Source organism: Erpetoichthys calabaricus, chromosome 5 (assembly GCF_900747795.2).
Source record: "Erpetoichthys calabaricus chromosome 5, fErpCal1.3, whole genome shotgun sequence".
NCBI lineage: Eukaryota > Metazoa > Chordata > Cladistia > Polypteriformes > Polypteridae > Erpetoichthys > Erpetoichthys calabaricus.
Window position 1 is genome coordinate 114,168,167 of NC_041398.2, and position 72,089 is coordinate 114,240,255.

The 72,089-nt window shown below is 37.9% G+C and overlaps 2 protein-coding genes across 4 annotated transcripts in view; one reads left to right on the forward strand and one right to left on the reverse strand.

The window, feature by feature from the left end:
• The first annotated feature begins 380 nt into the window (after window positions 1-380).
• LOC114651901 (uncharacterized) lies at window positions 381-49,570 on the forward strand. 2 transcript variants are annotated; one of them, XM_028801976.2, is made up of 8 exons: window positions 381-484; window positions 21,287-21,553; window positions 27,525-27,758; window positions 34,001-34,108; window positions 41,427-41,468; window positions 42,146-42,184; window positions 45,145-45,218; window positions 49,142-49,570. In XM_028801976.2, the coding sequence occupies exons 1-7, from the start codon at window positions 397-399 to the stop codon at window positions 45,174-45,176; spliced, it is 810 nt and encodes a 269-aa protein (XP_028657809.1). In that variant the 5' UTR covers window positions 381-396; the 3' UTR covers window positions 45,177-45,218; window positions 49,142-49,570. The 2 variants fall into 2 exon arrangements, with proteins under 2 accessions (XP_028657809.1, XP_028657810.1); XM_028801977.2 differs by lacking the exons at window positions 42,146-42,184; window positions 45,145-45,218.
• A 15,282-nt stretch (window positions 49,571-64,852) lies between these two features.
• fam114a1 (family with sequence similarity 114 member A1) overlaps window positions 64,853-72,089 on the reverse strand; it is a 62,021-nt gene continuing 54,784 nt past the window's right edge. For both annotated transcript variants that reach the window (XM_028801979.2, XM_028801978.2), the window contains exons 13-14: window positions 71,426-71,479; window positions 64,853-68,090 (exon numbers count right to left, since the gene is read on the reverse strand). In XM_028801979.2, the coding sequence (XP_028657812.2) occupies window positions 67,968-68,090; window positions 71,426-71,479 (177 nt within the window). In that variant the 3' untranslated portion in view covers window positions 64,853-67,967. The remainder of the gene's footprint in view (window positions 68,091-71,425; window positions 71,480-72,089) is intronic.

Below are 72,089 nucleotides of genomic sequence, written 5' to 3' on the forward strand. Positions count from 1 at the left end.
GCAGATTGGGCAGAAGATAAGAGATGCAGCAAAGTGCATTGGCTTTAGAATGAAGCTCCTATCAGGATGACACTTTTAATCTTTTTATCATCAAACCTTAAATGAGTGGTACAAGAAATAGAGACACTGGGGTGAGTTTAGAATTCTGTTCAGGGTGAATATCCCGTTCTGTCCTCCCTCTCTTTCTCTTTTCCTCTATCTCTGTCTGTGTTTGGACAACAAAAAAAATATATTAAAAAAGGGTGTTAAAGTGTGTAGCCTGAGTGAATCAAAACAAGAAAGACAGCACACACGAAAAGGAAATGAGTAAGACCATTTCACGCATGCCTGATATCAAGGGAGTCAGGAAGTCAGTGACAGAAGCATGCTTGTGTCTTGAATGGTCCGCAGACAGCTATGACAAAAGCAACCTGCCTGAAACTTCTAACTTTAATATTGATCATACTCATTATATGTCTTCCAGAGTTTTTCAACAATCAACAAAGTAAGTGGAGTTTTTATATGATTTATTTATTTATTTAAATTTGCTAGGCAACATTTGCCCCAGAGCAAAAAGAGAAATATCTTCCTGTATGTGATGGATTTGGCAGTCTTGGTTGTCAGTTGGTGGTAGAAGTGGCTGCACAAAATTGACTACCTTGTTGATGGCAAGTTTAAAGCAATGTTTGTTCATACAGTGGCAGTTTTCTGTGTTATATTTAATTTGCCCAGTTTATTCTGTTATAATTCCAAGTGAAAGGCATGATGGCACAGTCATTAGCTCTCAAATCCTGATGGTACAGGACTATTGGCACTTGCACCAGTAGATTCTATCCACAGATTCTACCCACAAGTGTTAAGGCTGGTGAATAGTCAATCATAAGAATTCAATTTATATATACAGTATGTATATATATATATATATATATATATATATATATATATATATATATATATATGTGTGTGTGTGTGTGTGTGTCTGTGTGTATATATATTTATAGAAATATATATTGCTTGCTCTTAATACTTATATAATGTATTTATGTTGACTGTTCTAAGGAGACAAGTAAGTACAAATTCCATTGTACTATGGACACATAACAATAAACTTGACTTGAACTTGAATCTCAGGTGGCTCACCATCCATAGAGAGTTTCATATTCTGTTCACTTTTCTGACAACTCTGTATATTAGTAAATGCATATGTGAGTGTGAGTGTGCTCTGCAACAGATGGCTACTTCTTGCCTTGCACCTCATACTGTCTGTATGGCTACCAATTCCCACCATCCCTGAACTTAACCATCTGATTTGAAAACAGTCTAGTGATTAGTGAAATGTATGATTAGTATTTACTTTTGCACCACCAAATTCCTGAAAAGGTATCTGGATGGCTTAAATCATGCAAAAAAAGTAATCCAAGTTATCTGTGAGCAGTTCATGTTTCTCCTTTTCTGAGTGAGTTTCCTGGGAAGATTGAGGTTGAATGGTGACATTTATGGGTGGTGTGTTCCTTGTCATGACTGGCCTCCAGAATTTTGTTTCTGCTAGTATTTTATCTGGTTGCCTGCCTCTCTACTCTGGACAAAACAGTAGTTTAAATGACTAGACAGATGAAACAAGTATTGTTATACTTTTGAGTGAGCAAAATAAAACTAGAGATCAAAATCAGGGATCACTGGTTATAGATTTTTCATGGAATGTGTGGTTCGTGACACAATCAGTGTATTTCCTTTTAAAAATCCATTCATTCTTCCTTCCAATTTCTGTACCTGCTTACCAAGTTCAGGGTTATGGAGCCTGTAATCCATGCTGGCAGCATTATGTGCAAGGCAGGAACTAAAACCTGGTGGGATGTCAGTCCATCGTAGGAGACACTGCTACCATCATACTGTACACAGGACTGATTTAATTAGAAGCGATACTAAAATTGAATTACTGATATTTACATATATGGAACAAATGTTGTTAAGTAATTTATGGATGCATCAACTATGGGGGGTTAAGGAACCCATTTGAGTTGCCAGTGCAACACTTGCCGTTTGAAAATGAGATGACCATTAAATTCATCCTTTTTTAAGGCCATGGTTATTACATTTACCATTATCAGATCTAACTACTATCCAATTCTATACTTTCATTGATCCATTCATTTTTCCTGACCAGCTCAATCCAAAAAGTATGACATGAAGTGAGCCTTCACTCTTCCTTTCTTTATCCATGGAGCTTCTTCCTTGTCACCATTCATATCCAAACTCAATGTTGAAACTCTTCTTTGTTGCATTCAAATACAAACAATCATACTTTAAAGTGGTGATATTTCTTTTCTGTTATTCTTTACTAAATGCACTCTTCCCATGCTTGATGCACTTTTCTGTTTGCTTAACTGTAAGAAACTGTCAGGCAGGCTGATCTGTTTATTTTTCCAGATGTATAGGTAGGATGAGAGTCATGGGTCTTTGCATGCCTCAACCTGACTATTAGTGATGAGCAAAACAATTCATATGAAAATTGAATTTGCAGCGAGGCTCAGTTTTTGTTAACACTTTAGTGTAGGTACTGCAAAAATGCATCTATTACTCATTTACTCTTATGTAACAAGACCTTAACACACATTTCTTTAGGTATTCATAACATTTACAAAGCATCAGTAAAGTGTTGATTCATCTCAGCAGTGTGGCCTACTAATACAATTTCACTTTGGAGTGGTCTGAGGTGGCCTAATTGAACACCTATTTCTCCTGATATATTACATACAGTATTTAGTACAAGACCTGTGAATCCTTCATATTAACAAGTCATTTTACCATCATGTCAATATGTCACACTGTACTAAGATTAATAACTCATCTACTGATGTTTTAGAAGTGTTATGAAGACCAAAAGAAGCTTTTGGGAAGGTCTCGTTACATAAGAGTAAATGAGTAATAGACGGATTTTTGCAGTACCTAAATTAACGTGCTTCCCAGTTTTTGCTTCACAAAAAAATTCATGAAATTGTGTTTAAATTCCAGTGAAATTTGTGATTTTCACACAAGAAGAAAGGTTTTAATTTCACACAGGCCTGCTTGTCATTTCGCATTTAAATAAAATCTGTAGTGGAAGAAAAATCACTATAAGGGAACATGTTTTCAACAAGAATAAGGGATTAATGGCAGGGGTTGGGTGGGTTTTCCGGCAGCAACAAACTAATGTGCCTGATGGTGCATTTTGGTGTGTCTTAGTCTGAAAAATATGTCACTTTTTTTTTAAAAATGCACTTTTCTATAGTGATGTGAACAAGAAATATAAATAGAATTGATTTTGCCGGGGTGATATGGATTACAGTACAGGCTTTAAGCAGCTGTAGAATAGAACAGAGGTAAATATGGGAGTATGAACAAGGCTTGAGGAAGCAGCATTCTTTGCTTTCTGCCCAAAAAAGCTTAAACCTCAAAAAATTCTTAAGCGAGTTTGATGTTTTACAAATGCAAAATCACCTATGAAACGAATTTTAGTGTCAGAGTCGCAGAACTGCATGCAAAACAAAACTTACCTGCTTTGCTCATCACTACTGATAATTAGTCACCTAAACTGATATTGTGTTTGCATGAAACGTGAGCCACGTGGAATGATCTCCAGAGCAGGAGGTGCTGTTTACAGACACCTAAGCCTTTCTAGTGTTATTTAGGGAGTCACTGTTCCATTGTTCCCTTTTGAATAATGTTTTCAGATTTCAATATTGCAGAAAAACATCCTTTGTTCAGGTTTTAAATCTCCAACACGTCTAGTGCAAACACGCAGTTGCCATCTGACGGACCCTCTCAATACATCTCCATTGCTGGCAGGTTGTCTATGAGAATGTCAGCTCCTCCCTGCTTGAAGTTTGATTTGCATTACCACCCCATTAGACTTTTGATTCCAGACCAAACATGCTTTGCGTAGGGTGTGCAAGCCATTTTAATGGCCTGCTCCAATTTGGAGAATGTGCTTTTGAGCTGGGCTGATGGCCTTGTTTTCCATATCCAGCCAATCCCACCCCAGAATGATCTTATACAGAGATTCAGGAGAACCACCACCCTCAGAATTTGGCCTCTCAATTCACTACAGTCTCACACCACAGACTGGATTCAGGAGAATGCACTGCTTAAGTACAATACCATTTGCAGAGGGTGTAGAAGCACTCCATGGGTTCCTCAGTACAAGGTCAGCAAGCTCATCCACACTTCACGTTGGTGACTCTGATATCAGCCTTATTTTATATCAAAGGCTCCAGATCTTGAAAGCCAAATGTTGAAAGTCTGATCTTTCTTTTGTTAGCTATTTGCTCTCCTTCAGTTCTTCTTTTGGGCAGCATCTCTTGGTGGCACTTGACTAACTCAGTGAGCTCCTTCATGTTCTTCTATGATTGACACTACACCAGCACATAGAGCTATTGTAGTAGATAATCTGCTAACATGAATGCTACAATCAAGATACTTGCTTCTAGAGACTGGATGCTTGGGTCCTAATAGGGGAATGTTAAATGTTAATAATAATCGGTGTTACTTCTGACAGCTAAGGGCCAGACCATGGAAGCTGACGAAATACAAGGCCAGGATCTCTTTGTGGAGGTTATTATAGTCATTGACAAGTCCTCCATATTGTAGTAGGCCTGCAGGGCATCCTTATCAGGAACTGGGTGAGGATGTGAACCCATTCTTAGGGTGGCAAGCAGTAGTGGGCAGATTTAAATTCAAGGACCCTGAAGGAAGGCTTAGTATCCACCAAATCTGTATATTAAGTCAAAAACTGTGCTGGGTTTTCATATCTGTAATGGGCCACAGTTGCTCCTTCAGCCTCATTTCTTGCTGATCATTGTTTGTTTTGTTGTGTTGGAACCTATACCTGGAATTGCTGTAAGAGCACTGCCATGTGTCTCCAGGATTCCCCAATGCTCAGTTACTGTAGCTCCAACATATCATTATGGATCCTACTGACTACACCACTGAAAAAAATCCCAGTTTAATTTCTGAGTGAAATTGCAGAAAAGTGACTTAAAAATAACTATGCTCCCTGGTGTACAAAAACACAACTCATGTTCTCATTACACCAGTGCCATCATAGGTTGCTCGTTGAAAGTGATGACCTGTAGCTGGGTCTTCAGACTGATGGGGGGAGAGATGGCAAGAATTCAAAGGTGGTTTTAGTAGAGCTCTTTGTCTGCACGACTGTGGAAAAACAGCCATATTGGTAACTTGTGTAACAACCTCTAAAACCTCACCCGGTGTTACCTTTTAACCATTTCCCATAAGGCTTGTGATATTCTCTTGCACATGACAGTTCTCAGTGGCAGAAGTAACCATAGAACAGCCAAGTGCTAATCAGAATTACTTGCTCTGCAGGCACTGGAACAAAAAAAGAGGTCACAAGATACTTGGAGACGGTAAGGAGAATTCAGTCAAACTATTAGGTGGTAGCAAAATTTCTCCAGGTAGACCACACACGATATTGCTGTGTAACTTGAAAGGCAGGCAGCATCAGAGCAATAAGAGCAGGGTCTGGTTAATTGGCAACACTAAGTCGGCCTGTACAAGTGAGTGTCGGGCTGCCCAGTAATGGCATGGCACTCCTTGCAGGTTTGTTTGCTGCCTTGAACTCAACAGTACAATACTATATTAGAATAAGCTAATTTTTGAAAATGAATTCATGAAGAAATTTTGATCATAAAGCCCAGCTAACATCTAGATTAACTATTATCTTTTAATAGGTAGGAGTGCAATGATGTGACGGGTTGTGCCACTGTTGGCCCATCTAACTAACAATGGGTGCCATTGCTGTCATCAAGATGGCAGTGACCATGAGTAAAACACATTAAGTACTGGAAGATACCTTTCAATAAAATGCTAAAAACCTGGCACCTCAATAATGTCACGGAAAATACAATAAACTAAAATAAAAATAAGAATTCAAAAGATTAATTAACTTAATGTCTAATTATTTTCTGACAAATGACAATGATAAAACACAAAACAGAAGGTCCTTTAATGGGATAGTGACACTTTGCTTAGTCATTGATGTCCTAAGTTTCACTGTCTATTCTAATCTCTATAAATTTATTGAGTTCTTCAGCTGCATTTACTGTAATAATTGTGTTTTGGATTTTTATTTAAAATGTTATATATAAATATTACTGAACACATGTCCAGCAGATATTGATTTTGCCAGGCTGGTGATGAATGAATGAAGTCCACCATTTGCTTTACAATTCTCCACAGGTTAACAAATGACGTTAGGCTATATCTTGGGGATCGAATTAAGACTAACTTATGAATAAATAAAGAAATAAAAGTCCTACCTACTCAGAAGGCTCACTTTACTCTTCAAAAATGGATGTGAACCCTGCCATTCCCCAGCTGATTCTGAAAACAAACCTGGTTACAGATGTGAGAGAGCAAGAAAAAAAAGACTGGAAATTTAATTGAAACTGAATTTTGGAAGTCAAATTTTCATATTTAACCTCTAATCATCAGAGGAACCCTGTTCATCATTTGCTTAATTATAGTTTTATGCAGAATAATGCCAGATCATTTTCCTATGGGCAGATCCTTGACAACGGAGGCATGTCTTCAGCAAGCTTCTCAGCAATTTAATTAGCACTCAGCTTCACATTAGGCAGAAAAACCCATTTCTGAACGTGTCTAAAGTTCACAGTCCTATGTGTACAACAGAACAAAATCAGTTAATTAGAACACCTCAGGGAATCGCCTATCATGCTCAATAGTTGAAGTATGGAAATAAGCCACCATAAAATACACACTCAAGTGTAAGAGCAGAACAGAGTAAAAGTGCTGCTGCCATATCAGTATTCTTAGAAAATTTCATCTTATCATTTGTCTCCTTTAAATGTACTGAGAAAAATGCTTTCCCAAATGTTTCCTACAGCACCAACACCAATATAAATGAAAGTACACCACACTTCCTTCTCTTTTCTTTCTTTAGTTTCTCTTCTTTCTCTCTTCATTTCTGATCATGGGGCCTGTGAGTGCCAATGTGTTATGTGCAAGAAATTAAATTGGAAATATATTAGAGAAAGAAAATATTGTCCTCAACTAGCACCTTTCATCTCATGTGTGAATTTCACCTTGGGATTAATAAAGTATCTATCTATCTATCTATCTATCTATCTATCTATCTATCTATCTATCTATCTATCTATCTATCTATCTATCTATCTATCTATCTATCTATCTATCTATCTATCTATCTATCTATCTATCTATCTATCTATCTATCTATCTATCTGAGTCAGGAACCAGGCAGGAGGAAACTTGACCATTGCGTCTTTAATTTTCCAAAGAGGGAGTACCTCCTTTCAGCAAACTGATAAGAGTGTCTTTCCGACTAAAGTAATTCATATATTTTTTTCATATTTTTTAGTGTGACTACATGAGATGAGCTGATTTATACAACTTTGATGTATGAAATGATTGGTTAACATATTATTTACACCTTTTATGACCTTATTTTTCCCAGCATACATGACTTAAAGTTACAGTATTCTAGGTTTCGCCCCAGACCAAGTTCCTTTTTTAAAAAGCATCCTCACCACATTTTATCTTGTCAGATTACCCACACCCAGCTCAGACTTACTGCACCCGTTTTCCCTTTTGCACAATAACTTATTTGCAGAGTCTTATCTTGCATGCCCAGGTGGCCATTGATTAATACTGTGCAACTTAAAGCATATAAAAATAATCCTGCAGTTAAGGTGTTCATCAGGTAAGAATTTCACTGTCCTCTGTGTATGAATTTAGTTGGAATCTCTCATTTCCAATATTTGTAGGATTCAACAAAAATTTCACTGGGAAAAAAAACATAGGAGAGATCTCACTGAGACGTGTAGTTATAAATGATAACTAAATATGTATTTGATTTCGATAATTTGCATGTTTTAACTTTCATGTACTGTTTATTAGAAAGCAATCTGTCAGACTGCCTGTAGGAAATGGAAGTTTATTTTTTTTAGATGCTACTGAACAGTAAAAGCCACCTCAGTCCTGGTATTCTTTATTATCTTGGGTTTGTGAGGTTGACCCATACTCCTCTATGGCCCATTAACTGTTTCTGAATGTTATTTCCAGTACATTTCCACCATGGCTCCATTTCTTAGACACCCTGCACTGCTGCTCTGTGGCCAGATGACTGTGGATTTGTATCAGTAAAGTCTACAGAACATCCTTAAAGCACTGGCACCCAGGCAAACAGACATTCTTCCTAAATGGTAACCATGACCCGTATGAATGAAGATCTCAGTAAGTACAATAAAAAAGATAACTTACTTAAAAAGAAGAACATACCCAAGACCTCTTGTTGGGTCTTCCTGTTTTTCACTCTTTTGTTGTACTTTTTGATCATTGAGTAATCAAAAAAAAGGACAATTTTCTTGCATTTGGGTGAATTTCCTCAGACTTTGTCTAGTTACTTGCAGGAATGCACATTCTTGCCCAAGAGACACAACGTCCAGCTTTAGCAAAACACAACCAAACTGCACTGTCACAAGTCAGGTAAGGTCTACGTTAGGCACGTAACACAACATTGTCAAAACCATTTAATCCAATTTAGGCTTGAAAAAGGCTGCATCCTATTACAGAAATATGTGGTGCAAGACATTACCCAGTTCTGGACTGGGGGCCAGCATGTCGCAAAGGCTAGTTGTGTTTGTTCGGGATTATGGCCACTGTGGTACAACCCCACCAGATGTTTTTGCAAAAGAAGTAACAAGCTTCCCTCAGCAATTTATCTTAATTATTAAAATTCTTACAACAACCTTAAACATTGTCTTCTTAAGCATTTTGTACAAAATTTTCTATCATATTCTCAATTTAGTTACTTACCTAGAAACATCTTGCTTTTTGTAGTATGTGAAATTGTCTTTATGCTGGGTGCTGCAAGCCTGTTCTGGCTGAAGGCCAGGACCAATTGGCCCTGCAGTGTTCTCTGTACCTTTGGGGGTGTGTGTGTGCACATATGCAACCTGAACTTTCCAGTTTAGTGATGGGGCTTGTAATTCATTAAAATGAGTACTATCTGTTGTTGCTGTTTGATTTTTTATCGCTCAGGCTTTTCCCAGCAGCACACACCACTAAAGAGGTACAAAAAGTCCAGTACCAGTTGCTCCCTTAAAGGCAGCTACAGTAATCTGAAACAAAGGAAGACATTATGCTGCATCCTGATCTTTATCCACTGCTGAAGAGGACTACACGAAATGTGAAAAAGCCACTAACTAAGCTTATGTGTGATCAATTCACTTCTTGGATAAGAAGCCAGCAATACGATACCCTTATTTAATAGATGTGCAGAACCCTTGTGAGAAAATAACAAGTGCAAATGTAGAAAATCATTTTTTCAATTGTTTGCTGGCCTCATACTGTTGAGCAAACACCTGTCCGCTCAGTGGTTAGCACTACTTCTGGGCAGCCCCTGAGTCTTCTATTTGAGTCATTCAGTCTGGAAAGTCTGTGTATTCTTTCTGTGTTATTATGGTTTGTTCTTTTTCACCTGAAAGTCATTCAATTCTAAACTCAAGATGTTGATGTTTCAATTTAGGCAGTTCATAGCCAATATTTTTTCTAGAGAGGCAGGTGGTTGTGAGGCTCTCAGTTTACTTAATGTTAAAATCTATTTTATTGTATATTGTCAGATGGTGATGATATCAGAGGGTGACACAATGCCAATCAAGACAGACCAGGTGTCAGCATCCCATTATTTGAGTCATGTTTTGTTATACAAACAGTGCTAGATATCACCACAATAGGGACATATATTAATAGTTAGCTAAGTTAATGTTTGAGAATCCTGCACAAATAAAGAGCAATTTTGGCATGGCCTCACCACAATTTTCATACTAACAATGGCACTGCATTTGTGACTGATGTGTATCCCTTATTTAGACACGTAGTAGGACATTCTCATGCCTGCTGCAGAAGCATCCCAAGAGTGTGAAAAATGGCCAGTGTTTCAACACAGTAACTTTGACCTTCCAGGTTAAGAAAACGTTGTCAACAATTACTGGTGTGGATTTCCTGTTTCTGTGGTGTGATCACTTACCAGAATCAGTTTTTTCATGTATTCTCTTAGCTTCTCAGTAAAGTTCAAAATGACTTAGTGTTACCCAAGTAGCTATTGCAAAAATGAGAGCATATTACATCAGCCTTACATTTCTCATTTCCTTTCATTTAACAGTTACTTTGTCTGTTCTATAAAGAATATATACATTATTTGTAATATTATTTTAATTATTCTCACTTGGAAAAACCACTGGAAATAGTTAAAACTTTGTTTCTAAAATTTGTCATATATATGGTCAGGGTGGCAGGGGACTGGCCAACCCCACTAGCACAGGGTGCAGAGCAGGAATCAATCCATTATACAGTAGAGCCCACACACACACTCTCACACTTATGCTGGGCTAACTTGCAACTGCCAACTATCTAACTTAACACAAAACACAGCTTTCGTAATGTTGGAGGAAAACCAGAAAATCCAGAGAAAATCAATGGGAATATGCAGACTCCACACAGAGACAACACATGAGCATGCGAGCTGAGCCCAGGATGCTGGATCTGTGAAGCAGCAGCACTAACCACCGCACTGCCCTAATTTAGTTACAGTATGCAACAAATTTACCTGCTTGGTAAAATGGATAAAGAAAAGTACAGTTTACTTTAACCTCTCCCTTATTAACTAGAGCAATCAAATATGCAGTAAAAAAAGATAAAATAGAAATTTAGCCACCTTACACTTCACAGCAGAAAATGAATAAAATTATTTAGTCATGGAAGGATTGCAGTCAAAATGGTATAAATCTAGCAGACCCCTGTAGGGAAAAAAACAAAAACTTTCTTTAGAGTCATTCACATGAGATTATGTGGCATCATCAGCCTGGCTACAGAAAACAAATATAACAATTGTGGCCTGCAGTGGGCACTCCTGCTGCCCAAACCTGATGCAGACAGACGCAGAGGACCTGTTCAGAAGGCACGCTTTTATTTTATTTTCTTTTTTCCAAGTTGTTAACGCCTTCCCCCGTTTCCCACCTGTACAACACAGTTCTCCAGCACAATACTGAACACCAGACACACTTTTCTTCTCTCTTTTTCTTCTCTCTCTTTGCCTCCACTCCTCCTCCAGCAGGAGGAGTGGTGGCTGGTTCCTTTTATAGGATACCCAGAAGAGTTCCAGGTGTCCAAAGACCTTCTTCCGGCAGCACTTCCGGGTATGGCGGAAGTGTTGCAACTAAGGGCTCAGCAATCATCAAGGGCTGCCCTCTAGTGGTCTGGGGGAGATAATGTCCTGGATAAGCTCCCTCCCCTGGTCTTTCCAGTACAGTGGCATCCTGGCTGGGCAAGGACCCTGGCCATACGCCACACAATCTAGACTCCTGGAATTAAATGACCAAACAGTGTGGTACAGCATAGGAATGGAAAGTGGCTATGATAACCCAAGGGTTTTGTTCTCAGTGGTTAATGAACTACTTCAGCCTGCAATCTGGCCCAATCACCTCTTCACACAGAAGACTGAAAAATTCCTGCACTTTTTTCCATAATAAAGTTAAAAAAGCTAAATAGTTCAACTAATACAAATCCATAATCTTTTTATATTTTTCTGTGTCTTCCCTCTCCATCCATTGACCTTATCAAATTTTCACCAGTCACATCTGCATTTAATAATAACTTGCTTTGTAAGATGAGGCCTGCTACTTGTGTACTGGACCCCATCCTCACACACGTATCAAATCCTTCCTTTGTGCCAAAATCCTGACTGTTACAACAATCATAAACACATCCCTTGACACAGGCTCTGTGCCAGCTAATTTGAAAAATCACTTTTGTAACCCCAGCAATAACAAGTCTGGTCTTGGTGCTGACAATCTGAACAATTTTCAGTCTATTTCTCACTTACTTTTTCTGTCTTTTGGTCTTCAGTATGTTGTGGCCTGCCAATTCATCAGTTACTTAACTTGTAATAAATTGATGGAACCCTTTCAGTCTGGTTTCAGAGGGCAGCTTACTTTAGCGGCGAAACTGTCTTGCTTCTGGTAACCAATAATTTTCTTATAGCAGCAGACTCTGGACAAATCAGCATATTAATTCTGTTAGGCCTAAGTGTAGCTTTTGACACTGTCAAATATGACATTCTACTGTCCAGAATGGAGAACATTCTGGGTATCTCTGGCACTGCCCTCCAGTGGTTTAAGTCCTGTCTGACTGTTAGGCAAGAGTTTGTTAGTCTTGGCAACATCAGGTCCAGCTCAGCACCAGTCACACAAGGAGTCCCTCAAGGCTTCCATACTTTGTAGCTTTGAACTGTCTTATTATTTATATGCAGATGACTCTCAGATCTTTTTTGGTGTTAAAAGTTCATCAGAGGTTTCCCAGCTCACAACTTGTCTCAATGAAATTCAAACCTAGATGGAATATAACTCTTTAAAATTAAACTGTAACAAAATTGAAGTCCTGCTAATTGGCACTAAAGCTCAGATTAAGAACAGGAGATCCTTTTCAATCACTCGTTGGATGATGCCAGAAGACTTTCTTCTTCTGCTTGGAATCTTGGTGTAATTTTTGTTTGCTCCCTTTCTTATTCTACCCAGATTCATCACATTAAAACACTTTCTTACTTCCACCTCCGTAACACATCCCATGTTTATTCATTCCTCTTTTTTCCAATGATGAGAAACCTGTATATGCTTTTATTACATCCTGTACTGACTACTGTTATCCCCTTCTGTCTGGAGCCCCTTCTAATCTTTTATCACAGTTCCAGTTTGTTCAAAACTCGGCTGTAGGAATCTTTACACAAAACCCACAACAGTGAGCACATACTGTAACACCCATCCTGCTCCACATTCACTGGCTCCATGTGTCTTACAGGATTGAACATAAATTTATATTAATAACCTACAAAGCTTTAAATAGCCTTGCACCTGACTACATCAGTGACCTTTTTCATTGCTATCCTCCTGTTCACCCACTAAGGTCCTCTGATTCTGGCGATCTTGTTGTGCCAAACATTAATCTGCACTTTATGGGTGACAGGGCCTTTAGCTGTATAGCGCCCAGACTTGGAATGACCTCCTGAAATTAATTAATCTGCTGACTCATTCATTCTTTCAATAAACAACTTAAAGTTCATTTGTTCAGGAAGGCCTTTAACTTGCCCTGATGGTTTATACCACAAATTGTGTTATTTGTTTAGGGTTTTCTTGTAGTATTTGTATTTTTGTATTGCTTTCTGGTTTATTGTCACTTATTGTATTTCAATGCTTTGTATATCCTGCAAATATCTTTATTTAGTATTTATGCAGGTATTATTTGTATACAATGCTGTACTGTATATGCCCTTTCTGAATTTGTGTGAAGTGCTTTGAACATGGAAATGGTGCTATATAAATAAAAATTGGGTGTGACGAGGATTGTTAGGATTAGAAATGAGTACATTAGAGGGTCAGCTCAAGTTGGATGGTTGGGAGACAAAGTCAGAGAGGCGAGATTGCGTTGGTTTGGACATGTGCAGAGGAGAGATGCTGAATATATTGGGAGAAGGATGCTAAGGATAGAGCTGCCAGGGAAGAGGAAAAGAGGAAGGCTTAAGAGGAGGTTTATGGATGTGGTGAGAGAGGACATGCAGGTGATGGGTGTAACAGAACAAGATGCAGACGACAGAAAGATATGGAAGAAGATGATCCGCTGTGGCAACCCTAATGGGAGCAGTCAAGATGATGAAGATTATTATTATTTTATTATTAATTGAAGGACCTTTAAATTTCGACTCTCTGTTATTTTCGAGAATGATGGTGAACAGGATTGGTGAGCTTGTTGGGATAAATGCTCATAGCTGTGCACAGGGCTTTCCTATAACGTGTTTTTTTTTATCTGGTGAGAGTTTTCATTCTTTTTCTGACCTCAAACATCAAAGCTAAAGCACCAAATCCTTCTTTCTCCTATAGCTTTTAAATACTCTGGCTGCACTACCACCCTGCTGTTGTGTAGTCAGCAAACTGACAATAAAAGTTTTAATAGGAAAGCCAGGAGATGTACATGAGCCAAAAAAAATGTTTAAAACTGGGAGATTAAAGAGCACTGAGCAAAATGGCAAAGGGTGAGCCAAAAATTGATCTCAAAAACAAGGCAAGGGCTCACAGCCAAATACACATTCCGAGATAAAGAATGGTAAAGGTTTGTTTTTAAGGTTCGTAACTACCCATCACATCGATTGACCTGGTTACCACCTCTGATAATATGGGTACTGTCCTAACAATGGTTTCACAAAATGGCCACGGCTTGAATGAACCAAAATGGAAGCCAAAAGTTTACAAAAAATAATACAACTTGCAGGAGAATTGACTACTCAAAAACGAAACTTTAGAACTGAAACCTCTTATCTCAAAAAACCATAAATCAAGTACACAATCGACCCAAATGCAGAAAATATTAGCAAAAGTAACATTATCACAGCCACCAGTTGAGCTCTTGGCCCAAATCACCTCCAGACTCCACATTACGCATCTCCTGTGCAAACAGCAGAACATTTATGCTACACACAGAAAATATAAGAGGAAACAGCTTTAAGAAGTGGCAGATACAAAAAATGTGGCAGGGATTTGATGTGGACCTTTCAGAAAAGACAGGTACAAATTCAACACTGAAGAAGATTGGTGGTTGGTGGAAAAATTGTCAATCACTCCTCAGTGGAGTCTTTCTGATAATAATGGCATTCGGAGAGTAGGAAATTAATTCTTGTACTTTTCTAGTTGGCTATGCAGTTATTATTTGTTATATATTTTAATATATTTCTGTCATGAACTTTCTCAAACACCAAGGACAAAATCTTCAAAAATATGTCCAACAAGATACTTAGATTTATTTAATTTAAATCTCCTGAGTACATTAATTGAAGTTCCAACAACAATAACAATAAACGTAAATGAATAAAGAAAGAAAATAAATTCAAGAAAGAATAAACAAGAAAGAAAGCAGAATAACCACTAAAAAAGGAACTAAAGAAGAAGAGTTTTTTAAAAGAAGAAGGAAGTGAAATAAGTAATTAACTACCACTGACAATGCTACAAAGCCAAATTATCACTATTTTCAAAACTTAAACCCTAGTAGCTAAACACAAAACTCAGACTGAGAATTAAAAATGACAATATGGTTGTTGTCTGTGTGAAGTTTGCATGTTTTCAATATGTCTGTGTCCATTTTTCGAGTATTATGTTTGTTCTCTAACATCCAAGTTAAGTGATCTGTAGGTGTCTGTGACTGAAAGCCCCATCCAGAGTTTTCCCTGATGAGAAAGGTATCTGATACATTTTGTCTTGTTCAGCTCCTGAATTTGGATAATACAGTTTGAACTAGTTAAGGTTTTTATTTATAACTGATCACCATGGATTAATTTTATTTAAAGAAATGAAAATGGATTTCTTCATTGACCACAAATATGTTTGGAGTGAGATGATCACACAAATGGCGGCATGGTGGCGCAGTGATAGCGCTGCTGCCTCGCAGTAAGGAGACCTGGGTTCGCTTCCTGGTTCCTCCCTGCGTGGAGTTTGTATGTTCTCCCCGTGTCTGTGTGGGTTTCCTCCGGGCGCTCCGGTTTCCTCCTACAGTCCAAAGACATGCAGATTAGGTGCATTGGCGATCCTAAATTGTCCCTAGTGTGTGCTTGGTGTGTGAATGTCCTGTGGTGGGCTGGCACCCTGCCTCGTTCCTGCTCCAGCAGACCCCGTGACCCTGTGTTAGGATATAGTGGGTTGGGAAATGACTGACTGACTGACTGATCGCACAAATATGGTTACCATGTAAAAGGTGCCTATGTTGATTCAAAGGCTCCTCAGGATGTCAGTAAATGTAAACCCTGGGAATGCAGCAGGCCTGATCCGCTTCAATACCGTTGCCACTCACACTTGTAGATTTTAGATTCCTGACTGCCCTCTTACTTATGTGACTTCCTAAAAAAATGTGAAGACTTCATTTCTCAGTCGAGAAATGGTTACTGCTGCTACACCTCATCAATAAAATGTCCTAAGCTTGAAGTCTCTGTATGGGTTCTTCTTCTGCACATGTTAGGATGAACTGGCTGCTCTAAATTAGCCCTGAGTTGGTGAGTGTGTGAGTAAGATGACATGTGATGAACTGGCATCCCATGCAGGACTGGTTCCTGCCTTATCCCAATTGCTGCCAGGACAGGCTCTTCCTCCCAATAACTATGAACCTGATTAAGAAGCTTGAGAACGTTTTGTTAATTTCAAATCTTATATAGGCAGCAGTGCAACAATGTAGTACACTGGCCGTTCACTCCACAGGCTAAAACAGGAAATTTACAGTAACTGAGAATGGAAATCGAGCTGAAGGATGGAGAAAAAATATTTTTTAAATTATATAATTGCATGTTTGGATCCATCCTCTAGTTCTAGTGCAAAGGACAGTAGCATCCTCCTTTGCGATACTTCATGATTTAACTTCTTACTGAAACCCTAAAACCTTAACCACTTCCTTTTCAGGTTTTCCTTTTTGCAAAACAGATGTTCATATACTGAGATCTTGAGAAGACAGTGGCAATAACGAACAAAAATTAAATAAAAATCCAGTCCCTAACCACATAGCACTGTTGTTGTTAATAATGGCCTATGAGTGAATACAGCTTTATAATTAGGTCAATAATTTAAGATCTTCCTCCTTAGATTGCAAAGTTGATAAGTATTGACACTTACCCCTGAACTACAATGCACATTTCTTTCTAAGAATAAATACCCAGGCTTTTCTGTGTAGAGCAGTATGAGTATGGCAGCTCAGCTGTCTGACTAAGAAGATGATTCTAAAACTGCAAGGATACATAAACTTCAAATTCTACAACTGCCCTACCATTAGAGCCTTAGTTTGAAAACAAACCACATTTTACACCATTCTGTTTGCAGCAAGGACTGTCAAGGGTGGGCAAAAGTAGGTTTACAGTTGTTCGTATGGAAGAAAACATGCAGTTATGATTATTGCAATAGCTTTATTAACTCAATAGCTTTAAGAAGAAGAAGAAAATAATACAAGTAATTTATACAATAATTAATAAATACTAATACAAGAATAAACTTTGTGTTTTGTGTATTCCCAACTGTAAACTTAGTTTTGCCCACCTGTGTTAGTGGTAAGCTCTGGCATATGATAGCCCCAGAGTTTAATTTTGAGCCCAGCCAGTGTCACTGTAGGGTCGGTACTGCACATTTTCTCCAGACACTCCATTTTTTTCTCCCACATCCCATTAACCTGTGTTTTATGGCAGGGTGTTACTCTAAATTAGATCCATATGGGGGGATGTACCCTATGGATTCCTGGCTTGTGTGCAGTGCCACTGAGATAAGCAAATGTTCCTGGCAACTCAGAATATTTGCATTAATACATCTCTATATATATATAAAATCCAACATCTATCTATCTGTCTGTCTGTCTGTCTGTCTGTCTGTCTGTCTGTCTGTCTGTCTGTCTGTCTGTCTGTCTGTCTGTCTGTCTGTCTGTCCTCTTTTCACGAGAGAACTACTTAACGGATTTAGATCAGGTTTTTTTCTATAATTTGCTTGAACATTCTGGTTGATTTTGCGACTTCTCTCATTGCGCTATCATAGTTTGCTTGCAGTACTGATTTATTTGCGTGAAACCGAGAGAGACGCAGCGGGCCGAGGGAAGGGGACGGGGCCCTCCTCACTCACCAGCCAGCCTCGGAGTGTTCCTTACCTCCATTTAGTTAGTGAATGAGAGAACTACACAACGGATTTAGATGGGGTTTTTTTTTCTATAATTTGCTTGAAGATTCCGGTTGATTTTGACTTCTCTCATCATGTTAAGAATCATAGTTTGCTTGCAGGAACGACATATTCGCGATAATCCGAGACAGAGGCTGCAGGCTGAGGGGAGAAGAAAATGTGACATCAGGAATAGGGATCCGGGCAGTGCCCTCCTCACTATCCTGTTTCCTAGCCGTAGGGGACAGTTAGTTTATAATAACATTCACCTTGAAAGACACTCTATAAAACCTAATTCACTGTAGGGCTGTTTGTAAGACAAACCTGACATTCCTCAGCTGGTTTGCACTGGAATTTACTGGGGGAGTAGTTGTGTATTCTAGGTGGTGTGGAGGTCCCTTTTTTCAGGCCAGCCCACAACAACTATCTCTCTCAGCCAGCAAGATCTCATGGGTCTTAGATGAACGTGAAAGGACTAAAGCAGCTGCCTGTTTTATTAATACTTATTATACAAAATTGATTGTGTGACTGAGAAGTAGAGAAAGAGAAATGCCAAAATCGGAATAATAAGGCACAAAGGAGTAAATGAGCACAAAAAAAAGCAAGCAAAGGTCAAAATTTACACACACTAGTAGCGGCAGATATGCAAGGTTGAGGCACATTCAAAACTGAAGCAGGATTTTGGGCTTCCTCAGCTCCTGAAAATACAAATACAAGAAATGACACAAAACCTTGGAAGTAATACATGTAACGCGTAATACATTAGTTTTGAATAAAGAGACCAAGGGTATAAAAATAGAATAGCTTAGCTCCTCATTTTTAAGCTCATCTTATGAACATAACAGAAGACATCCCCTGCTGCCCATACCCAAAAAAAATGCCTCCAGCTTCTTTGAAGTGGATGAAGACAATCTCCAGGGACCCCACTTCTGCATCATTTTCGTCCAATAGCTTCTTAAAAACTGATTGGAAGTGTAAGCCAAGATTAAAAATATAAACTAAGTGTATCCTTTCTATTGTGTTCCTTTTCTCTGCTGTAGGCATTGAAGAGTGAACTAAGACAGGCTTTCATGGAGGAGAACAGGAACTAGCAAGTGGTGTCACCAATAAAGCTGTAGAGAATGAGACCGTCCAGACTTCCAGGTCTTTGAACTGATGGCAATCATTTTTTTTTATCATTTTGATCTTGTGTAATTTGTTTTTCCTGTTGCTAAAATTCTTTATTGTTATTGTAATACATCCAGGTTTCTTATTTGATTGATTTTATGTTTTTTTTTGCTGATTTGATTTATTTATTATGTCAAGAAATGAATTTTCTTCGTTTCCTGTGTAAGATGGCACACAAACGAAACTTTGGATAAAACTACAGTTCACTTGATTTGTGTTACATTTTATTGTAGTTTGAGCTTAGGACTTCTAGCTATGTTTAGGACTTTTTTGCATTGGTTATTTTTACCTTTAACTTTGTTTTTTTGTAGTTTTGGTGGACAATCTATCTTTATTCATTCTAGTACCACTCACTCCAGGCCATCATTTTTTTGGCCTGCTGCTTTTGTGTCATTGATTTCCTGGTCCTTCCTTGCTCACTATTTTTTGTTGGGCATTCTGTTTCCTCTCATTGTCCATTATAGTGACCAGATTGCCAATAAAAGGTAATCTTCTATTCAGCTGCTGTTGGGCAGAAGTAAGACCCTGTTGTCTACTTTTAGGAAATGGTTAGTATGGAAGCTGAGGTTGCAACAAGATCTTTTAAGGGGCTTAAAGGGTGAAGGGACACCAGGAGTTGTAAACTGATAGCCCTTGTTATAATTCAAAATGTTTATAATTTTTTATTATTATATTATGTAAATTTTTTGTTTCTTTTACTCTCATAATTTTGAAACACGCAGAATTAATTTCTCCCCTTCAAATATTTTTTTAATCTGATTATAAAGGCATCAATAGTTTTTCACATCTTTCCAGACTCTGTTCTATTTTTATTATGAGTGCCGACACCTTTGTGACGTTATTGATGTGATTTCATAAATGTCAATCCCAAGGATTGCTGGGTTATCCCAGTTTGCATTGAAAACATAATTCTGCTTGTTTGGTATGGGCTGTGGGAGAACAAGAAACATTGCAATTATTTTTAGACTACAATTTTAGGGTTCAAATTTTTGATTATGAAAGATAGTACAGGTTATTTGACTGTTGGTTGTGTGTCATGTTCTGGTCACTCTCAAATAAAATATTGTTTTTTCTCAGTACTGGAAGAATACTCCTATACTCAAAACATTTTACCCATAACCCCAGGCTTGGAGTCAAGGGCAAGTAAATCAAAGTAACTCTGAATGTAGCTTAAAGAGGGATTGCCTAAGACCAGAGCTGTGCCGTGTTTAGAGTTAGATATAGTGGTTGGACAAGGGTTCACTGGCTGAAGGAAGAGAGGCTGAAGTCCTCAGAGAGAAACAGTGAGATGGGACATGAGAAAGGAGTGAATCTGAGGAACCTAAAAGATGAGCAAGAAGATGAGCCAACCTCACCAGATAGATAGGAATTAACAGCTATAAAAGACGTCCTAGAAGAGAGGATCCGTAGCGTTTTCTTTACTTTTAAGTATGGTATTATCTTGTTTAGTCTTATTCCAAAATAAACATGTTGATTTGTTTGAGCCAGAGTTTCCCACCTGCCTGGGGTTTAAATTTCTCATGTATGTGTTTTTTTTTTCATTTTTTATGTTAACACTGTTGATCATTTAATTTCTGTATGTCTATGTATCTTTTTGTATGGGCCATGTAATTTTGTGGGTGGTCTCCTAAAAGATCAGGCCACCTGCCCAACATCGTCAAGGGAATGCCCAAAGTCCTGTAAATGCTGAGGAAAACCCACAGTTTCTAGCAGCTCTTTGAATGTGCTAGTGTTGGTGAGGTTTATTGGATTTTTGATTATCATTGTGTTTTTTTCAATTTAGTGGATTTTTGACCTCTGTGTTCTGTTTTTCGTCTGTTATATTTCAGCTAGGGTTTCAGTCCTGGATGGGGTTCAAATGTGATATTTGTGTCTATTTTTTATTTAATGCCAGTAGTGTTGATTATTTAGTATGTATATGTTATTGAGTTTGAGTATTCTGCTATGTTTCTTGTGTTTAGTGGGTGGTTCCCCAAGAGGCCGGACCACCATCATAATCAACGGGTTGCCCTCAGCCCTACAAAGGTCGAGGAAAACCCATAGTTCCTTGTGGTTCATTGAATGTGCTGGTGTTGGTGAGTTTCTATTGTGATTTTTCAGTGCTTTTGTGAATTTGACCTCCGTTCACCAATTTTAGACAAAAGAATCTAAGACGCACTTTTTCACTCAAAGCATAATGGAAATTTGTTATGTTACTGACATGTAGCTGAAATAGAAATCTTGGCTTTTTGAATAGAGATAATAGGACTTATCAAACTAAGCTTCATGGTCTAAATTATATCATCTCCTCTTCATATGCTCAGCATTTCATTTTTCTGTGTCACAAACAAAGTTTCTTACTCCATAAAATAATGATGTCTTTCTCTGATTTGTCTCTTTTCTGACAGGTTTTACATTCTCATGTGTCAGCATTTGTCCCAAGGAATTTTCAGTTCAAGATTTTGTCAACATCTCCCTTCTCTGGTTCTGTCAGAAACACCATCAAAAGGGAAACATTAAATCTGAAAGCTTCGCAAATATTTCTTCTAAAACTGTCCAAGGTGGGAGTATCTTCTGCATACTAGGAGACATGAAGAACCACACCTACTCACAGTGGTCATCAAGGGCTTGTAAAAATCACACTCAGGTGCTCTGTCATGACGCTGTAGCAGTTGGTGAGTGGAACCCATACTTGGAATTTCTTTCTTCACATTATTATTGAATCAAAGCTGTGGAAAAATATGCAAAAACAACACTTCCCTGTTGTTATGATTTTTATGATTTCTCCTGGAAATATTCTGTTCTTTAATCATCCCTTATTAGAGTTTGGACTATGAGGATTCCAAATATTTGGTTCTTTTAAGCATTAAACATTTAATGGACGTTGTTGAAAATATTCTGTGCCATTCTGATGCCATTTTATTTAGTTGAGGGCAACAGCTCAGGCATTAGAGGTAATTCAGATAAATTTGTTTACTTAGCATTAGAAGAACATCAGGAGATTGAGAAGTCAAAGGGTACTGATAGACTCAAAGTCTGATAAACAAGCTCACATCTGAGTATGAAGTAGAGCTAACCACACCAAACATGAAAGCCAGAATGCAAAACCAAAGACATAGTTGACAAGGGAGGTTGGTTTCCTTAATCTGACTTATTTTTGTTGCCCCTAACTCACATTAATCAAGTAATTTGTTCAGATTGGTTTTGCAAAGTTAATTCAATGCTTGAATAAGAAGCTGTTGTGCGCCATCGTCTTAAATAGGTGAGTCGCAATTCCATAATGTATTGTTATGATTATGTACAGTTTAATTTTCTTTTACCCCCCACCCTTGTTTTTTCATGTTTTTGGACAATTTATGTGTTTTGTTAAATTGAGAACCTGATTATGTCATTATTTTCTGCTTAATTATATTTTCACTTTCAGTTTTGGTTCTGCTTTTCAAGCCATTTTGTAGCCCTATTGTTTTTGGTTTCCAACTTTGTTTCTATGATGGTATGATGATGGTACAAAGATCAGTGCCATGCCCTTCTAGGTACTACAAGATCATAGATAAACTGACAAAATTGTGCATGTTTTTTTTTTCATTATAACAATCCAGTAAATAGACGTGTCGCCACAACCATTTGACTTCGATTCTTGTTTAGCATTTTGAGTGTAGTGCTTGGTAATCTGAACTCCTGGTTTTGACTTCTGGTCCAACTTTTTAACCTTTGGTTTTATCTCCTGGCCTTTTTATTTATGTGCAATTGTGGCCCACCAAATTTGGAATCTTCTGGTAGGACATGTGTCACATGACCAGCGATGGGCATATGCTGTGTTCACATGGTCTTGGGCAGACAGTAAATCTGAGATGTCAAGCTAAACATACAAGCTCGATGAACTTGGAATTCTTTTTTTTAATTTGAAGAACATAATATCGCATACAATCAAGTCGAACTTATACAACATATGACTTCATAGTGGGCACACAAACATAAGAAAGCAAAAACTAGAAAAATAAAAATGAAAAGAAAAAAATATCAGAAAGTTAAAAAAGGAAAACAAAACAAAACTACACAAATTGTCTGAGTTGTGACGTACCTCTGCCCTTTCACCTTATTGAATTTCCCATTGGAAAGTATCTATCTATCTATCTATCTATCTATCTATCTATCTATCTATCTATCTATCTATCTATCTATCTATCTATCTATCTATCTATCTATCTATCTATCTATCTATCTATCTATCTATCTATCTATCTATCTATCTATCTATTCAACTGCATAAAATAAAACATACATCCTTATCAGTGTGAAATGCCATTTTTTGGTCAATGTGCATTTGGAGCAAAGTGACACACATATATATGTTGTTTATTTTGCACTTTATTTCCACAAAAAATGGAAATTTATCTGAAATTTTTTGCATTACCAGAACATATCAGACCATAAGCTTTCAATCAAGAATAAGTAGTTACATGCAGACCTCACATGCATTTCTCCATCTTTCTTGTTCCTGCTTTCTTTATCCTAGACTTGATGTTTAGAAGATTGTGCTTCTTTTCCTCTTCTTCTTCTTCTTCTTGTTTCTTGTCACATTATCAGACTCTGCAATTTGCTTGATGCTCAGCAGATGTTGCTGGTCTTCTTTTTCTGTCAATCACTTTATTTGCCTATCACTTTGCTGTAAGAAACGCACAAGCACAGGTCAATTTGGCAAGGTTGCCGCTACATCAAATTTTTCATGACACCAGTATATATCAAGTCATAAGCTTTCGATTAGGACCCGGATCAAGATTCTAGCTCCATTAATTTGCAAGTAACCACATGACAGGCAGAGTGACCTTATTATTCTAGACATGGATTTAATAGAAGATAACAGTTTCAATAATCAGGTCTGAAATTTTAGAAATCATTGCCATCAGTCCATTTACTACAAAACACACATCAGCCACAGCAATAATCTGCCTTGGGAACTGCTGAAACAGAATGTACTTTAATTTCCTACTTTGGTCAGACAGTCAGACAGTCATTTTCTAACTGGCTTAATCCTGAACAAGGTAGTGGGGGTCTGCTGGAGGCTATCACAGCCAGCATAGGGTGCAAGGCAGGTACAAATCCTGGACAGGGTGCCCATCTATTGCAGGGCATCACAAACACACACACACACACACGCACACACACACTAGGGCCAATTTAGGATCACCAATTCACCTAACCTGCATGTCTCTGGACTATAGGAGGAAACCCACACAGACATGGGGAGAACATGCAGACTCCATGCAGGGAGGACCATTGACGTGAACCCTGGTCTCTTTACCATGATGCAGGTGTGCTACAAATGCGCTACCCACAAACTTTAACACATTTTCCCAACAAAACAAAAAATATTTTATTAAACATGCACTCCAAAAATCAAAGGGTGTCAGGAGTGACTTCTGTTAGGTAGACCTAGCATTTTAGAAAATCTCACTCACAACCACCAGACCATGATGACCAGCTTTAAAGGCAATAAGTGAAATGAGCCCCCTCCACTTGAGCTGATCAATATGCCTCCCATCGCTAATATGTGTTTAAAAGCTTCATGGGCTTTGGGTGATTCATCTTTGTGCCTCGGTTGAATAGTTATTGATTAGCCACTGGGTCTTGATGAGAACAATTCATTGTAATTAAAACAAACATGCAGGAGCTAAAACACATTTCGCAGGATATACAATATTTTTACCAGCAGCTAATTATTACTTGGGGAGTACCTAAACACATTAAACTAGGTTTCTAAAGCCATGGAGATATTTAAGTTTAGGGCTGGCAGTTAGCCCACAGAATGTTCTCTTCTTAAAGTGCCTTTCCCCACAGGTGACAGGTTAATATTCAGTGGTAAGTCCCTAAGTGGGGTAGTGACAGCCATGATGTTTATCTTCTTAGACAGGCAGTTTCTGTAGTGCCAAGCGGGACACATTATTTGAAGGTAAGGTTCATAAATTATTATGCTTTACTATGCTGTTGCTGATATGAAGGCAAGGCAGTTATCTCTGTCTTCTTGATTTCCTAGTAGTAGGGTGCTGTACTGTTTTAGCCTTTATGGATGCAATGAGAAGTCAAGCAAAATGACCCCTTTTATTGGTTAACTGAACAGTTTACAATATGCAAGGCAGCTCAGCCCCTTTATCAGACCTCTTCTTCTTTTTCCTTAGCTGCCCTGAAAGCTTGTATATTGTAAACTGTTCAGTTAACCAATAAAAGGGGTCATTTTACTTCTCTTCTTGATTTCCTGTCTTACTCATCACAGAATGATGTTTGTATAAGTAGATTTTTGCTGTAAGTTATCATTAATGAGTCTTGTTTGCAGTGTTTCTAACAATGGGTGCACACTTCACCCCCAGATCTAAATGCAGAATCTCACATAATTAACACCCAGTTCTGATAAATCCCACCCCTCTCACTCAACTGAATATGCATTATGAGAATTTAAAAATGTGTACTCATTCTTAGGTTCACATTACATTCATATGGGTAGGGCAGTAGATCTGTATACGTTTAGTACACTTACATAGATGAATGGTTGTAAAAGTGCTAAGTCTTCCATAGCACAAAGTCAGATTTCACAAGACACTTGGTGTGGGATGTTGGCCATACAACCAAAAGGCTTCTCTACACGTTTATAGATTTTATAAGTGATACCCAGAAGAGGTAGGAATTTGAAGACATTCTGTGGCATGCAACATTTGAGTTGGGTGGTGAATTTTGAACAAGGTCTCATTGGGCACAAGGAAATGAAGGTCAGGTAAGACAGGCGGTGAGTAAGGATGGATTGTTTGAGAGGTGGAAAATTGATGTCCAGGTCTTTATTGCCTGTGTATTTGCCACCCGGTAGTAAAATCGAAAGTTAGGTAGTGCCGTGCCATCTTCTTCTATAGGTTGTTGTAAAGTCGCTCTTTGGATATGTGGATATTTCAAATTCCACATAAATGAGGTTATGATTGAATCTATTTTCTTAAAAAAAGATTTGTTAATGTATATGAGGATGGTGTGAAATAGAAGAAGAAGCTCGGGAAGGATGTTCCTCTTAACAATGTTGATTATTCCTGCTAATGTAAGATGAAGGATAGACCATCTATTCACATCTCATTTAATTTTTTTTCCATGCAGACAGCAAAATTTTGTTGAAAAAGAGTTTTATATTTGCTTGTTATATTTACCCCTAGACATCGAAACTGATCTGCTAAGATAAACGGGAAGGAGTCCAGTCTAATATTGTGTGCTAGAGTGTATACTGGAGAAAGCTCACTTTTATTCAAATTAACTTTGAGTCCAAATATCTTCTGAAAATCTTCTACTGCTTTTAGGACTGCTGGCACAGAATTTTGTGGGTCTGATATGTACAGTGCCATATCATCTGACTTTAGTGATATTTTCTGTTTAAGTCTTTCTCTGATAATCCCCTTTATCTCGGAGGCATCTCAAAAGTAAACAGCCAATGGCTCAATGGAGATTGCAAAGAGCAATGGTGATAGGGGACATCCTTGTTGAGTACCACGTTCCACTTGTATTCTGTCTTTTCTTGTTTTCCCTTTTGCTAAGTTTGTAGTCTCTTCTGACCATTTTGTTTTCTTGATCCTCAGGCATTTCAGAACTTCTGAAATTAGTAATTGTGTATTTTGCAACTTTGAGGCATAGCTGCTTTAGTATTTTATTAATACATTTATTTTCATTATATTTATTTTTTCTCTTTAAATTCTTTTTCTTTGAGTTATTGTTATAATTTGAACTTTTCTTTAATTTTTATGTGCTTTGTTGCTATTATTTTAACAGTTTTCCTAGTCACTGATTTCAATTCTGAACTCAGTTTTCCATTACTTTGTGTACATTTGTTGTTGCTAAAATATTTCACAACTGATCCTGCCACAATTTTTTTTGTTCATTGTTCATTCCCTACAATAGGATGGAGTCCCATGTTGTTAGTGTGGTGCCCTGTTTAGTTGAAAATGATATGACAGGTTAATAATAATAATAATAACACTTTTTATTTATATAGCGCCTTTCCCATGCTCAAGGTTAAAAGATCACCCAACAGATTTCTTTCTCATCCAAGCAAACAGATTCCAAACACCCTTCTTACATTTCCAAATTAATAATTTGCTTTTATTTTCTATTTTTTTGATTCATGACTTTGGCTCTTATCTCACGTTTTGGTACTGTGCGGCTGTCTTTTCAGTATTGACCTTTTTTGTCTTCCTGACTACGTCTATTCTTCCGATCACATCTCAAAACTTTTTGTTAGTGTTACTAACCTCACATTGAGTACTTATTTTGTCCATTTTTCTCAAGTTCAATAATTTGCTATTTTAGAAATTGTTTTTTTGTTTTTTTTTTCATTTTAGATGAATTCAATTCCTGAAAAATAATTCATTATTGTGTCAGGATCAGGTTTTTGGAAGTTTTGACTTCCCATTCTGAACAAACTGTAACATTAACATTTTAATAGAAACAAACCTCTAAAGTAAATCTTGGGACAGTCTTAGAGAAGAACAAAAAAAAAACTCAAACAGTTGGGTGTTACAGGTCTTTAGATGTGTTAAATATTTTAGATGCCGGTTGCTGTTATGAAGAAGTGAATATGGTCCATTGAAGTAATTTGCTTGTTTTTTTATTTTTTTTTGGTAGGGTCTAATGACAATACAACTTTGGAAATCATTGTGACAGCCCCTCTTCAGCCAGAAAGTCAAATCTTTTTAAATTACATGAACAACAGTTTTTGCTATAGTGTGGAAAGTTGCCGTGTTCACCCCTCAAACATGACGCAGCTGACTTCATTAAACTACACCTGTCGGGTCTTTTGTGAGGAGCAGATTTCTGGAAGTGTGACTCTTCTATTCCAGTGTTCCATTCAAAGTACAGGTAAATGTTACCCTTTCCACTTGATTTTCAGTGAAAAGAAAAAAAAAGTAATTTTAACATAATTTCTTCTTACAAGTACTTCATATCCATACACGTGCAACAGGCTCACTTCCCAAGCACTTTCTCTAATGGTTTTTCAACAGTTTTTCAATACTGAGTGTACAACTGAATGAATGAATAGATTGGGACTGATGGCCTACGGACCCCTTAGCCAGCTAGGATAACTTTGTGATGGAAAAACTGGGGTAGAGAGCATGCACAAGGCATTATCTTCCCCTGGATCACTAGATGGCAGCACCCCTGGATTGCTACAGCACCACAGGTTCTGACAGGGTGCACCGGAAATTGAAGTATGCTGGCTCAGCCCTGTTGGATTCTGGGGGTGCCACCAGGTGGCACTGCGGGGACTGCAGAGTCCTGCTTTGTTGGGCTTCTGCTGCACCCAGAAGTGCTTCTGGGCTGTGCCAACAAGCCATCGGAAGTACCCCCAGGTGCAGCATAAAAGACCAGCTTCACTTCATTCCAGCAGCCTGAGTCAGGATGGAGGAAAGAGGATGCAGAGAGAGACAGAGAAGGTGGAGACAGAGAGTATTGACTGTGCTTTGTACTGTGCTTGTGGCTGTGCTTATTGCTGTGGAAAATGACTGGGGAAGAGTTTCCCATGAAAGCACACAATAAAAAGCCTGTGTTGTACTGGACTTGTATCTGTGTCAGTCTATGTCAGGTGTTGGGGAACTCCAGTGCCCCCTACAGTCCACAAGATATACTTTTGGGGGAACTGATGTCTTACAGTATATTTCTACATTGTTTTAGCTGATACAATGACTGAAATAATAGCAAACAGAAGTGCATCTGTTACCAAATGTCATGATAGACTTTGTTTTGCCTGAAAAGTGAAGCTGGTGAAGAGTTTTTTTTTTGCAGAGTTTACTGGGACCTACAAAACCAGGGTGAATGCCTGCTTACAAGAACTAGCTCCTAAATGACAACATAAATGAAGCAAAAAAAAAAGAAAAAGTCACCTGAGGGAAATAAAACAGCCCTTGTTGTCTCAGTTCTTTGTGGCGGCACTTGACATTAGCCTTTCTCCATGTGTCTTAGGATCTGTTGTTTTTGACTTAGGTGGGCTTTAATGAATATTGCTAGTGCTATATTGCTATTTGTTTGACATTGTGATTTTTCCCAGATAGAATTAGGATTATTGAAATATTAGGTATTGGTTTTAGTTTTGTATGGTTCTGTTTTAAAGGATTATGCCTTTGGATTTTTTTTTTGTTTCAAGTGTACTAAACCCTAGATTCCTGTTTCTTTACTCCTACTTGTTAGTTAGGGCTTTTAAGTTAATTAGTTAGTCCCATTTATCTCTTTGTGCTAATTAATGTCTTAATATTTGTCATGTCCTTCTTCTTATTTGTCCTATTTATTATGTAGAGTGAGTCAAAATTATGTTAACACTAATGATACTGCTATGTTTATACTTATATACAATTTTTGTGGACAATTTATGTGCCACATATGGTACATGTGTTGGACATGATAGTGAAGAAGTTAAGACATTCCTGTAAATCATCTTGCACATATGAAGTATGTTTTGTGAATAAATTGTTTCCGCCATTCAAATGTTAACATCATTTTGACTCACCCTGTACTTGAAGTTATATTTAATTACTGTGAAATAAAAAAAATAAACATTTTAATATTTATATGTGCATTCATTTTTGAGAGGTTATTATGATATTGCTCATCACATTAGAAATATTCTCAACAACTTCAAAGTGAGGCTTGATGTTTGCTGAAAGGTTCAAATCTATCTGATGATGTTTATGGCCACATTGTTGCAGTCTGCACAAGTGAAAGCTGGCTCTGGAGAGGACCCCCATGTCAGATCACAAAAATTATTTTCTTTTAACTTTCATTCAGCAAGAGAGGCCAATAACGGCGTCCGATCCCCACAAGCAGCTTCTCCATTTAGTGGCCCATGAACTGTAACCTGCCTGCTTCTGAAATTCATCTCTTCTCTGCCATCAAATCCAAATACCTGAGAGGAGTCATTATTGTGACATTGGCTATTTCTTGCTCACTAAGCATTATTCAGTATTCTTGACTTTGCCCATCGAAAGTTTTTGGTTTCCTGTTGTACTAGGGTGTTGTACTGTTTACATCTTGCCTGAAGAAGGGGCCTGAGTTGCCTCGAAAGCTTGCATATTGTAATCTTTCTAGTTAGCCAATAAAAGGTATCATTTTGCTTGGCTTTTCTCTGGTTTCCTGTTAAAATTATTGGTTATTTGGCGATCGGTTTTTCTAGTTCATATTTTCCTATTTGTTTAGTTTTGTTTACATTTCTTCCTTGAAGAGCATTGGCACTCCTGGTTTATTGACCCTCCTTACTTGCTGCTAGGAACCATTCAGAGTCCTGCTAATCCAATTTCACATCCTCATATGGAAAGGCTGGCTGTGAACCGGGGTCCTCCAGGTGACTTCTGCACTGCGGCTGGGAGGGTATCACATCACACCGCTGCAGGGTCTAGCTCTCTCTCAGCCTTGCTGCCCCATTCTACACTTGATGTTTACTACAATCCTTCTGATTAATATACATTTTATTTATTAAGACTTTTCTCTTTTAGCTTGGATGCTTGCGCATTTTGTACTAATTAATGTTTTTTTGTTTTTTTAAGTTATTTGGTAAATCAGTTCCTATAGTTATGTGCCATTTCTTTAATTTTTTCCCCCCAAATATGTACTGCTCTGTGTCTCATTATTTCAGTAATTGTTGATTAATCTTTGTTTAAATCAGTATAGATATTCTTTATTACATCTAGTAAAAGCTGAAATGGTTGGTTTTTGGGAAGTTTGTGAGGTTCTGTTCTTCTCATTTGAGGAATATCCCGACACAATTTTTGAAGTATAGCACTGTCATTATTTCTGTATTTGCCACTCCGTCATCATGTAGACAACTCATCTTTTATTCAAGTCCAAAAGCTTGTTATCATTTGCCTGACATCAGTTTGCAGTTCTGCTGTGTGTCAGCAGATGCTGCTGTTTAAATGTCTGCACTGCTGAATTCCTTGTATAGGAAGTTTGTTGCTAAGCAATTGAACGAGAAAAAGGAATCTCTGTGATCTCATTTTGGGGCCTTTTGGTTCATTTAAGGGATTATACGTTTATATGTTTGGGTGATTATATGCTGCTATTAGAGTGTGTGTGTGTGTGTTGTATAGCAGGCAGTGTGGTGTAGGGTTAAAGCTTTGGACTTCAGACCCTGAGTTGTGGGTTCAAATCCCACTAGTGGCCCTATGTGACCACTTGACCTGCCTCTGCTCCAATTGGAAAGCCCAAAAGAAATGAAACCAATTGTATCGTAAATGTTGTAAGTTGCCTTGGATAAAGGCATCAGCAAAAAAAATAAATGTAAATGTGTGTTCACCCTGCAATGGACTAATGCCCTGATTAGGGATTTTTCCAGTCTTGTGCCCTGTACTTGCCAGTATAATTTTCCAGTTCCCCACGACCCTTGTTCAGGATAAAGTGCATTTGGAATATAAATGGATGGATGATATTAATCTCAGTGTGAAGAAATGTGCATATGTTAAGATTTCAATTTTTTCTTGCTGTTCATCAAGAATTCAGTTATTTGAAAGGTAACACAAGTATTTTATAGATAGATAGATAGATAGATAGATAGATAGATAGATAGATAGATAGATAGATAGATAGATAGATAGATAGATAGATAGATAGATAGATAGATAGATAGATAGATAGATAGATAGATAGATAATTAATCCCAATGGGAAATTCACAGTATTTTATAGTTAAAGGGATGGTGATATTTAGTTAAATAGAAAGGTTTTATGAGTTTAAAGGGGCATTGTTCATTTATCGTGACACATTGAGAATAAAAAGGCTGAGAATATTATAGCTTGCAAACCTCATTCGTTTATTTTATCATTTGATTAGTCAACTGGGTTCTGACAGGGTGGGGTTTTTATGCCCCTACCAGGAACCACTTGTGGGTGACACACCTGGGGTTAGAAATCCCCTCGGGGCCGGCTATCCGTCTAGAACTCCCCCTATAAGCCCCAGGTGTTCTTGCAGTCCTAAACCCCTAGCATACATTTTAACCTGTTTGGCAACCTCTGATGTACAGCTTTAAGATCAAATAACTCTCAGAATGGCATTCTGATGCCATCTAGTGGATAAAATAAAACCATGTTGCAAGAAATGATGAGTACTTCTATGTGTTTTGCCCACTCCATGCTAACTGATCAATATACATGAGTGGGGTGAAGCCTTCAACCAAAACATGCGATGGTGTGGAAATGAAAAAAATGTAAAGCAAGTTTTAGAACAAACTGAAACTTAACAATTAGTTGAATTGAGTGATAAGTGATGACAATGTGAATTGGTCATCAGATGTTGGCATGAATAGTGAAACTGATGCATATGGCACTGTAAATCTGAACCGCCATGCTAAGCCCGATGAATATGGTTGGTTGAAACTTAAAGGTGGCAAAAAGGTAAAAGGATTGCAATCAGGTTGAAAGACAAGAAAGACGTTAGCCCCCTAAGCACTGTTCATAGTGCGGCAATTGTCAATATCTGTATCAGGGGATATGTGGAAGTAACTGTGGTAGCACACAATAACAAGGACTGCATCAATCGTGTGGATCAGGTACTGATATTCTACTCTCTCATGCACCAGCAACTGAAAATATAAGAAATGTGTGCAAATAAACATATCTTGTACAATCCTGATTGCAACATCGGGCTGTGAGTTTGTGACCATCTCAAAACACACAAATGATGTGCAATAAATCCACATTAGAACAGCAGTGGATTCTTGACATATCTTTAATATGGTATTTATGTTGATGTTTTGGTATTTACAAGTATCTGTTATACATTGTAACTTTTGGCACACTTTTCTAGGTTAAACATGAAACTAAGGAGGCTACAGAGCTAGACAACCCCAGGCAGCAAAACACCCAAAGTTTGGACCATAGTGTTGTGAAAGGGTTCATTGCCATTTATTAGCTTTTTTTCTTTGTCAGTATAGACACACATTTTAGGGATTTCTGGAGCCCTAGATTCTGAATCTCTTATTGCTTGAGATTCTGAATCTATTAGTTTTTCAATGGAAAGCTGACTTTTGTTGTTGTGAATTATTTTGTACAGTTTTCACCGCCATTTTGGTCATACCATTGTTAGGACAGCTCTGAGTTGTCAGGTGCAGTGTTATCAGGTGTCATGAACTGCTAGTAGCAATGCAACTGGTTAAAAAGGTCGTCATGTCAGGCACTTTTTCATGCGAGATTGCGGATTCCAAAATCCTTTTTGATGATCAGCCTGTTATTTAAAGCAAACCTTTTTCTAAACTACTTTTTTGGTCTCGACTTGTGACTGAATTCATGATTAAGATTTTCGATTCTCATTTTGATTTTGGTAAGAGTCTTTTTGGTTTTGACCTCTTTTTCTGTCTTAAATTGTGTCTTTTCTCCCAATCACCATTAAAAAAATATTCCTAGCTAGTACTCTAGTATAATAATGGGGATATGCATACTGTTATTCTCTTGACAAATTGCAGATACCACAGGGTCCCCTCCTTATACCTATACTCTAAAGTTATTACTTATGTGGTACTCTTCAAAAGCATAAGGGTGCAACCCTAATGTCAAACCTGGCTAAATCTATCTTTCTCACCAGTACCACCTTTCTTGTTTTTTCAGGACCACTGTCCATATCATACAGCTCCCCTGATAGTCTGCAATGAAACCCTGGTACCCCTCTATCACACCTATTATTTGTGTTCCTTCGAATGACTATGGAGGCACAATGGTTAGCACTGTTGCCACTGAGCTGAAGAAGACCGGGTTCAAATCCACAACTGGTTACTGTCATCATGCACTTTGTTTGTTCTCCCCATTTTTGTGTGGGCTTCTCTCTGGCTACTCTGGGTTTTAATTGCAAAAATGTGATGTGACTCTAATCTAGTCCAGTAAAAAGGTGTCAAGTGGTGGTCTGGTGGCCTGTCCAGGGTCAGTTCCTGTTTTTGCATCTGATACGGATGTGATAGGACCCCACCGAGACTAGATAAAGTATGCGAGAAGATTATTTTTACAACTCACACAGATTATTCAGGATTTCTCAAGCAGTCATCTATAACTTTGTAGTACCTGTTTATGTATTCTGGGCTCACATCTCAAATTTGAAATAATGTAATTTTATTTTTTCTTTTTTTACAGAAGATTATCTGACTCTACGAATAGTTTGGATGACCCTAATGCTAACAGTCATTCTAATGATTCTCTCCATTGCTTCAAGTCAATTATTGTGCCCCAGAGTGCAAGGGTGTATGTATTTATTTATTCATTTATTTTTATTACTCTTTAATGTTACATTCGATATATGCTGATGTGAAATAAGAAATCAGCTGGGTTTAAACTAATTTTTTTGGATATAATGTGTCACAGCACCTTCATTAGGCATATCAACACGTCAAAAATGGACATATTGACTAAAAATAGGTTAACATCCATCTAATGTCGAAAAACAGAAAACAAAGTCTTGTCTGCTGAGCCTTCAGACATGGATCTTTCACTTTTATGCTGACCTCTTTCTAACTCCTACAACTGATTATTCTTCTCTTAAAGACAGTAGTACTGCATATAAAACATATATTTATGCTGTAGGTAGGAGTCACATGTGATGATAGCGTAACTCTCCAGTCATCCATTTTCTGACCCATTGGATCCAGTTCAGGGTCATGGGAGCCAGAGCCTATCCTGCCAGGATACCACGGTGTAACCAATCCTGGGTGCGCTGCCGTTCTATCATCGGTCACTAGCACACATGCTGATGTGCTCAAGTCCAATTTTCCGGCCACCGAGTAATCAAATAAGTACATACAGTGCCTACTGAAAATCATCACACCCCTTGAAAATAGTCACTTCTTCTGTCTTTCTGCCTGATATCAAAACCTCTTAAAATGTCCTCCTCCAGATGTATTTATACACTAGCCATGCTACCTGTAAAAGGCAGGTAATATAATAATGTAAAAATATTTGCTATCTCCTGCCCTATGCGTATCTTCAGTGCCTTTCCTCTGCATCTGTATGTGTCTGAACTGCTCTTCTGTTTCACTCCCTTTCTCAGGCGTGTTCCCATAAAGCCTGCTTCTCATACTCTGTCATCATTTTTGAGGCACATTTCTTTCTCCTGTCTAGTTTTATTCTTACCATCTTTTAAGCTGACTCTCTCAGCATGCCTCCTACATCTTTTCTCCCCCTTCTGCACCTCACACTCCCATTTCTTCTTTGGTCACATCACCAAAGCCAAACTTACCAATCTGATTGCTCAGAGGTACTGAACACACAGACCTTAGTGCTTTATTATATAGTAGTAGATTTTGCCTTACACCATTGAAATAACATAAACTGCAACAGTTCTGAAAAGATCAATAAAAAATGAAAAAAAAAAGCTAGAATAACCTTGTTGAAAAAGTGACCACTTCCTTGATTTCCTTTTACTTTAATGACTGCCATCAGTCTGTCTGGTTATGAGTCTACCAGCTTTGTACACCTAGATTACAGAATATTTAGTCATCTATCCTTGCAGAATTATTGAAGTTCTGTCAAATTTCATCAACCCCAGAACTGGAAGTGTTAAACTGTTTTCAGGTGCTTGATGGTGTCTCTGAAGATTCTGAGGTGGTAGGAAGACATGAGGAGCCCCAACAGGCCACCTCAAAAACAGCTGCCAGAAAGACAGAGGTAGTGATAGTTGGTAACTCAGTCATTAGGGTTTTTGAAGTGCAGGTTTTCTCCAGAGACATAGAGTCTCACACAGTGTGCTGCCTTCCAGATGTAGAGGTCTGAGACCTCCTTGGAAGGTTTGATAGGCTCTTGGCCAGAGCAGGGATGGATCCAGTGGTCATTGTCCATGTTGGAACAATGACGTAAATAAGGGTAGTCTGTCAGTTCTGCAATACAAATGTAAAGATTTAGGTGCCAGACTGAGGAACCGAACTGACAAGGTAGTCCTCTCTGAAGTTCTGTCTGTGTCACACACCACTCTAGGTAAGATTGTGGAGATTGGAAGGCTTAACACATGGCTCAAATCTTAGTTTTGGGTAGAAGGGTATAGGTTTATGGAGCATTGGGATTTCTTTTGGAACAGACGGGACCTGTTCAGCCGTGATGGGTTGCATCTGAACTGGAGGGGCACCAATGTGTTGGGGAGGTGTATCAGTAGGTTAGTCGAGAAGACATGTTTAAACTAGAGTATGGGGTGGGGCAGGGAGTTTAGGACAGGCCAGATTTAAAATATTACATGCAAAGAATAGTGTAAAAACAAAAATGCACATTAATATAAATTCTAACCCAGTGTTTAAATGCTAAAATATTATGAGTAACACATTTAAAATAGCTTGCCTTAATGCTAGAAGTATCAAAAATAAAACATGTCAGTTGGAGTTGTATGTAGTAGAGCATAATTATGATGTTATAACAATAACAGAAGCCTGGCTAAATAAAAAGAATGAGGATGAGTATAACATATAGGGATGCACAATTTTAGGAGGGATAGATAGAACAAAAAAGGAAGAGCTGTTGCTGTTTATGTCAGACAGAATTTAAACACATGTCCTTTTCAATTGGATGATAAGCCCCATCTTAGTGAAGACATCTGGCTTTGTCTGGAAAACATTATGGAATGAGGCCTTATTTTAGGGGTGTGTTATAGATCGCCCAATTCAGACAGTGTTTTCAGTGTACATCTTTTAAGTAATATTATAAGGGCAAGTTTATAGGGGGATATTATAGTCATGGGGGACTTTAACTACCTGACTATTAACTGGGATAACCTTGCAAATAACGGAACACAAGAGCAGGCAGTTTTTAGAAGCAATCAGTGACTGTTCTTTATCACAGGATGTTAAAGCCAAACACAGGGGGGAAGCCTGTCCATATTTAGCATTTTGTAATAATCAGGATAGAATTGAAGTTGCAGAGGTGATTGAACCACTAGGGTCAAGTGACTGTAATATAATACAGTTCTCAGTGTTTTGTAAGAGTGTGGATGCAAAGACAAAAATTGTTAAGTTTTACTTTCATAGGGTAAATTTTGAGCAGATGCAATAAAGTCTAAGGAGGACAGACTGGGATAAGCTTTTAAGTGTGGTGACAGTTGAGGAGCAGTGGAGCAGGTTTAAAAATGTTTTACATGTAACGCAGGACAGGTACATACCTAAATTCGGCATTAATAGGAATTTTAAAAAAACTCCACAGTGGGTTAATAAAGAGGAGGTGAAGTACATCAGGAATAGTTAAAGAGAATTAAAATATACAGTGTGAAGAAGCTGAATGCAGCCCCAAGGGGACGTGGCCGCTCCTCTGAAACCCCCTCTTAAACAGTGATTCAATGGGAAACAAATACAGTTTACTATCTCGTCTTTGCTAGATCAGCTGCAGGCTTGCTGCTGCTGCTGTGCCGGGTGATCTGCATCTTGTGCGGCGCATTGAACATTTAAAAGCCTGTACTGCAGCTGTCCTTTGGTTCACTGCCTTGTCTACTGTGTCAACTGTGTGACCCAAGTGTGACCAGATGCTCTTAACTCACATGTGAGGAAGTGGATAACCTCTCAGTGGTAACAGGGACTACTAAGGAGGTACTGAGTGATTTGGAAATTGCAGAGGGAGAAATGCTGCTTAGATTAAATAGGCTTAAATCAAACAAATCACTAGGACCAGATAACACTTACCCTCGAGTTTTTAAGGAGATCAGCAAGTACATATATAAACCCTTGATGCATATTTTTAGAACGTCACTGTGCAATGGGGAAATTCTGAAGGACAGGAAAATTGGAAATACAAGGTGGAGTCAAGCTAAAGTTAGACAATGGGATTTACTAGGAAATGGAACAAACCTTAACAAGACTGATAACTTAATTCCTTAATATAATCTCCACCCTTCTTAATGCAGTTGCACCACCTGGCAGGAAGTGTCTGAATTCCAGTAGAATAAAGGGTTTTTTCTTATCCTTGCAACCATTCGTGCACCTGAGTTATTGTTGAACACTACATGCTGAGGGGTACTACAGTCACTAGTGCAAGTTACTGTGACTTGCAGGAGACCAATGTGAAGCCTACTATTTGATCCAAGTGGCAGGGAGTGCTGTCTCAAAGAGTCCTTTTGCTACAAGACAATGCCCATCCACACACTGCTAAGAACACCAAAGCTTGTCTGGAGAAACTTTATTCACTAGAATTAGCACCGTGTGATTTCCACCTTTTTGGACTGCTAAAAAACATCTGGGTGGTTGTCAATTCAAGGCAGATGACAATGTGAAGAAAGCAATGCACAAGTGGTTGCAAGGACAAGACAATAAAACTTTAGGTACTTTCAAAACTAGGCTTGATGTTCTTTTAGAAGAATTAAGTGGATAGGACTGATAAGCTTTGTTGGGCTAAATGGCTTGTTTTCATCTTCATTGTTCTAATGTTCTAAAATGTTGTAATTCTCTGCTCCATCCCTGCCTGAGCTGGATTAAGTAGGTTTGAAAATATGTTATGTTATGTTAGGGCTCCTTTAGAAGATTTGTGGTAAGTGAAATTTTATGTAAATAAAGGTAAAGTGTTACATATAGGAAGTAACAATGTTAAATCTGAATGTACAATGTAAGGAGTGAAACCTGAAAGTGCATCTTATGAGAAGAAACTAGGAGTCATTGTGGACTCATAATTATCTACATCCAGACAATGTACAGAAGCAATCAAGAATATGAACAGGATATTTGGTTATATATCAAAATGTGTAGTGTATAAGTCAAAGGAGGTTATATAATGCACTAGTGAGGCCTCACCTGGACTAATGTGTGCAGTTTGGCCTCCATCTTACAAAAAAAAGACATAACAGCACTAGAGAAAGTCCAGAGAAGTGCAGCTAGGCTGATTCCAGAACTGAGAAGTACAATGAGGAGACACTGAAAGAGATGAATATTTTAAGTTTAAGCAAACAGAGATTAGGAGTGTTTCAAATTTTTAAGGAAATTAGTACAGTGGACCTCTGCTGTTACTTACTTCTTTGACAAGAACTCACCTTGAAAACTTGTTAATGGTAAATTTCCCGCAAATGTAAGAAAGAAAGAGATTTACCAAGTAGTGTGTTGGAGAGCAGAGCTTGGGGGATTCAATGTTGTTTTGGAGAAATTAGATGAATAGAATTGACCAACCTGTTGAGTTGAAGGGCCTGTTTTTGTCAAAACTACTCTAATATTAATAATAATTGTGCAATAGATATACATACGTGAATGGAGAGAACTAACTGATATCATACAGAGACACTATAGCTTACCAATTCATAGCAGCAATTCATAGCAGTTACACTTTGTGTTTATTTTCTCAATGATTGGTTATACAGTACTGTCTTTAAACTGTCTTTCAGCGTTATGAGCTTTGCTCTGTTATTCTTCTGTATTATTTATACTTTATCAGTATTTTTGTTAGATGGTCACATAATTAATAATAATAATAATAATAAATTATTCTGTACATTTTTCATATGGATGTGCCTACTAACAAATCCAGCTTGCCAGTCAATTGATGGGATGTCTGTGTTGGTGTTTATGTCAGATATCAGATGATATACAGCAATGCACAGTGTTCTGCATCACAGTTTTAGATCAATTTGCTTTTAAATAAAACAAATCTTTCAATACTTGTGCAAAGTGTAGTGTTTTCCCCTTCTCTATCTATAATCTCAGGTAATTAGACAGAGTGAAAGAACAGGCAGCGAGAAAGAGCTACACTTTTAACTTTGTATTATAGGTAATACATTTTATTATAATTAGTGCCATACAAACAAATAGAATGTGGCTTTGCAAATCAAGAAGCTACAACCTGATTATGCTAGATATGCAGTTTCAGGTGGTGCAATAATCTACAGTTTCATTTCATTCTGCTTGGTTAGCTCATCATCTGCACAGGCTCAGGCAACCTGCTTTCATCTGAAGGGAACATGGCAGAGAGTGCATGCCTCTTTATTGTTCCTGTGCAGCTCCTGACAAACACGCACACCTTCCATGGGCCATTCGCCAATTGAATAGCTCAAGTGCATCCCTCCATCTCAAGTAATTATGTTAGCATCCTTCAAACAAAGGAAGAAAGGAAATGCATTTCATTATGCAATAAAACTAGCCCTCTCTGTCACAATTCAGTCATAAAAAGCAGCATTCTTAAAACTTTGGGGGGTGGAAAAAAAAAACAGTTTGTCCATCTTCTTTGCTCTTTAAACGTTATAACAAGTAAAAGATATACAAAATATTTATTAACCTACTAGTCATTTAGCCCGTTACAATAACGGGTGCTAGAACAGTAGTGCATAAATATTAGTAGGAACAGTCTATATTAAATGGCAAGGGACCTTGACCTCATTCTTTTTGTTGGTTGTATTTTTCTTTGTCATTCAGCCTTTCTTTTGTTGATGTTTACTTGCTGAGCTGACCGTTCCTTGTGGGCTGCCGCCGTGTATTGTGTGTCTTTAATTTTCTGTGACAGTAATACTTGTACTGTCTGTACGTCTGCTGGCTTGTACGTCCGTAATATACCTTTAATTTTCTCTGGTGGTAATACAGGCGTGCGCGTCGGTAATATGCTGTTCATTTTCTCTGACAGTAATACTGGCTTGTATGTGGCTGTAATATGCGTCACTGTATTGTGTACCTTTAATTTCCTCTCGCAGTAATACTGGTTTGTATTTCCGTAAAACGCCTCTAACTTTCTCTGACAGTAATATCGCACATCGCACCGTGCCCCGCGCATGCGCACTTCACTAGAAGACACACGCACACGAACACCTGGACGCACACAGGGATTTTATTAAAGAGGATATGCCACATATTAACTCATTAACATGTAATTAGCTGAAAGATTTCACGTAGTGCTTAGGCATTGGTTCATTTATTTCTGACTATTCCCTTTGTGTCTGATTTTGATTTTGATGCCAAGCCTGATCAAAGACCATTCTTTTGCCCTTCCATTTAACTCAGTTATCTCCTGGTCCATTCTTACAATGTCTTTAGAGATTCACTTCTCTGCCTAGGCCACAATATTCAGTTCTAAAAAGTAAGACATATAATACAATATTAGCTAAACCCTCCTAACATTCTTCTTTAAATACACTTTTTATTGCCACTTGAGCTCTAGGTCAGACAATAAATATGAGAGATGAGAGTTGAAGGCTGCTCCAGCACTGCTTGTTGGTAGTGTGCCAATGAAAATGAAGCTGGTGGTCTGAAACTGAACTGTGAATGTCCTACACTAGTGTTAGCAGAAGGAGAGGAGTCACATAATGTCTATAATGACAGCTTCTAAGTCAACTAAGAAGATGGTATTAGAAGTGGTCACGTAGTTTGAAAAGAACAATGAGTTCTCAAATAGAAGAAGTGCTCCTTTAATTTAGAAAATGATGCAACAGGTCTTAAGGTTGACCTATTCTAGTCACTGGGTACAAATCCCACCTTTGAAATCCTGATGGCACCTCCTTGAACTTTAACCGAACATAAGATCTTTTTCCAGTACGGTGCTGTTGAAATTAAATGAAAATCGGTGCACTACAGGGAGACTTTTCACTACCTGCCTCCATATTTTTACCATTTGTTTTATTTTCTTTCAGGTGTGAAATGTTGCTCATGCCATAAGGTACTACAGACATCAGGTAAGATGACGAGTGCCCCCAGAATGGTGAATGTGGGTGAAGGACCGGTGCCTCATATAATGATACTTTCAATATATTAATCTGTTGATGAGTTACCCGAGGTGTTCTGTTTTTTGTTACTCTTTCATCTAAATGAATCTGTTGATGAAGGGACTGATTGAAACTTCATGAGCTCAGGATTGTTTATTTTGAATTGAGCCTAGACCAAATCAGCACAAGTGAGAAAGGCTGATGATGGGAGAAATGCAAAGGTTTTCTTTCAGGAAGAAGCAATAACTGCCCTGCACGTAAAATGTATGGGAGGTGAAGGATCTGTTCATTTATTAGTTGTCAAGTGTTACACAGTGCACACTTGCCACATGCGTTATGAGCTGTGGTGGATGTTCATTATGTGCATATTATACCAAGTAGACAAATAAGCCAAGTGGGAGGGCCATATATGCTTTCCATTCAAAAAAACATATTTATGAGAATCGTTTTATAATGCTTCTTAAACAAAGTATAGATCACCCAAGCAGATGAGATGGTCTGCTGTATAGAAGATATTACTCCATTGCTGTCCACATGAGAAAAAAATTGCCAGTATGAAGTGGTTCATGTAGCAGCACTAGATTCAACATGACTGGTGGAAGGCCTCATAGCTGTCTACTGTAATGGTGTTCTTCTTCTTTTTCTAGGGCATGAGCCAGCGGGCGAGGACACTTTATACATGAATGGTAAGATTCAAAAGAGGCATTCAGATTCTAAATAGAAATATTTAATTTCACAATGCAAACCTCTTGAAAATAGAGAGAGATTGAGTACCTTACATTTATAGCATATCATTTAAATCTACTTTAAAGGAATACTGGTGACTGGATGAGCTGATAGAAAGGCAAATATAACTCAAAAAACCACTCTTTACAACCGTGGTATGCATAAGAGCATCTCTGAATAGATTTATATATCTTTTTAAACCTTACCCCATGTGATTTGTAATGATGGCAGAGAAAAATTTTTAATTTCATGTTTTCATGCAGATTTAACAATGTTTATGCTTTATTGGAAGTGGGTGGTGACAAATACTGGACAACTACAAATAATATTAAAATATTCATAAAAAGTACTCATGTTGCGTACTATATGTAAAGTCACCCAAAACATGAAAAAATGGATTCACCTTTTGCTTTAATAATGTTTAATTGATTTCTCTGGTAAAATGAATGTAGCCCACAACCCAGCAGCCCCTTCACACTGAGTCATGGATATGAACTGAAGAGAAGACTCTTCGCCAAAGTATCAGGGGGTGAAGCGGGAAGCAAAATAAGGATTCATTTTGTCCAAACAAAGTTGGCAAAGCAGTAGCAAGATGGGAGGCTTTCTTAAGGGATTAGCAAAAGATTTGTCAGGGTTATTTGTCAACTCATTACACTAAGAAAGTTTCCTTAGTTGTTCAAAATATCAAAGGCAACTACTAAACTCTTTAGTCACAAAATGAATCAAAGTGTTCTGGGCAACGAATATGCTATGTGCACTGGTGACCTTATTCAACAAATATTTTCCAGGAAATTCGCCATGCAGCTGATTTAGACAAACATTTTTTTCCCAGCGCCCCATGATGCTTTGTGATGCCAGAGAGACATCCCAGAGCTGTAGCAGCAATGCACAGAACTTTTACGTATGCATACTGTAAGCGTACTCCCCCTCACATTTTAAGTCACTGTTCAGTCTGCTTCACACATACATGATGTTAAGACTCGGTCTGTACTCTTGCTGAAGTTGCACCCCACATGCATTTAAGAACTAAAACAAAACACTTGCAGTAATTTCATTTGAGGGTTACATTAGCTGACCGTAATGAGAATATTATGAGTACTGCCACTGAAAATATCATACTGATCACTGAGCACTCACCACTTGACCCACACAGGGTAGCTAATTTCAAATGGTGGCTGAATGCACGCAGAATTAGCCACATACAGCAGCTTCAAGTCGACACAAGCCTTCAAGGAGCCCCCATTGCCTTCCCAAGTGAGAAAGCACATGAAAACCTATGAAATAATAATAGTTAAACATTCATTACTATTTACAAGGTGTTTGTTTCTTCTTGATGGAAGAAAAAAATGCAAAGCACCTACATGAATAGAGCAGAAACAAAAAAGACACTCCAGCTGTGCCTGGAGCCACGACCTCAAACATAAGAACACTATTTCTTTGTGGCACGACCAATCAGTCCCTCAAAGCCTGGAACTCCACAGGTTCAAATTTTTTACTTATTACTGATATGTGGTGATCTGTTATACACTCAACAGCCACTTTATTAGGCATACTTGTTCAACTGCTTGTTAGCGCAAATATCTAATCAGAATCACATGGCAGCATCTCAATGCATTTAGGCATGTAGACATTGTCAAGACAACCTGCTGAAGTTCAAACCAAGAATCAGAATGGGGAAGAAAAGTGACTATGAATGTGGCATGGTTGATGCTATACATCATTTAATATTTTACCAAGCTTACTTTACATGATATTAGACTTAATACAGGTAGTCCCCAACTTACGGACTCCCGACCTACGACTTACGAACGAGGACGCAGCTGCGATGCATGCACCTCAGTAACTGCCGCTCCGTCATCTTCGGCCTGGGGATGCTGCAAGCGGTGGCTGAAGGGGGGTGATTTTGCTGCTCGCATAGTGTAGTGTCCCTCAGGCGGCTCCCGGCAGCAAGTGGTGACCCGTGGTCCATAGTCACCAGGGCCACAGCTATCGCTCGTGTGCAGGATGATGGTTCGCTGCCCGCCCACTACACCACTGCAGCTGCTGCTCCTGACTGGATGCAGGCTGGATGGAGCAGAGGGGGGCATTTCACTGCCCGGTCAGCACACACGGCTGGTAATGCTGAAAGCGGTGACCCGGTTGTGGCTGAACAGGGCGGCGGGGGTAGTATTGTAGTGTGCCTCGGATGGCTGCCTGTTGAATTGGGGTTGGGCGATTCACTACTCACCTTTGGCTGCACCATGTTCGTTCTACAGCATACTGTAGTGGAGGTGACTGTGAGGTGGGCTGGTGATGAACCCCCCCACGCCGCCCCCATTCATTTTCAATACCAAGCCTACTTGTACTGTTACGCACATAGCAGGAACTTGTCTCTTGTCAGTACATCAGACGTGTTGACGACGGGTGCCTTCCTGCTGTGATAGCGTGTACAGTGCTGTGCAGAAGAGCTCATCTTAACCTTTTGTCTTCACCCTTCAAGAATGTCTCTGAAACACAAATCTGATGCAAGTGCTGGTGATACAGTAAAGAAGAGAAAAACCATCACCATTGAAAATAAAGTAGAAATAATAAAAAGGTCAGAGAGATGTGAAACTCCATCATTCATTGGCAGAGCACTTGGTTACAGTCGGTCAAAAATAGCATTTATTAAAATAATGTACCTGCTCCTACTTACATACAAATTCAACTTAAGAACAAACCTACAGTCCCTATCTCGTACGTAACCCTAATTTGAATATGCCTGATGTATTGACCATATTTTAAAAAGCAATAAATAAACATTGTTTCATTGTAAATGAAGAAAACCCTATCAACCATGTTTCCTTCTAATTATTTTACTTGCCAATATTAACAAAGGCTTTTATTACAATTTTAAAATGAACATTTGATTAATGGAGGCTCCCTCTCATTTTGCTTTCAGTTGAAGAAGCACAAAGGACAAATCAGCAGTGAAATGCATTTTGTCACAGCTACTCTCTCAAGCAGTTGTAGAAGGTGTGTATGTATCTACAATAAACATGTTTACATAGATAGATGAGGAAAGACTATAGATAGATAGATAGATAGATAGATAGATAGATAGATAGATAGATAGATAGATAGATAGATAGATAGATAGATAGATAGATAGATAGATAGATAGATATCTTTATTGTCACTGAAATTAAAATGACAAAGTTTTGGCACTTTCTCTAAGACAGCACATATCTTATATATACACGTCTACGCATGGAAGTGTGCATGTCTGTCCAGCTCGGAAGTGAGATGTGGAACTGGGGTAAGGGCTGCACCTCTGAGGAAACAGAAAACTCGCTTAGCCTCTAATAACACAAGCGAGGCCAGCACATCACCAAACGAAACCTCAAAAGAAAGACAAAGTCACTTAGCCGCTAACATCAGCAAACCGGTATCCATCCCTTTTACTTGTTCTCACGTCGCTAATGCACAAGCGAGGCGAGCACGTCAGCTAAACGAATCCTCCTAGGAGAGAGATGCCCACAGTAGTTCCTTTCTATTACCTCACATCTCTACATTTCAGTGTTTCTCCTGACAATTTCAATAGTTTCTAGGACCCCAGGCTTTTTACAGCACAGGCTTACACCGCTCTCTCTCTTTCTCTCTCTCTTTATATATATATATATATATATATATATATATATATATATATATATATATTTATATATATATATATATATATATATTCTGGAAGTAACCCCTGAGGAACACAGGAATAGTTCAATCAATCAGCTTTTATTCAGTCACAAATGAGTGCATGGATTCTACGTTGCAAGGCAGAAGAGCAAATTTCACTTTTTGGTTGGCTGTTTTATATTCATTTTCCTCCCTCCCCCTTTGCATATGAAACAGCATCTAAGCATTTCATCTTATATTACACAAATCGGCCAGCCGTTTCTTTTTTTGTGTACATGTCAGATGGAGCCCTAAAGGTCATCTTTCCTGTGTCTAACAGACGCGTTCCTAAAGAAGGAAGTTGTCCTAGGTCAACTTACTGCACCCTGTCTTATGACAGATGCCTGTATGAATAACTTGCCGTTATAACAAAACAGCTTTTAACCCTTAGTAGATTGCAAGAAGTTGACTTTACTTTCAGACAGTACTGATATGGACTGGGTAATGTGTTAGGTACGAAAGGATGCCACATTGTTTGATGGAAATGAAAATCATCAACCTACAGAGGGCTGAATTCAAAGACACCCTGAAAATCAAAGTGAAAAAATGATGCGGCAGGCTAGTCCATTTTGGCCGAAATTTCATTGCAGCAACTCAAAATCGTACTCAGTAGTTTGTATGGCCCCCACGTGCTTGTATGAATGCCTGACAACGTCTGGGCATGCTCCTAATGAGACGACGAATGGTGTCCTGGGGACCTTCTCCCAGATCTGGACCAGGGCATCATTGAGCTCCTAGACAGTCTGAGGTGCAACCTGTCAGCATCGGATGGACTGAAATCCAGAGGTGTTCTATTGGATTTAGATCAGGCGAGTGTGGGGGCCAGTCAATGGTATCAGTGGGCCCTCAGGCCACTCCTTCTGAAGTCTGATTGATTGGTCAGAGACATTCACAGCAGTGCCCTGCTGGAGGTCATTTTGTAGGGCTCTGGCAGCGGTCATCCTGTTCCTCCTTTCCCAAAGGAGCAGATACTGGTCCTGCTGATGGATTAGAGACCTTCTACAGCCCTGTCCAGCTCTCCTAGAGTAACTGCCTGTCTCCTGGGATCTCCATGTCTCTGAGACTGCTGGGAGACAAAGCAAACCATCTGGCAATGGCACGTATTGATGTGCCATTCTGGAGAAGTTGGACTACCTGTGCAACCTCTGTAGGGTCCAGGTATTGCCTCATGCTACCAGTAGTGACACTGACCATAGCCAAATGCAAAACTAGTGAAAAAGCAGTCAGAAAAGATGAGAAGGGAAAAATGTCAGTGGCCTCCATCTGTTACTTAAACAAACAAACAGTGTTGAGTGTATTAACTCTTTAACGATACCAATGCTCTTCTTTTGGAGTCGGCCAGAGTAAATTTTCTCCAGTGCTGGGAGTGTAGTCCCAACTACTCGCCGAGCCCTCTTCGCCACGTCACATAATTTTTTTTGTGTCTGCTGCAGTGCAGCTGGCCTACCACACTGTACAGCAGTAGCACAGGATGCTGTCAATGTTGGCCCGACAGATATTTGCCATTAAGGGAGGTGATTTTGTTTTATATTTCTAAGGAAATATAATCTCTGCTGAGCCTTGTTCACTTGGTGAGAGATGTTCACCGACCACTTAAGGTCCTCCTAAGATTTTAAAGTTTCCTACCCTGTCTACCTCCTCCCCACGTATGTGAAGGGCAGAATTCTCATTTTTCCAAGACCTCTAGAATCTCCTTAGTTTATTATTCAGATTATTATAAAAACACCAGTATGCAAGATGTTGCACTTCCTTCATGTGGGCTGTCTCATCATTACCTGATATTAGTCCTACTATAGTGGTGTCATCTGCTTATTTGACAATCATGGTGGAGGAGTGAATGGGAGAACAGTCAGGAGTGAAAAGGTGAATAGAGTAATGTGCTATGGAAATGCCCATGTGGTGCCCCTATATTCAAGATCAGAGTTGAAGAGGTATGACAGTGCCCTTCCCAAGCATAAATTGCTTGTTTTGTGACCACTTTATCTGTATTAAATGCGAAACTAAAATCAAGAAGCAGCACCCTTCCATATGCGTTCTGCTGTTCCAGATGAGCAAGAAATGTATGAAGAGCAGTCATTGACCTTTTTTTGATAAGCAAACTGAGGTTGATCAAGATCAGCAGGAACATCAGCCTTAATGTAAGAAAGTATCTGTTTCAAAACACTTGAGAATGAGGGGATAGAACAAGCGGATGATAGTCATTCAGACAATTCACTGCCGAAAATCTTAGGGATGGGAGCAAATGTAGTTAACGTAAGGCACATGGAGACCACAGCTTTTTCTATTGAGAGATTAAAAATGTCAAATGGTTGGTCTGCACAAGCCTTCAACACTCGTCCAGAGACTCGATCTGGTCCAGCTGCTTTGCTGATGTTAATGCTACGCAGAGTGGATTTGACCTGGTGCTGATGTAATCTTATGGCCTGGCCCATCTCTAATGTTCACTTCTCCATTCTATCAGTCAAACTGAGTCAAGAACTGGTTCAGAGTGTCTGGAAGAGTGTTGATGCTTCTGGAGTGTGTAAATATGGAACTATCCTTACAGCCAGTTATCGTCTCTATCTTCATCCACATATTCAGGGAGCTGTTGACATTAAAATCCCCTCAATGTGCTATTTGTACTTGCTCTTTACATCTATAACGCCCTTCATGAACCTACCTCGTACTTCCTTGTAGGCTTGTGCATCCCCAGATTTAAATACTTCATTCCGTTCCCTGAACAGAGTCCATATCTCATTATTCAGCCACGGTTTCTGAGTGGGAAGAACTTTTATCACCTTTGTTAAGGTCACATCCATAACACAAAAATTCATTTAAGGGAGAACTGCAAATGTGTGTTCCTTTAGCTCTGCATCTTGAGCAAATGTGTTCCAATCTGTGGCATCAAATCAGTCCTGCAGTACTGAGGTGGCTTCCTTAATCAACATGTTGGTTGTTTTTATAGCTGGTTTGTGTCTGCAGATCAGAGGTTTATGGGAAAATATATTTTAGATCAGAAGAGAAAGAGAGGCACCTCTTCATACTCAGTCGCTGAAGAGTGGCTACCTAATTTTTAATATGTCCTCTCCAATGGTGCTGAATTCTCATAGCGACTGCCATGTTAGAAACTACAAATTATAGCTTGAGTGAATGATGGAGGAGCATTGTTTTCTTCTTTCTCATGCTGTGATTTGCAAATTTCAAACTGTAAATGGGAATATTTTAAATCTGTCTTGTCTTTCCTACAGAAATGCAAAGATAGGCAGAAATTGCTGGAGCACAAGGCTGAATCTGAGCCAACAGCTACAACAGCAGAGATTTCACCTACAGCACCATGTGTAGTTTTGCCTGAAAAGGTTCACCACTAAGCTGTATGTGACTGTTTGGAAGGATTTCCATGAACTGCTAAAGGACTCTGAGAGAAAAGGGAAGACAATTTGATATAATGTGCTTGACTCACACTTCCAAAACTGAAAAAAAAACCCAAAGGAAATTTTTTATGAGCCATCTTCTAAAGTACATTTGGACAATGCAGTCATATGAGTTACCCTTTGAAATAAACTTTACACCATGTGATACCTTGAGCATTTTAACATTTAGTATGAGGTTCAGTGGCCAAAACAGCTTTTTTAAATAAACATTATGACATTTATGGGGCTGAACAGTTAAGAAAAGTCGTAGATGTTAGGAATATGTTGGCTGGTGCCACCACACTGGCTTGTTGTGAGTGAACATGGAAGTGTGAGGGAGGGAGTGTGGAGAGCCTGATGGAGAACACAGTCTGGACCCTGCAGTGGATTAAACAGTTCCAGAAACTCAATGAATCTCCTGTGGTCCTCACTATCACTCTCCTTTTTTACTCGTCTTGTCCCTGGGGTGTGTCGTCTGGGTCACATTCTTCTTTGTTGACGTGTCTATGCTTCTGTGTTCAGCTTTTATTCAAAGCATTTATTCATGGAGAGGCCTGGCCCTTTGAGGCCCTCCCAATAATGATAGGTCTGGCACGATCTAAGCTAAAGCTGATAGTAACATGTTTGTTTGGTCACCTTTGGTTGCTTGTAGAAAATAATCAACGCAGCCTACAAATATGTGCTGTAGAATGGTATGAATGTGTTGTTATACGGTATGTGCCGTTATAAGAAAAAACTTATCTATTATTCTTTTTTCAGAAACTCACAAAACTATGCTAATTTTTGAAGAAATCCTCAAATCACTGCATGCATGACGCATCCACTCAAAAATAAACACTTTTGTGTTTCCTGTACTTAATGCACATTCACCCAGGATTAAGTTCTATCAAATAAGCACTGGTGTTGACTTTATTATTTACAGTATAAATAGAGACTATGGAGAATGTGCAAGTGTTTTAAAATATATGGAATGTAAATATGTGTCAAGAGTAATCCCAAACTTTCAGGCAGATTTAGCAAAAGGGAAATCCAAGATGGTCAGTATTGTCTTGCTATTTGCAGAATTCACACCTGCTAAAGGAGCTTCACTTATCTGAGGTTTTACCTCACTATATCAACTAATTGATGGTGTGATCTACCTAACAAACGTAAGTTAGCATAATGTTTCTAGGTTACATCAGAAAATGTATAAAGAAATTGAATTGCTGCCAGCATCAGCCCTGAGGAAGATGCCATGTCTAGCTCCAAACATGAAACAGAGAGTAATATGATAAACGAAATTCTGAGACCATCTTCTAGTCTTAAGAAGACAAAGAACATGTTTGAATGCATGGGACCTATGGGTGTGAATAGAATCAAAGTTTCCTTAAAAGACATGTTTAAAGTCAGACGTTGGCAGGTGAGCATTTCAGACATACAAGTGACAAAATGGCTACAAACACTTAATAAACAAGCGTCATGAGCGTCTAAGTACAAATATCTGCTTAGTAGTTTTAAGTCTGAATTGTCAAAGGATAAACAGAGATTAAGAGATTGGAGATACCTCTCCAACAAAGATTTTCAGTTAACCTTAGTGGCAGTCATCCTCCTCAGCACCACAAAGGTCCATTCTTGATCCAGTTCCTTTCCCCCTATACATGTTTACCTAGCATCTATTTTTTATAAACATGGATTCTCCAATCAAGGCTCTGTGAAATGCCGCGTGGACTGTTTGGAAGATAATTAAACCTGGATGTCACAGAATTTTCTTTACCTAAATTAAAGTAAAACTGAAATTGCATTGTTTGGAACCCGTGGCTTGGTTGATACACCCGAATGTAACCTTGGCCTGCGGACGTCTAACAGTAAAACTACTGTAAAAAATTTGGGTGTACTATTTGACAGCACTGTTAAGTTTGAAAAGCAGATAAATTCAGGGTTTTAGCCAAAGTTAAGACTTTTCTTACTTTTAATTACTTGGAGAACCTGGTCCACGCTTTTATTACATCTTGGCTTGAGTACTTTAACTTGTTCTATATGGGAGTCAGTCAGTCATCCATCTCTCACTTGCAGAACAGTTCAGAACGACGCTACTCAGAGAACACATTACTACCATTGTGGATTCCCTCCATTGGCTTCCAGTCTGTTTTAGAATTGATTTCACTGGTTGTTTTTAAGTCCTGGAGACCATGGAGAGGTGGAGATATGCTCTAGAGAGGAGAGGAATGAAGGTCAGTGGGAACAAGACAGAATATATGTGTGTAAATGAGAGGGAGGTCAGTGGAATGGTGAGGATACAAGGAGTAGAGTTGGCGAAGGTGGATGAGTTTAAATACTTGGGATCAGCAGTACAGAGTAATGGGGATTGTGGAAGAGAGGTGAAAAAGAGAGTGCAGGCAGGGTGGAATGGGTGGAGATGAGTGTCAGGAGTGATTTGTGACAGACCAATATCAGCAAGAGTGAAAGGGAAGAGCTACAGGACGGTAGTGAGACCAGCTATGTTATATGGGTTGCGGACGGTGTCACTGACCAGAAAGCAGGAGACAGAGCTGGAGGTAGCAGTTAAAGATGCTAAGATTTGCACTGGGTGTCATGAGGATGGATAGGATTAGAAATGAGTACATTAGAGGGTCAGCTCAAGTTAGACGGTTGGGAGACAAAGTCAGAGAGGCGAGATTGCATTGGTTTGGTCATGTGCAGAGGAGACATGCTGGGTATATTGGGAGAAGGATGCTAAGGATAGAGCTGCCAGGGAAGAGGAAAAGGGGAAGGCCTAAGAGAAGGTTTATGGATGTGGCGAGAGAGGACATGCAGGTGATGGGTGTAACAGAGCAAGATGCAGAGGACAGAAAGTTATGGAAGAAGATGATCTGCTGTGGCAACCCCTAACGGGAGCAGCCGAAAGAAGAAGAAGAGGAGTGGGTCAGCACCACCTTACTGCTCAGACCTTGTGCATTAGCACACCTCTGAAAGGTCACTTAAGTCTTCTAACCAAATGCTGCTGAATATTGCCAGATTGAGGTTGAAACATGGGGTTGTTGTGCCTTTTTAGTTGCTGACCCAAACTACCACTTTACATCAGTACTAAACTACTTTGAGTACATTTTAATCACGTCTTAAAATTCACTTATAGTCTCTGTCTTTTAATTCTCATTGAGTTTTTGATTGTTATTCCTGCTTGTTTTACTCTTTTTATGTCACGTTTCAATTTTTATATTTTTTTGGTTGTTATTTCTACAGCACATTTGTCAAAATTACCGTATATACTCGCGTATAAGTCGGGTCATGAAACCTGAAAAATCGATCATAAGATCAGACCTCAACTTATACACACGTTCAAAAATACGACACTTATATTTTTCTTTTTTTACATCTTCTTGGCTCCTCCAATCTTGCATCAGTTTCTCTGACACATCGAATTTTGTTGTTGCAGCAGCGCAGTTACCAATTTCTTTCACCAAGTCAACGACTTTTAATTTTAAACCAGCTTCATATTTTCTTCTGATTGAACGCTCCATAAGGTATGCTCTTACGATAAAGGTGTATGAGGGTGTGAGATACACAAAACAGTGCAAACATTGCTTCTCAATAGTTTGGGAATTACTGTGTGGTCACACAGGCACAATAGAAAAAAAAAGGCAGTGTGCTCCATGGTTACTCTCTCAGGTGGGCATTAGTATATCATAATCTCTTTGACCAATAGCATGAGTTTTCCACATTCGACTTATACGGCTGACATTATAAAATATCAGAAATTATACAGTAAAATTAAGCCCAGGTTTATCCGCGGGAGAACTTAAAACGCGAATATACTGTATATGGTAGTTGATTTTTAAAATGTGCTTTAGAAACACATGGACATTGACAATTACTGTAGTATTTAGACAGCAAAACTGCAAAAACAGTAAAAGAAAAAAAGAAAATAGTTAAAGAAATAACGCAGGTGTACATGTGTAAAGAGAGAGCGGGCCTTGACTTAAGGCTTAACTTTTTTACGTGACTTTCTGCCGAGTTCTTTGAGAACCAGCGCCTTTAGCAAGTCACTGCAGTAGGTGGCACAAAGCTGCGTCTCCCAGCAGGACTAGAGAGTCTGTACAGCGTTTAACCTTGAGACCACACTTAATGGTTACGAAAAGGGCTGGGGACATGTGGTTTTACTTGCACATTAATAAATTCATTATGGAAATATTTGTGGTGAATTAAATAGTGCAATGTTCATGTAACTAATAATTATAAAAATCAAAAATGTAATAATGTGTATTAAGTAAATCATTATTTAATAATAACATAAAAAAATAGATATTAATTATATTATTATTGGACTTAATTAGCCGCTCTGTGGCACCTTCACCATTTTTATCATCTCCACTTTAACGGCCATTTTCTGGGATTAAACAGGTTAACCTTGAGCATGGGAAAGGTGCTCTATAGATAAAATGTATTGTTATTGTTATTAATAACTAGTTGCTCCCCAAGTCATCTACCTGAAATCCTAGTGGTCCAGATCTTCTTTTTGGATCCGATTCATTCTTTTTATATCATCTGACACCACCTCCAATTACTTCTTCATTGGCCTCCCTCTTAGCGTCCATCTTGGTGCTCCTCTTCACTCAATACAGTACTCTGTCTTCTGCTCCATATACCCAAACCACCTTAGTCTGTTTGTCCTCAGCACACCACCTATTGCTACCTGCACCACTTATTCTAAAAAATTATTTCCTACCCTGATTTCAATGTCCATCTCTCCTACAAAACTTTAAATCCACTGAAAGATCTTTACTGTTGTGCCCTGCGGTGGGCTGGCGCCCCACCCGGGGTTTGTTTCCTGCCTTGCGCCCAGACCCCCGTGACCCTGTGTTAGGATATAGCGGGATGGACAATAGATAGATGGATGGATCTTTACTGTGTGAACTCTAAACCAACTTCAACTTCCATAAATGCAACTTGAGTCTTTGAAAGACTCAGTAAATGATTTTTACATTTGCGACTGATGCCTTTATCCAAGGTGACTAACAACATCTGAGATAAAATTGACACCATTTTTTCTTTTTTTGTTTTTCTAATTGGAGCACTGACAGCTGAAATGCCATGCTAATGGCTACACAGTGTCAGTAGTGGCATTTGAACCCACAACCCACAGTCTTATCTATCCACTAAATCCACTTCTGTTTTCCTTCCAAATACTCTTACGGCAAATCTCCAAGACTTAAAGTCATGGGATGACTCACAATTTTCTCCAATTAAATAGCAATAAAACAGAGGTGCTCCTCATTAGATCTAGAGCTACACTCGCTAAGGTTAACCATTCTTCTATTTTAATTAACAACACTATCACAAACATCTCTTCTCAGGTTAAGAGCCTGGGTGTCATTCTACAAAGTACCCTCTCTTTTTCTTCCCATATAAATAACGTTTCTCGCACTGCCTTGTTCCATCTCCGAAACATTTCTAGACTGCGTCCTGTTCTTACGCAACACAGTACTGAAGTATTGGTAAATGCCCGAGTCACTTCATGTATAGAATACTATAATACTATTCTATTTGGCACCCCTAAAAAACTTACCCATCACTTACAACTTATGCAAAATTCCTCTGCTAGGATAATAACCTGCTGTTCTAAATCCACTGAACATATCACACCTATTCTCTCTCAACTTCACTGGCTCCCTGTTAACTACAGAATACAATACAAAATACCGCTCTTAACATTTAAACTGCTCCACAACCTCGCTCCTCCCTACCTCACTGATCTACAGTCTTACACTCCCTCTTGCTCACTCAAATTCTCATCTAGAGTCTTATTTTCTGTATCACACATCAGACTCTGTTCTATGGGAGCTTGAGCGTCTCTCATAGTGCTCCTCAACTCTGGGATTCTGAATACTGTATATTGAACTCATTTTCAGCACAATTTATCCTAAAATGGCTGGATGTAAACAAACATATTCTTCAGATCACAGTCGTATCCTTAATTATGTACTGTTCAGACCGCATTTGTGAATTCCAGCTGGTTGTCAGCAGGAGGTGGCTTATACTAAAGGTGCTGTGGTTATCTTAATACATAATTCGCCAGCCTCCTCACTCACTCACTCACTCACTCACTCACTCACTCACTCACTCACTCACTCACTGACTCACTCACTCACTCACTCACATCCGTCCAAAGCCGAATGTGCAGTCGCCTTCTGCGCAGCTGCCCGAAAAACCTTACGAAGCCAATATTGCGGCAGGCGGCGGAATTACGGCCATGAAAATTCAAAGAGAAAGGCGACTTCGACCGACATCCAACTCCAACATCGCGGCAGGCGGCAGATTTACAGCCGCAAAAATTCAAAGAGAAAGGCGACTTCGATTAAAGCTCTAGAGGCCTGAAAGGCGATTTCGACTACAGCTCGAGGCCTAATTATGCATTCTGATTCAATTACGCATTCATTCAATACACCTATATCAGGTTTGTGGTGCTTATACTTATTACTATTCCACTCGTGCCCGTTTCATCTTACGTTGTCGAAACTGGCTCTTTGTCTAGTTTATTATAAATGCCAAATGCCACTTAACGCTAGAAGTTTTTGTAGCATTGCCTTTGTATCTTTTTGTTATAAAGGTCTGTTAATACGACTTTCAAGCACAGGTATGCAAGTAAAGGTGAGTGCTGCCAAAACTGTAATTTAACAATAACAAAATCAATCAGATTTATAAGTCAAAAGCGCAGTACACAGTGTCTTCAGTTCATTTCGCACTTTAATGACATCTTGGTGCCAGTTGAAATCCCATTGCTGTTGTGTTGACCTTTGAATGCAGAGTTTTCATACTTTACACTGGCAGTATTATTTTATTTCCAAATCAAGTTTTATTTTATGATGAGAAATAAAATCCACTCTCCTCATGTAATTTACACTTTTGGAAAGTAGTACCACATTTTAGGTGTTTGCTGAAATTGTAATATCTTAGGGGTGGAGATGATGTGCTTTTATATGTATAGTTTGATTTCTATAGGGAAAATTGAGGTATTTAAAGAAATAATAATTGATTAAAATAAATATTTTCCTCAAGACTGTTTCATTATGTTAAATAAACCATAGATATGTTAACTTAGACCACAGATACTATATGTTTGGTGTTATAGTCTGGCAACTCTTTACTCCACTTTATGCTTTTCCTGTTGACTTTATAGATGCAGTATAGAGGATTGATATGGCTAATTAATATCAGTGTCAAGTCTTTAATTTTGATGGGCAGTAACACTATCTGAATGATAAAATGACTGCTGGACTTTTAGCGAATCGAGTCCTTCCCCTAACACCATGAACACCAGGTCAACTTACAGGCACCAGTTAATTTAACAGGCTAGGACAGCACTCTCCTCTGCAATTGTTTATCATTTCAAAAAGCCTTCCTTACAAATGTGTGTCAGCCAAACAACTCAATACGTATTTCTTGCGTGTTATATTTGGATTAATGTTTCCTCTATTGTCTTAACACTTCATTTTTTCAGGTCTGCTATTTCTGAAATCTCCTTGACACTAAGCCTTGGAATTATAGTTAAATCCCACACAGTAGGAGCACAATCTCTGAATGCTAACAGAAGGAAAAGAACGGAAAGTCGTTAGATCTGATAAGCAGCATTAAGTTGTCTCCTAGGAAACAATGTAGAAAGCTGATTGTTTCTCTGTGATCCCTAGAATATTTCTGACAGAAATTCAGCATCGAATCTTGATATAAATATAATTTCCATAAATTTTTCTTAAAAGCCATGTCTAAAAAATAATGAACTAAGCTATCTTGGTGTGTAGGTCAGATATGCAAATGAAAAACAAATGTAATAACAAATATACACTACCAAAGCAAAAATATAGTGTCAAAATTCAAGAAAAAATAATGTGATTTGCATGTTAAACTTTATGAAGCATGATGTAAAATATTTTTGGTTATACTTTAAATAATGGAGATTACAAAGGAAGTAAAAAAGATAAATACAGAGGTAACAGAATGTTTGTAGGTATAAAAAAACACAGTGGCAGCTTGTCTACAGAGACACCCCTTCAAAATCATAAAAACTATTTACAATTATATTTTTATTATGGGAAAAACATTGGATTATGAGTTTTAGGAAAAGGTAGCATTAATTTTGCCATTTTAATTTGAAGAACACTTGTTTTCTCTGATTATATTAGTCAGCTGTTCCAATACTTGCAAAAAATACTAAAGAAACAGAAGATAAAGTATGATTTGCATTACCTTAAAGATTTAGGTTACGGAGTTATTATTATTATTTGTTCAAAAGAATTATTAGGGTTCCTGAAATTAGTATTAAAATTAGGCCATCTAACACTAAGGTGTTTGGGAAGAGGGACTGTTGAATGAGGCTTTGGAGAACAAGAAGTATAAATTACTGAGTGGACAAATGCTTATAAACTGTAACTACTGTAGAATAACTTAGTAACAAACTATTGTCAGCTTTTATTTAGCCAATGATTTATGTTATAATCCAGGTAAAGGAAGACTTCTGTTTTAACCTGCTGCGGCCTGAAGCTTGCTGGCAAGTCATGCTGTAGATTTCCCTTCTTCAGGAATAAAGATTCTGACTTTGTCTCTGTACAATTCACCACTGCATAGTGAAGCTTAGTAAAGTTAAAAGCATTTAAACCCACTTCAAGGGTGACCCCAACATTTGGCATAGTGGGCAGGATAGTGGAAACCCACGAGCAAGGATACTCTGATACCGGTGAGTATTTTTATATTACCACTCAATATAGTTAGAATGAGGCTGATTCTGCTATTAAGAAATAAATATACGGATGAAGAAGCGATTATGTCAAGTGTAATAACACTTATCGAGTTTGTAACACTCCAGAGCATGTTGCTATGGAGGAGAATTAATAGCAAACTTCATAACTTCATATGTTAACTTCAACAAATCCAGTTTTATTGTTATCTCTGCAATTTTTTACATTATGTTTTATAATTACCACATTGTCATTTTCTTCTTTATGAGTTCTGCCATTTTGTAGCTCTGTTCTCAAGGCTCAATGCTCTATTGTTTGGGGTATGGTTGCCAGAAACACATATGTGATGCCTTGTGAGCTAGTGCTTGATGTCCAAGATTGTGGATAACTTCTAATAGACAGAGAATGCTTATTTTTAAAAGATTCTTAGGGTACTGACATCTGTCAAGGTTCTTTTGACTCTGATTTTCGATTTGTGCTCTGGCGTTGGTGACAGTTCTTTTCCTTCCTTGTTTAGACCTTCACTTCTTATTTTCAGTTCACGTTTACCTTCCGATCCCCTTTATCTTTATCTCCCCTTTTCTCTATCTTTGGAAGAACACAAAGATACTCAAGAGGGGGTACTGACACCCTGCAGAAATGTAACTGATATACTGTTGACTACATCGTGTCTAGCAGTTTATAGAGAGGCATTAAAATGCTGTATTGCACTGCATCTAGAAAGTAGTAACCTAGTCACGATGACAAGTAGTGCGCAAATATGCACTGATCAATGGTGTGTTATTTGGCTGGGACACCTGGGAAGCAGGCGCTGCATTCTGAAATTTTATAATAGTGCAGTCCATCCATATTAAGAGTTTTTTTATATGTGGCATACAAGACCACAATACTACAATATTGTGTTAACACATAAACATTGTGACACACTCCTCTCTATAGGAGGTTTTAACAGTGTGTACTAATATTAACCTCAGCCGGGTTGTATCATTTAGAAAATACAAATCCAAGAGCCATTATTGGGATCTGGAATACTGAAGATTCGCACAAATCATTCACCCAATAAGATCTTAACAGAGGGAAAATTGTAGGATGCAAGTCCAGTCTGTAATGCTTACTAGTAGGGAATCATTTCTGAATGAGATCCATATTTTAAGAGAGATAAAAATTCTAATCCTCTATGAAATGTTCTGTATAGAATCGGATGACTGCAGTGATAATGTAGGATACTAGTGTTGAAAATATAGCAACTCCACTGCCAGACGGGAGAACAGTTTTTTGTAGATGGATCGCTTTATTATAAGAGAAGAGCTTACCAAGGATAGGCAGCAGTAGAAAAGCCCTCCAAAATAATATAGCCAGCTCTTTTTTGAAGGGGGTGTGCATAAATTGTACAACTCACTGCATTGTGTGAAGCACCACAATAGTACAAAGGCGATTACATGTCTTTATGTGGTAGAAGGGGCTTTGAAACAGCAGATCAGAAGCCACTGGGAAAAAATAGACCTTAGCTGTTAATCAATCAGGGTGTATGGCTGTAGTTAAAAGTAAAGACACATCAAAAAAAAGAATCAATAGAGGTGTTGGGCAATTGAGCAGCCAGTCATGTAATCAAGCAGGCTGTCAGAAACAGAATGAAAGAGTTACAGTGCCATAGCACACTCACACAGTGCTCGACATTTCTGCTGCAGCTGGAAAGTCACCAGAAATGTATGTGCATAAGAGACAGGTGGAATTAAAAGATGATAAAATAACCCTTGAAGCATATGCAGATTACCTACTGTACATAAATCCTCTTCTAAATGATAAAGGCTTTAACTTTTATTTGGCTATAGATGACACATTTTGAAGCTCATGCCGGAACAATAAAATCATTGAGAGTTCCTTTAAAAATCAATTCATATCAAGAAGCAAATTTCACAATTAAAATGTTCAAGATAGCATTCTAGATATTGGTAATTAAACCTAATTTCACTATTCCCTGCTAACCACAAAGAATGGTGGAAAGAATGAAGAAAGTAAATACATCCTAGTGACTGGATAGAAATGGGCTAAACCGCTTCCTCAAATCTTTAGGCATATAAGGAATATAGTGACTGGGATATACACTTATAAAGACTGACAGCTTCTAAAACAAAAACCACAGAGGGGTTCTGATGATATGGTGCTGCACAATAATGAAGGCAGCTCAGGTAAAGAAAAGAACCGTGTAAAAACTGTGCATATGTTAAGACAAAGAAAAACGGAATCAAGAAGCAAACAAACTCGACTTCAAGAAAAACTGATTATAAGAACTGTCCCTGAAAAGAGAGGACCTAAGCCGAGATGGACAAGTCCATACCTACAGTAGTCCTTATCACTGCCGAATAGTTTTGGCTGTTATCATGGGCAATAGAGTAAAACAGATGAAGTAGGCTTGCAGGTTTCTTCACATAGAATCAGGTTTTCCTCCGCAATTTCCATGTATTTTGCTGCATTCATTTTACCCTCTACCCTCGCAAGCCTTTCAAGGCCTGCTGCGAAGAGACAGCCCCACAGCATGATGCTGCCACCACCATGCTTCAGTCTGTTTTTAGTTATGTGCAGTGTTTGGCTTATGACAAAACATGGCATTTAGTTTGATGGCCAAAAAGCTGAATTTTGATCTCATCAACCATAGAACCCTCTTCCTGCTGACTTCAGTGTCTCCCATGTGCCCTCTGGCAAACTCTATCCGAGATGTCATGTATTTTTTTTATGTGACTGTCTCTTTTCCTATCTCCCATAAAGCTGGTGAATAGTTGTTGTATGTACAGTCTCTAGCTTGTAAATTGCTTCAGAGTTGTCCTAGGTCTCTTGGTAACCTCCTCAATAGTCTTCTTCATGGATAATCACTCGGTTTTTGTGGATGGCCTGCTTTAGGCAGATTTACAACTGTGTTATACTCTTTCTAATTCTTAATGACCGATTTAACTAGACTCGAAGGGATATACAGTAACTTGGATATTTTCTTGTATTTCACATGTGCTTTTCAATCACTGTTTCATGAGGTTGCCTGGAGTGTGGTGTTGTTTGATTGGCCACAATATTGACTTACAAAAAATTGTGTCCTGGTTCCTCCCTATGTGGAGTTTGCATGCTTTCTCCATGTCTGTGTGGGTTTCCTCCAGGTGCACCAGTTTCCACCCACTGTCCAAAGACTTGCAGGATTAGTGAACTGCTGGGTCTAAATTGGACCGCGTGTGTGTGTTCACCCAGCGATGGACTGGTGTTGTTCCTGCCTTGCGCCCTGTGCTAGCTGGGATAGACTCCAGTTCTCAAACCCAACCCTGGTCTGGATTAAGTGAGTTAGAAAATGAGAAAATGATATTTGGGAGGATGGGGTGTGAATAGTTATGCAATCAATTTTTTATGTTTTACTTTTGTAATTAATTTAGACTACTTTGCAGAGATCTATTTTCACTTTGACAAGCAGATTAAATGCATTCACTGTGATTTAATGTTGCACAACAATAAAATGAGACAACATTCAATGATTAAATACTTTTTATTGACATGTTCTTTACCATGAAATGATGGTGCTCAACATACTTGCATCCCACTTCAGAGAACTGCATCAGAATTAATGATTGAATTATGATTGATCCCAGTCACTGACTACAAACAGGAGGCACAGCTTGCTGCCATAACTCATGGGGGGATCTAAACTAAGCAACATATTTTTTAATCGAAAATATTACCTATGGACATATGATATGTTATCTCTTATATGCTGTTTACCTATGAAGGAGGAATCATTAAATAGAACAAAGAACTAACCTGATATCACAACAGTTCATACTACATGGCTTCTATTTAAGTTTAAAATTGTTTATTCGAGATGTCCACACATTCTAAAGGAGACTCTACAGAGACTTAAAGCAGACGTGGCATGGCACTACCTAACTTTCAATTTCATTACTGGAAGGCAAATATACAAACTATAAAGACCTGGAAATTGACACAAACTGACGAATCTGCAATAGAAATATATATTTTTGCTGTACTTCTTTATATGCCTGGCTTTTTTTCTTTTTTTTTAAATACTAATTGTCATCAACATATTAATTATCCAATTGTCCATCAATCATTCAGAATATGGGACCAGTACTGGATGCACTTCAAGGCAGAGAAGCTTTTATCTGTTGCTCCTCTAATAATAATCACCTTTTTCAACCCTCTCAAACCAACAGTGTATTTAATCTTTGGAAATCGTCCAGGATTAAAAAACTCAGAGAACTGTATATAGATAAGATTTTTATTGTCTTATTGGACAATTCAGTTTCAAATTTAACTTCTCTTCAACTCAATTTTTCCACTATGTTCAAATCAGAAATTTTGCTAAAAGAAACCTATCCAAATTTCCACACCTCCCACCCATTTTTCTTCCAGAACAAAATACTGATCAGTCTGGAAGACTCAGACAGCATGTCAACAATATATAAAAATATCTCAAAACCTTTCTTTCAAAGATCCTTAGGTAAGGTGGGAAAAGGATCTTTCATTTAATATCTCAGAAAAGGAGTGGAAAGCAGCCACGCATAGAATACCCTCTAGCTCTAGATGCACAAAGCATTCAGTCATTCAGCTTAAAATCTTTCATCAGTCACATTTATCTAATTGTAAATTATCCAAAATGTTTCTTGGGCAAGATCCAATGTACGAGCACTGTAATCTAGCTACAAATTCACTGGGCTACATGTTTTGAGAGTGCACCAAAAAAATATAATTTTGGACAAAAATCTTAAAAGTGCCTATCAGACAACCTTGGTGCCACAATCACTTATAACCATTAACAGCTGTGTTTGGTGTACTCCAATGGTGGGCTTATAGTGGAGAAGGACAAACAAACTGTGATTGCCTTTACCTCACTATTGCATGTAGACATATCTTGGTTAACTGGAAGAATCCCAACCCACCTTTTATAAGTCAGTGGATAACTGATGTTCTATACTAATTGAAATTGGAAAAAATCAAATTCTCGTTTAGATGATCTGTTTAAAACTTTCTTAAATATGGCAAGATTTAATTATAAAAATTTTAGAATAAACTTTTATATTGAGGGGAAAAGACATTTTTCTCTTTGTTTTTTTATTATAACTATTTTTGCCCATGCTGTTGTTTTTCAGCTCTTTCTCTCAGGTGGAGGTGGAATTCTGTTGTTAAGTTTTTTAAGTTTGACTTTGAAGTCATTTGTTGTATAAGTTCAAGTTGATTGTACACAGTGTTATTTTCTTCAAATAAAATAAAAAAAAAATAGTTTAGAATTGTTTACAGGTCAACATTTTAACAACTTACAAAATCACTAAACATTACAATTGCTGAAAATATTTTTTTTTCTTACAACTGACACACAGACAAGTTAAGTTATTTCGTTAGAGCTACAGAAAATTTTGGTATGGCCTTTAATAAAGAATTGTCTCAAGGGTATGCTGCAGATTTTACTAAATAGTACTGTGAATTTTGGAACTCATTTCAGTGTTCATTGTGACAATAATGTCTGGATGGGGTTTAAATATAGAGTCTGGATGTAAGACTTAAATTGTGGCAAATGCTTTATTAGCAGGATGGTAGAACACCTAAAGAATCAGACAATGCAGTAATTCAGTAAAATTGCACATAGAGCCGGAGTACTGCATTTTGGAGCAAGTCATCTTACCTGAGTGTCATGACAGCCCTTTGTATAACAAGGGCCAGACTGGCAGCAGCTTTTGGTTGGTTATGCAAAGCAATCTAAAAGGTGGCTTTATTATTTGCTTTAAAATACCTCGCTTTAAGTGAAATTCACAAATTCATACAATGCAACAATAAAACAAATTATCAAAATTAATTAAAATCATTACAAAAATCTAAGCTAGACAGTAAATTGAAACTAGGAATGAAAACTAAAATGACAGTGAATTTTAAAATCAGAGATGTGAGTTTGAAAGAGAACTTAAAACTAAAACAAAAAGGATCATACAACTCCTTATGACTCAGTCAGATTAGTCTGACTCACACGGGCAAATAAAACTCTTAAGTCATAGGGGTAGGCTTGTGTGTATGGAAGCGCTGATAGCCAATGAGTGCTTGCCTTAAAGTAGAACGCACGGAATGTGGGCCAGAGGAAAAAAAAAACGTGGGTGTTGGGAAACCATGAAGATGTTTTGACAGAAATGAAGAACAAAAAAAAAAAAAAAAAAAAAAGGGCCAAGATGGTGGCTGAACAGGCACTGGTACCGTCGTGCAGCACATAGCTTGTAATATTTTGAAAATGTGAAACTGTACTAAATAATCTGTACAAATTGTGAAAGTCATGTTACCAAGGTGATGAGATCCAGTAAGTTAATAAGTTTGACATCCCTTTTGGCTTCAAATCAATGTAATGCTGGATTAACATGCATGCCTCTGGAAATGTGTGAAGATAACTAAAGAACACAATGACAATCCCACATAGACATGGGGAGAATATACAAACTCCACAAGGACAAAGACCAATTTGCCAAGTCCTTGAGACAGTAGTTCTTACACAGTGTGACCCTTGTCTTGAAACAAAATTTTAATTCATACTCCTTCTGTTACATTCCTTTCAATCACAGTTTGTATCTTTATTTCTGGTCGTCACAGCTCAAGGCAACTGTACTTTGAGCATGGAAAAGGTGCTATATAAATAAAATGTATTATTATTATTATTAAACTTGGTCTGAATCCTAACTCACTAACTGCCAGTGTGGAATTTTCACTTACATCTGAAAAACATGAAGGTTACATTGATACTTGATTCAAGGTTCAACTAGAGTGACTAAGTAGTGCTGTATTTTTGAAAAAAATGCAATCAAAACATTGGAAAAAAAACCCACTAAATTAATTTTATTAATGTTTCAGATTATTTGGCATATATACAGTGCATCCGGAAAGTATTCACAGCGCATCACTTTTTCCACATTTTGTTATGTTACAGCCTTATTCCAAAATGGATTAAATTCATTTTTTTCCTCAGAATTCTACACACAACACCCCATAATGACAACGTGAAAAATGTTTACTTGAGGTTTTTGCAAATTTATTAAAAAATAAAAAAATTGAGAAAGCACATGTACATAAGTATTCACAGCTTTTGCTGTGAAGCTCGAAATTGAGCTCAGGTGCATCCTGTTTCCCCTGATCATCCTTGAGATGTTTCTGCAACTTAATTGGAGTCCACCTGTGGTAAATTCAGTTGATTGGACATGATTTGGAAAGGCACACACCTGTCTATATAAGGTCCCACAGTTGACAGTTCATGTCAGAGCACAAACCAAGCATGAAGTCAAAGGAATTGTCTGTAGACCTCCGAGACAGGATTGTCTCAAGGCACAAATCTGGGGAAGGTTACAGAAAAATTTCTGCTGCTTTGAAGGTCTCAATGAGCACAGTGGCCTCCATCATCCGTAAGTGGAAGAAGTTCGAAACCACCAGGACTCTTCCTAGAGCTGGCCGGCCATCTAAACTGAGCGATCGGGGGAGAAAGGCCTTAGTCAGGGAGGTGACCAAGAACCCGATGGTCACTCTGTCAGAGCTCCAGAGGTCCTCTGTGGAGAGAGGAGAACCTTCCAGAAGGACAACCATCTCTGCAGCAATCCACCAATCAGGCCTGTATGTTAGAGTGGCCAGACGGAAGCCACTCTTTAGTAAAAGGCACATGGCAGCCTGCCTGCAGTTTGCCAAAAGGCACCTGAAGGACTCTCAGACCATGAGAAAGAAAATTCTCTGGTCTGATGAGACAAAGATTGAACTCTTTGGTGTGAATGCCAGGCGTCACGTTTGGAGGAAACCTGGCACCATCCCTACAGTGAAGCATGGTGGTGGCAGCATCATGCTGTGGGGATGTTTTTCAGCGGCAGGAACTGGGAGACTAGTCAGGATAAAGGGAAATATGACTGCAGCAATGTACAGAGACATCCTGGATGAAAACCTGCTCTAGAGTGCTCTTGGCCTCAGACTGGGGTGACGGTTCATCTTTCAGCAGGACAAAGACCCTAAGCACACAGCCAAGATATCAAAGGAGTGGCTTCAGGACAACTCTGTGAATGTCCTTGAGTGGCCCAGCCAGAGCCCAGACTTGAATCCAATTGAACATCTCTGGAGAGATCTTAAAATGGCTGTGCACCGACACTTCCCATCCAACCTGATGGAGCTTGAGAGGTGCTGCAAAGAGGAATGGGCAAAACTGGCCAAGGATAGGTGTGCCAAGCTTGTGGCATCATATTCAAAAAGACTTGAGGCTGTAATTGCTGCCAAAGGTACATCGACAAAGTGTTGAGCAAAGGCTGTGAATACTTATGTACATGTGATTTCTCAGTTTTTTTATTTTTAATAAATTTGCAAAAATCTCAAGTAAACTTTTTTCACGTTGTCATTATGGGGTGTTGTGTGTAGAATTTTAAGGAAAAAAATGAATTTAATCCATTTTGGAATAAGGCTGTAACATAACAAAAGGTGGATGCGCGGTGAATACTTTCCGGATGCACTGTATTAGTGACTTTATAAGAAAATCCTTTTTCTATCTTTTTACAGTGTCATTTTGTAATGAGAAGACTAATGCCTATTTTTTCCTCTTATTTATTTAGTGTTATCATTTTTAGCACTACACTATGAACTGTTTATGTAAGTCCTTCCCTGCAATATGGTACAACCTTTCTTTGTTTTGTAAAGTACAGTACTCAACATCACACTTTTATTTATTTTTTTGCCAAAGCACACAAAGCAGAAATTATGAGCTATTTGTTCTATTTGTTTAAACCTGTATGGCACAGAAATAAGTCTGATACAAACTGTTATTCAATTTATAACAATGCCAGGCTCATTCATAACAAGACACATTACAATTTTTGGTCACAACATTGAAAGTTAAGACTCAGATGCTCTGCTTTAAAACACAATGTGTAGTATGATGAAAAGCTTTATGCTATTAATCTAGTTGTAGTAACAAGTTAAAGAAGAACATATTTTAATTAAAGTAAACATTTTTTACAATGTATCTAGAGAACACTATATTTAACCATTTTCAATTCATCAAAAATTAAATGGAATAAATACATACATACTCTATAATATATCTCAGAATAACACATTGCAGAAGAACAATTGCGCTAACACATTACCATTGTATTTTTTTATTTTTGTTTTGTTTAGACAATGTCTGCTGTTTCTTGAATAGTAGCCATGCTAAGATGCTGCATGTATATATCCAGTGATCTTCTTGTTAATTTATGTTCAATAGATATATTAATGAAAACAGTGAGTCTTACACACATGACCAAAATGGCAAAATAATACTGACAAAGTCATATAGGACAGATCATTAAATATCTTCTCCATCACATTTTTACAAAGACAAATAATTTAATTATAACATTATACTCAATGTGTAATTCTAGCTTTAAGTCATCAGATTGTATATGTTTAACATCAAAGTGTGCTTCACTGTAAAGCAATATCCTAAATTCAGTTGACTACAATAATGAGATAGCAGTTCATTATGAAAGTGAAAAATAATAAGTTACTGTACTTCCATCCATCAAATCGAGACTGTTCAAATGCATACGGTAGTAATCCCTTGTTGGCCGTAATGCCGCAGATAACAAAACACAGCTATTTATCCAAGCTGATACTTTCCTTGCCCTGACTGTTTCTCATGGTGCAAATATTTTGTGTGTACATACTATATGTTTATATTCTTTATATAAAACTGCAATTATGGCCTATAATTCTGAATGCAATGTTCTTATCCAATATTGAAAACAATAATCTATAACATCTGTAGAACTATAGCATGCTCAAAGAGCAATATAAGCTAAATATGCTCTTGAAATTTGCAGAATTACTATATAATTGCTAAACAATAGACATTAATGAATGTCAGCATAATTCCTCTGTCAGTATTTCAAGTGGATGCAATGACATTGCTGCCAAACATCTCAATCTCAATTTCCTCCACTGTACTTAACAGTGTCTGTCCGCAAACTAGTGATCTGTATATGTGAAATCTGCAATACTGGAAGTAGTAACTGGAAGGCATCCTGTATATATGTGATGCTGTTTGAGCCCTGCAGAATAAAAGAAAAAATATATAAATATATAAAGGATTAATAACATTCCATTTGAAGAGCCATCAATCAATTGAAATACATCATGTAGGCTCAAATTCACACACACACACACACGCACACACGCACACACACTAGTTATAGCTTACTTAGTTAAGATCAACTCAGCCTTAAGGTTCAAAGATGACTTTGGCTTCATGGGATAATTTTGAATACTTTTAGGTGCATCCATGCCACTTTTAAAAAGATTCTGAACTAGCACCCTTCAAATTATATTCATTGTATTAACTAAATACAGTTAAATTATATTTGCTTTATTGAGTAAAAAAGAATATAGAAAATACCTTTGGCATTGGAAAAGTGGTATTTATATATTTGAACTATGATTCAAGCACTTATAAGCCACAAGAAAGTACAATTTAGTTTAGAAGAAATCTTACCCTTTCCAAATTTGCTTATTCTGGTGAAAAATGCATTCTCATATACATGTGCCTCCTCACTCAGTCTTACAGAGCCAAACATACCTTTAACAGTATTAAAAGTGCTAAGTATTTACTCCTGCTTATCCTCTCCAATAAACTGTTAGATGTTTCAGTTTTAATGAAATGATGAAATGGACCCCCATTACGGCTCAATTTATAACCTGTTTTAATACTGTTATTTTGCATTATTTGCATAATTTTATTACAATTTGTAGTACCATTAGGAATTCGAAAATAGAATGACTATAGAAATTTAGCTTTGTTAACCTATTATGTATGGAGGGTGGCATAGTTGTAGTGTTGTTGCCTCGCAGTAAGGAGACCAGGGTTTGTGTCCCAGGTTCTCTCAGTGTGGAGTTTGCGTGTTCACCCTTTGTCTGCATGGTTTTCCTCTCACAGTCAGAAGACATGCAAGCTAAATGGATTGGTGATACTAAATTGGCACTAGTGTGTTGTTGGCGTGTGTGTGTGCTTGCCCTGTAACACACTAGTGTCCTGTCCAGGGTTTGTTCCTGCCTTACACCCTGTGTTTGCTGGGATTGGCTCCATTACGCCCCGTAACCCTGTTCAGGACTAAGCGGGTTAGAAAATGACTGACCTACTATTATGTAAGGACATATGTATATACAAAAATATAGGAATTTATTGGATAGTCTTTTATCTTGCAATCACTGTTTCAAACATAGAAGACTGTGCAATGATTAATGTGCTGTTAACCAATTGATGTAATTCATTAGAAGGCAGGAAAATTCCAGTATTTATCACTAATCACCCGTAGTGTAGGTGGCAATTAGTATTAAAGGAATACTCCACCAAAAAAATAATATATTTTTATTTGTTCCTTTCATTGTGTTATTTGTAGTGATGGCTGAGAAAAAAAATATGTCAGGTTTGTATGGATAATGAAAATCACACAGTTATGATACAACTGGCTTCTTTGGGGGCCCACATGAGGCCAATACCTTGCAACAGCAAACAATATTAAAACGGCCATGAAAAAAATATCAAGTTGCTTGTTATGCATGTATTTCTTGGTAAAATATTGTTAAAATAAATACTTTTGGAAGATCAGAGTAGTTCAGACTTTCAAATTTAAAAGAAGATTATTGATCAAGAAATGAAAGGGAGCCAGATATGTTTTCACTTTCTTCAGAATACAGTAAATAAGATGACAAAATGTATCTCGTACTTTTTTTTTCAAATAACTAACATAATGAGCTAAATGACTAATTTTCAGTTAGAAAATGTTCTTTGGCTTCTCCTGAACAAAAAGATGTACTTCATGAAATTCTAACTTTACTTCTATTTGTCATTGAGGCATATGATATCAAATAATAATAGTACTGGTAGTAGTTGTAAATGAAAATGCACTGTCACATACAGAAAGTATAATTCGATTCTTATTTGAATGTTTAACCAACATGCAATATACTAACATTTATAATTACTGTAAATTATAGGTACAACAAATATTTAATTTCTGTGCGTTGGGTAATTTTTGCAAAGAAACTTTATAAAGAAAGCAAGCTTTATTACTGTATTTGTTTTTGATAATAACTGTTACTGAGGCTTAATTTAACTCTTCTACAATGTCAAAATCTACAAACATATTTCATTATTCTGGCGCAAAACAAATTGTCCACTTATCAAATACATCCCATTTCAACATTGATTGTTATAAGCATAATCTGATGGGTTTTGCTATAGGAACTTATTTGAGTTGGATTCAAACAGGGGATGGGGCCATGAGTAACAAATTTAACTGTTGTGTCTTGCTTTCTCTGCAGTGAAGGAATATCCTTAGAAGACGCCTCATAATTGGACCCTGACTATTCTGTCACCAACACAATTGACAATGGAGGCAGGCTAATATAATAACGCATAAAACAGAAAGACAAGAAACAGAGAAAAGTATGGAGAAGTATTCAGTTGATCTGCTGTCTTTCAACAGGACCACTTTGTGTGAGCCAGTCAGTAAAGTACGCCTCATTGTGGTACTCAGTAATCAAACTTATTCACAATATATGGGGAAAATGGTGTTTCTATACATCTTTGGCTGCCAAAATTTTTTTCAAAAGAATAGTACAGAAAACTTTGCATTTCTCTCTATCACTTCTTCGAAAGAGCACCTATGCTCAGTTTATCATTGAAAGATAATGTTTTTGTTTTTTTTTCCCCTTTACATTTTTGATTCACTATACTTTGAACACCAACGTATATCCACATTCCAACACTGAAACTGATCATATGCACAACCTGTTTTTCAAATGTGGAAAAAAGCTGTGTATCTTATATCGGTATAGTATCAGTTTTGAAAGTTAGTTATGTGATTCTCAAAAAACAGAACTAGAGTAATGTGCAACTGCAGTCATGTGGCAGGAGTTTACAAAATAACAACTTTAGTGGGCCTCAACATCAGTCTGATTGGTGCCAACTGGAGATTGTAAGGAACTGGGTGGAACTAAATGGAAACAGGTTTTGTTTACATTATCTTTTTTCTTAAAGTCCTTGGAACCAGGTATGAAATTTATGGGCACATTTAGGAAGTGGATCTGAAAATAATATTTTCCAAACCCAGTCATAAGATGGTTTCTGCTTAGCTTCAAATACTATATAGCATCATTAAGAACATGCTTTGATGGCTAATATGGTTATATCCAAGTGTCTCTTTTATTTTATGCTTATTTTAATATTATTTGCTCTCTTAGCTTAAGTCTCAGGCATGTACATTAATGACAATGTGGTGTGAATTAGCTATACCTAGAACAGCTGCAGTAATATATCTGCACAGATGTTTTTAGGAGCATATGCTATAGCAGCACTGTATGACAAGAATGGCAAGTATATACTAACCTCCAGCATGACTCCATTAATCCATGGATTTAATACCTCTGCCTTCTCTTTGCTCTGGAAAATAAAACACACACTAAAATCAAAATACGTTAATGAATGAATTTCCTGCAACTACTATATCTGGCACAAAGAAAGCACAAACAGCACAGAAGAATTTTTATCAAATTAAAGTCTGTGTATGTATTGTAGAGTTGTTCACTTAAAGGTTTAGGTATTTTTTGTGTTTGGGGCTGAAAAACAGAGGGTATGCAACTAACACCTTAAAAAATCTCTTTAAATAATACACATATTAAGAACATTTCCTCAAATTATTAAAATAACAATGATGATAAAACATATCACACAATAAAAACAAGTTCTGTTTAACACAATAATGAGAAATGTTAAACTGTGTGGACCTGTATATTGAAGCAAATATAAATATATGCAGGAAGTAGAAGGAGGAAAGAATTGTGAATTCCATGTTAAGGATACAGGGTAGGAATGTCTTCTGTTGTTTATGTAAGAGCTGCTCTGAAATCCCTGTTAAACATTTGAACAGAACAAGCTTACAAATCAAAAGCACGCTATAATGTTATTCTGCATTTTGGCTGACAAGGCAATTTACAATACTGAACTGAAACAGATGCCTTAGTACTTAAAAAGACAGTGACACTTGCCACCC

Excerpts from the sequence above, each read along its gene's own strand:
- LOC114651901 (XM_028801976.2), top strand. The coding sequence starts at position 397 with ATGACAAAAGCAACCTGCCTGAAACTTCTAACTTTAATATTGATCATA. Across the intron at positions 21,554-27,524 it reads TCATGACGCTGTAGCAGTTG|GGTCTAATGACAATACAACT; the intron begins GTGAGTGGAACC and ends TTTTTTTGGTAG. Across the intron at positions 34,109-41,426 it reads GTGCCCCAGAGTGCAAGGGT|GTGTGAAATGTTGCTCATGC; the intron begins GTATGTATTTAT and ends ATTTTCTTTCAG.